General features: G+C 43.6%; 1 protein-coding gene and 1 pseudogene across 4 annotated transcripts; one reads left to right on the forward strand and one right to left on the reverse strand.

Moving 5' to 3' along the window:
- Positions 1 to 19,567: 19,567 nt before the first annotated feature.
- On the reverse strand, positions 19,568 to 37,901 carry STMN4 (stathmin 4). Of its 4 annotated transcripts, XM_004775095.3 has the most exons (8): positions 37,780 to 37,901; positions 26,866 to 26,957; positions 25,607 to 25,702; positions 24,862 to 24,942; positions 24,225 to 24,433; positions 23,144 to 23,335; positions 22,402 to 22,455; positions 19,568 to 20,185 (listed from the first exon to the last, which is right to left on the reverse strand). In XM_004775095.3, the coding sequence occupies exons 2-7, from the start codon at positions 26,876 to 26,878 to the stop codon at positions 22,435 to 22,437; spliced, it is 612 nt and encodes a 203-aa protein (XP_004775152.1). In that variant the 5' UTR covers positions 26,879 to 26,957; positions 37,780 to 37,901; the 3' UTR covers positions 19,568 to 20,185; positions 22,402 to 22,434. The 4 variants fall into 4 exon arrangements, with proteins under 4 accessions (XP_004775152.1, XP_012902624.1, XP_004775150.1 ...); XM_013047170.2 differs by lacking the exon at positions 24,862 to 24,942; XM_004775093.3 differs by lacking the exon at positions 22,402 to 22,455.
- Positions 36,430 to 42,421, forward strand: LOC123391564 (annotated as a pseudogene).
- The last annotated feature ends 20,538 nt before the right edge of the window (positions 42,422 to 62,959 follow it).

Here is a 62,959-nt window from a genome sequence, read left to right on the forward strand (position 1 = left end):
GTTCTTTCATTTAGGACATATTCCTCTGTCTTTTCAGTTTGTCTAATTCATGGTGTCTGTTAGGAATACCAACTACATCTCCTACTCTTAAAAGTAGTGGTCCTATCAGGGAGATTCAAATTAAAACCACACTGAGATACCACCTTACACCAGTTAGAATGGCCAAAATTAGCAAGACAGGAAACAACATGTGTTGGAGGGGATGTGGAGAAAGGGGAACCCTCTTACACTGTTGGTGGGAATGCAAGTTGGTGCAGCCACTTTGGAAAACAGTGTGGAGATTCCTCAGGAAATTAAAAATAGAGTCTCCCTATGACCCTGCAATTGTACTACTGGGTGTTTACCCCAAAGATACAGATGTAGTGAAAAGAAGGGCCATCTGTACCCCAATGTTTATAGCAGCAATGGCCACAGTCGCCAAATGGTGGAAAGAACCAAGATGCCCTTCAACGGACAAATGGATAAGGAAGATGTGGTCCATATACACTATGGAGTATTATGCCTCCATCAGAAAGGATGAATACCCAACTTTTGTAGCAACATGGACGGGACTGGAAGAGATGATGCTGAGTGAAATAAGTCAAGCAGAGAGAGTCAATTATCATATGGTTTCACTTATTTGTGGAGCATAACAAATAACATGGAGGACAAGGGGTGATGGAGAGGAGAAGGGAGCTGAGGGAAATTGGAAGGGGAGGTGAACCATGAGAGACTATGGACTCTGAAAAACAATCTGAGGGTTTTGAAGGGGCGGGGGGTGGGAAGTTGGAGGAACCAGGTGGTAGGTACTAGAGAGGGCATGGATTGCATGGAGCACTGGGTGTGCTGCAAAAACAATGAATTCTGTTATGCTGAAAAGAAATTAAAAAAAAAAAAAAAGTAGTGGCCTTATGAAGAAGAGGCCCTGGAGTGCCCTGCAGGGCAATCCCCTGTTCACCAGAACCTGGCACTTCAGGGAGGTCTCCTATATGTGTTGTGTGCTCCCTGCTGTTGTGGCTGAGCCACTTCTGCCTTCAGTCCAGTCATCTGCCATGGCTCTCTTGGTCTGTTGTGGGCAGGGTTTGGTCTTTGTCCTGTTAGTTTGCCAGTTTGGGGCCACTTTGGGCTTGAGTTTGCCCAGGGTTTGCCAGAGATACAGTAGCACTGAACTACAGGGTGCTTTCCCTGTGATTGCCCCCTGAGAAACTCTCATTGGTGGATGAGACCTGTAGTCAGACCAGATGTCTGCCCCAGCCCACAGCTGGGGCCACAGTCAGACAGGTATTTGTGGTTATTTTCCCTTCTCCCTGGGCCAGGAGTCACTGTGGAGTGGTTCCTGCCCCTGTCGGAGACCTTACACACTGCCAGGTTTGTGGCACCACTTTGGATGACTCCAGCTAAGGGTGGCTTCGAGGGGGCAGGTCCACTGGAGAATGCGGGGGAAGGGCACACAATCTTAGCAAGATTTCCTCAGATCTGGTATAGGATGGGACCTGGACTTGGGACATAGCTGGAGAGGGCATGTCCACAGGAGAACTCAGGGGCAGGCGGTGCTGTTACCAAGTTAGGTAGCAAGTGTTGTTGCCCTGCTGGTTCCCACATGTGTCTGGGTGTCTAGGATGGACATGAAGAGGGAAATGGTGGCCACCAGCTCCTTTGTTCTTGGTGAAGTCTCCCAATGATCCCTACTCTTCTAATACAGGTTCTGGGATTAATAAAAACAATTTTCCCTCCTGTATTCCCCAGGAGTTTGTTTTTGGTTTTGTTTTAAAGATTTTATTTATTTATTTGACAGAGAGAGATCACAGGTAGGTAGAGAGGCTGGCAGAGAGAGAGAGAGAGGGAAGCAGGCTCCCTACTGAGCAGAGAGCCCAATGTGGGACTCGATCCCAGGACCCTGAGATCATAACCTGAGCCGAAGGCAGCGGCTTAACCCACTGAGCCACCCAGGCACCCCTCCCCAGGAGTTTTTGAAGCTGCTGTTTCTATGCTGTCTCCTTGGGGCTGTTTGTTGTGCTATCTCCCTAAGGCAGGGACCCAGTCTTCTGTCACCTTCTGGGCTCTCCCAAAGCCAAGCCCACTGATTCTCAATGTTCCAGAGGTTAAGCCCCACTGTAAAAACTCAAGAAATTGGGCCCCTCTGGTTTTCAAAGCCAATGTTACAGAGATTTGCTTGCTTGCTTGCTTGCTTTTAATTTTACTTATTTATTTAAGAGAGAGGGAACAAGTGAGGAGAGGCAGAAGGGGAAGGAGAAAGAACCTGAAGCAGACTGTGCACTGAGTGTACGACTGTGAGATCTTGACCTGAGCCGAAACCGAGAGTCAGACACTTAAACAACTGAGCCACCCACGCACCCAAGGATTTGTCTTTCTAAGGTACCTCTATACCTGAAGTGCCTGGTAGGAGGGTCTATCTCCCCTCACCCTGATATCATTAATCCTCCCTACCAAAAAACAGTCCTATGGGTCCCTTAAACTCCCAACTGCATATCCACCCTACCTATTCTCTTCAATATGGCCTCTTCTCTACACTTCGTTGTGAAGACTCTGTCGTGCCAGTCCTTGGGTCATTTTCTGAGTTATTCACACTGATGTGGGTGTTATCTAGTTCTATCTGTGGGACAAGGTGAGCTTTGGAGCCTCCTACTCTACCATCTTCCCCAGAAGTCCTCAATATGAACCCTTTAAAACAAAAGGGAAGTCAGAGGAGTTTCAAACATATGATGGATTTTACGTGTCCTCGCCAGCTTGAAGATGGAGGCCACACATGAGAAGAATGTGGGTAGCCTCTAGAAACAGAGAACAGACCCTAGCTGCAACTATCAAAGAGATGAAACACTCAGATCTGCAACTAGCAAAGAAATGGGGACTTCAGATCTATAATCAGGAGGAACTGGATTTTGACAACTTCAATAAGCATAAAATTATTTTCCATAATCTGTAGTTAAGATCCAACCCGGCCAACACCTTGGTTTCAGCAGTAGGAAACCCTGAACAGAGAACCCAGCAGAGCCCATACTGGATTTCTGGCCGACAGAACTATGAGCTAATAAGTGGGTGTTGTTTTATGCTGATAAGTTTTCTCAGCAATAGAAAATGAACATATTGTGTGTTAGTGGGTTTCTTCTAGGATCTCCTCTGCTCTATTCCTGGAGTTCTGCAGATTTCTTAGGGAAGGAGCTTCAAATCAACCCTCATCCCTGCCTTCAGTCTGGTCATATCAACAGTAGATGTAGCAAAATTCCTTGAGATGGTATTTCTACTTTACAGATGAAGATAGCTTAGAATTAATTTGCACAATGTCATACAGGTACTTATTTTTAGAGCTAGAATTTTAATGCAAAGATAAAGCTTATAGTTTTTCAATAATGCTAAGTTTCAGTAATGTTTTTGCCTAAATCAGGGAAATCAAATGCATGGTAAGCTTTTCATTACCTCCTTCTCCTGCATCCATGTCAGACATCTCCAATCTATCATAGAGTTCTTGGTCTCAGTCTGGATGGGGTTTCAGAATCCTTCTTAACACAGAGACCCAGAGCCTAAGGTTAGTTCCAGTGATTGAAGTTAGTATAATAAATGAACATAATTTGTTCATGAATTGGAAGAATTTGTATTGTTAAAATGTCCATACTATGCAAAGTGATCTATAGAGGCAATGCAATCCCCATCAAAATTTCAATGACATTCTTTACAGGAATTTAAAAAAAAAAAAAAAAACCCTAACATTTGCATGGAACTATAAAAGATCCCAAATAGCCAAAGAAATCTTGAGAAAGAAAAGCACAGCTGGAGGAATCAAACTCTCTGTATTACAATGTTCCAGTAATCAAAAATAGCCTGGTACAGGCATAAAAACAGACATAGGCCAATAGAACAGAATAGAGAGCCCAGAAATACAACCATACACATAGAGTCAACTGATCTTTGATAAAGATGTCAAAAATACAAAATGTAGAAAGGACAATCTCTTCAATACGTGGTGCTGGGAAAACTGGATATCCACACACAGAAGAATTAAATTGGATCCTTATTTCACACCATATACAAAAATCAGCTCAAAATAAAGGCTTAAGCTAGACCAGAAACCATAAACTACGGGAAACCATAAAGCTACTAGAAGAAAACGCAGGGGGAAAGCTTCCTGATACTGGTCTAGGCAATGATGTTTTGGAGATGACACTAAAAACACAAGCAACAGTGTTCCAAGATTCATTGTTTATGCACCACACCCAGTGCTCCTGGAACACTGAAAAAATAAAATTAAATTAAAGAGTGAAAAAAAAGAAAGACTGATAAATCACTGACCTCTATTTCTGAAACTAATAGTATGTTATGTTAATTAATTGAATTTAAATTAAAAATAAATAAATAAAGAGAAAAACAATTTATTAAAACACACGCCCACAGGCAACAAAAGTGAAGATAGATAAATGGGATTGTATCAAACTAAAAAGCTATGCATAGCAAAGAAAACAAAGGCAACAAAGAAAACAAAGTTAAAGGCAATCTACAGAATGGGAGAAAATATTTGCAAGTTATATCTGATAACATCCAGAATATATAAGAACTCATACAACTCAACAACAACAACAAAAAAAAAAACCTGATTTAAAAACAGGTAAAGAATTTGAGTACATTTCTCCAAAGATAATATATAAATAGCCAACAAGCTTATGAAGAGATGCTTAATGTCACTAATCATCACCAGAATGAAAGTCAAAAACACAATGAGATAATCACCTCACAGCCATTAAGATGGCTAATATAAAAAATAATAATAACAAGTGTTGACAAGGATGTGGAGAAATTAGAATCCTTGTACACTGTTGGGAAAATTGTAAAATGGGGCAACCATTGTAAAAAATAGTATGGCAGTTCTTCAAAAAAGTAAAAACAGAATTACCATATGTCCTGGCAATTCCACTTCTGGGTTTTAGCCAAAATAATTGAAAGCAGGGTCCTGAAGTTGTAGTTTCACATTCATGTTCATAGACACGTTATTCACAATAGACAAGAGCAGGGAGTTCTCCAGAGGTCCACCGACCGATGAATGGATAAACAAAATATGGTATACGCAGACCATGAAACAACGTTAAAAAGAAAGGAAATTTTGTCATGTGTTATAACATAGATGAACCTTGAGAAAATTAATTGAAATCAAATTAACCACTCACAAAAGGACAAATACTGCCCAATTCCACTTATATAAGGTATGTAAAGTTGTCAGATTTATAGAAATAGAAAGTAGAATGGCGGTTACCAGGACCTGGGAAGAGGGAGAGATGGGCACTTCTTGTTCAGTGGTTGTGGGGATTCCATTTTGACAAATAAAGAAGTCCTGGAGATCTGTTACTCAACACTGTGAGACTACTTAACACTACTGAACTGTGCAGTTAAAAATGGCTGTGATCATCAAGTTTTTACCACAACTAAAGGTTGATTTTTTTTTAATCAGAGAGGAAAAAAAAAAAAAAAGACACATTCCATATATCCAGAAAAGCTGTATTTATTTATTTATTTATTTATTTATTTATTTATTTATTTTTATTTTTAAAGATTTTACTTATTTATTTGTTTGATAGAGGGAGACACAGTGAGAAAGGGAGCACAAGCAGGGGGAATGGGAGAGGGAGAAGCAGGCTTCCCGACAAGCAGAGACTCAATCTCAAGACTCTGGGATCATGACCTGAGCCCAAGGCAGATGCTTAACAACTGAGCCACCCAGGTGACCTGAAAACCTGTTATTTAGAAATATAAAATCATCTAAACACTCCAGTGAAAAGGTGGAAATAGTTAGATTGAGCAGAAAAACAGAACTCAGTTATGTGCTACAAGAAGGCCAGTCCAGCTTTGTTTGGATTTGTGTTAACATGCATCTGTTTCTTTCTTTCTTTTTTTCTTTTTTTACTTTAAATGCTTTGTGTCTTTATATTTAAAGTGTCTTGCTTAAAGGCAGCATACAGGATTAAGAAATAATAAATTGAAACTTTTCCCAAAATAATAAAGAAAATCAAACCACAGATCCAAAAAGCTCAGAAAACCTGAAGCAGATAAGGCAAAGAAATCCTGAAGTCAGCCAAAGAAGAAAGACACATACAGAGAAACAAAGATAAGAATAAAAGACGACTTCTCATCAGAAAGTATGCAAGTGGAAAGATGATGCTAGAGATTTTTAAAGGACTGAAATATTTCCTTCCTTAGGTGCAGACAGAATGGAAAAAAGAGGCTAGACATGAAACCGTGAGGTTAGAACAAGTAAATCCCAGGTGCGAGAAAGCGTAGGAGTAGAGAGGAAGCTAATAAGATCTCGTGTTTTAAGTTTTTATTATATTTCTTGTACCATAATAAAGCTTCAGACGCTGTTTTAGTCATTTCTCATGACTAAATGAAGTATTATTACTCTCATCTCACAGATGAGGTATAGGCGTTGGGGTAACTGTCAGTCCTTCAGAGAAGCTGCGTGTCCTGGTGTTCCTGAGACCCACGCAGGGCATCCCAGCTCTGCAGACAAGGCAATGGTAGAAAGCCGGCATCAAGAACCGTGAGGATCTGAGAGCTGAGCCCCAGAAGACAATGGTTGGCAATGTGCGAACAAACAGGAGACCTCGGGTAGTAGAGTAGGGAACACTGGAATGAGAATGTTGAGAGCAGAGCTGGGTCACCAGGAGTTCCCTGAGGAGATGGAGGTTTTGAGAGTCGTGCTGCACTCCTCGTTACCTGCCACGCAGCTGAAAGGGTAGGCTTTTGACCCAGGACCCATCAATCCTCCATCCTCACGTCCTAAGCACCCATTAAGTGCTGGCGATATTCTCAAATAATTTAATCAGAAGCAAATAAATTAAGGTAGGGGATTAAAAAGACGTGAAAGCAGCAGACTTTGAAGTTCCAAGGGAAGGGCAGACTGTAAGAGCCACTAAAGCTTCCTGGTAAAGCTGAGATTTGCACTCTTCCATGGAAGAAGAGCAGCCAGAGGTGAACAGATGAAAGAGAAGCACATTCCAAGCATGCTGGAAGGCACAGAGTTGGAAATACGTATTTCATGATAAGCATTGTGCTGATAGGCAAAGGGGCTTTGCCAAAAAGAAATACCAAGGGTTAGGATTGGAAAGATAAATGCCAGAATATGTGAACACTTGACTTCTGGTCTTGAGGGCAATCCAAGGTGTTTCACTTTCCAGTCATTTCCCATCTCTACATCAGGGTCCCACAGTCTAATGAAAGAACTTTAGACTCGTAATACCGTATTTCTACCTTCACAGATGTGACAATTCCATGAAATCACCATGGAGGCAGGGAAGTAAGAAAACTAAACGCCCATTACCATGAAGGTTCAAATACTTTTCTTGAATTTTGGAAGTTGAAAAACAGATCAATATCCTGTTTGATTTGAGATATTCGAGGCTTATGAAACAGACTAAAAATAGCACATAACAAGGCAGTCCCATGTTCCTATAGCTTCCCATATGGTTCAAGAGCCTTATACTCATCACCTCTCAGTGAAGCATATGGTTTATGTGTGAAGAGAGGCAGTGATTCAAGGTGGCTTAGAGTTGCTCAGCTATCCCTCCTGTCTCACTAGGGCCAGAGCATCCTAACAGGCTTTAAAAGGCTTTTCTTCATAGATGCAAAGGACCCAAATAAAACTGCCAACAGGAAGTCATCGATGAGTGCTCTATTTTCTTGCCATGAGAAACTTAACCTGGAATCACGAGTACACCACATTTCAGGGTTCTAGAAGCATCGCCTTTGGGAATTCAGGACATAGCTTCATTCACCTCATTACAGCCGTACAACAAAGCCCTAGTTCTCTCAGCTGGTGGGAGGCAGGCCATGATGTTCTTCGGGTTTCGAAAGAACAAAGACTCTACAGTCAAGCTGATTAGAATTCCAATCCTGGTTCTGCTGCTTGGGCATTCTCTAAGACCATCAGCTCCCTCTGTAAAATGGATGCAATCATGTCTACTACCTCTGGGGGCGCCTGGGTGACTCAGTCAGTTAAGGGTCGGCCTTTGGCTCAGGTCATGATCCCAGGGTCCTGGGATGAAGTCCCTTACAGGGCTCCCTTCTCAGTGGGGAGTGTGCTTCTTCCTCTCCCTCTCACCCAGTTTGTGCTTGTGCGCTCTCTCTCTTTCTCTCTCTCTCAAGTAAATAACTAAAATCTTTTTTAAAAAGCTACTTCTTAGGGTTATGGTGATGGGTAAACCAAATGAGGTGAGGTAGACTAAGCACCAGCCATTGTCTAGGCACATGGGATGCATGTCATGTCCATTTTCTTCTCCTGTTTCCAGTGCGAAACTTAATTTTAAAATTATAAAATTTCCCTTGGGTATTTATAAAAAAAAAATCCTGAAATTAAGTAAGTATTGCATGAAACATTTCTAGAAACTGAATCAAAAAGGCATTTAACATCTATTACCATTAACCTGCAAAAAAAGCCACAAAAATAGACCAAGGAAGAAAGTGTGAAGATCTCATTATAAATAAATTTAGAGACAGTTTTCTCCTTCCCTAAGGCAAAACATCCCATGCTCTTAATTAAACTTCTCAAAATTCATCTTCATTCTTCCTTCCATTCCTTTAAAATCTTTTCTGATTCAAGTCTTCAGGCTTTCTTCTCTCTCTCTTATCTACCATCTGGAGCTTCTATTAAACATGCACATGTACATACACATTGTGTGTGGGGGGGGTTCCCCTCCCTCCTGCTCTTCCTTCCCTCAACTCCCAGTTCTTGTCTGAAAAATTATTTGATTCCTTGGGAATAAATTGTAATTATATTGTATTTCTATAGAAAGCCCCTTCACTATTTTGCTGTCCACAGATAGATGACCTGAAAAATGGAACTGTGTGATAATTGCCATGGCAGGCTGTGCTGGACTTTGTATGTTTGCAGATTATTAGATAGCTCTTAATTACCTGTAGATTAGGTACGAATTACTTAGTTTGAAATTAGGGTTCCTTCCTAGGTTCGTCTTCTGTCAGTCTCATTGCAATGGCATTCTGGTCTTTCTGGATAACAGACTGTTCCCTAAATCCACTCTTCTTCCAGACAACATTTCCATTAGTTGCACATACCCATTGCCTTTACCCCTTGCTGTATGATCCTTGAAATGCCCTCTCCCCCCATTGTTTCCATACCTGCCTCCTTACATAGAGTGTTCAGCTCAAATGTCACTCATTTTCACTCTATCTGAGCTAATGACTCCCTCTTCTGTGCCTCCAGCAAACAACAATGGGACCTATCACCTGTAGTTTGTGGTAGTTGGTAGTGTGTGACTCTTCCCCAATAGAACACAAGTTTTATACTCCTTTTATTCATATCCATCATCCCCGTGCTTTCAATGTGTCATTACAATCTCAGGGCACAGGGAGGACAAAAACTATATGTAAATTTTACTAATGAAAAAATAAATTATCTTGTTTTTATTTTTTAACATTTTTTTAAGTAGGCTCCATGCCCAAAATGGGGCTTGAACTCATGACCCTGAGATCAAGAATCGTTCGCTCTATAGGCTCTGAGCCAGGTAATTGCCCCTGAAAATGGAAATTAAATTCAATATGATTAGATCCCATTGTTATTGACAGGAAGGAAAAAAAAAAAAAAACAGAAAAAGAAAGGGTTTATTTCTCTTTCATATGCCTGAAGTATATTTGGTTCCCAGGTGTTAGGGACCCAGGCTTCTGCCCACCCCGTTATGCCCCAAAGCATACCTCTTTTCTCATTTCCACCTCAGGATCCAAAATGGTTGCCCCAGTTCCAGTCATCCCACCCACATTCAATCCAGCAGGAGATAGGAAAGGAAAGAAAAAGGGCACATTTCTCCAATTAAAAACATTTCCTGGAGGGGCACCTGAGTGGCTCAGTTGGTTAATTGTCCAACTCTTGATTTTGGCTCAGGTCATGATCTCGGGGTCATGAGATCAAGCCCTGTGTCTCCAACTCTGTGTTCGGCATGATGTCTGCTTGAGATTCTGTCTCTCCCTCTCTCTCTACCCCTTCCCCCTACTTGTGCATGCACATATGCTTGCTTGCTGTCTCTCTCTCTCAAACAAATAAATAATAATAAAATCTTAAAAAAAAAAAAACAGCTCCTGGAAATCATATGTTCCATTTCCATTTCCTGATCAGAAATTTATAAACTGACACCTAGTAATAAGGCAGGTTGGGAACTATAGAGTGTAGTTATCTGAAGTTTCATTATGCAAACTAGACACGTACTTATGAAACAGAATCCCTGCAACTGCAATGACTTATGATAATTTGAAGTTATGCTCAAGGCAAGTTAAAATGTGCAACACATTTAGCATTAATTACTCTACATTCATGCATATATTTTCACATGTATTTATAGCTAGGATTTAAACTTAACCATGTAATGGGATATTACTGCAGTCTCTGCTTCTGAAATTGCCCACGTCTGATCGTGCCAGAATTGTTCCCCCAGCTTTGGTTGTTAAACAGGGCCCCCCATTACTCCCTGACGATGTTAATGAAAAATGGTTCATAAGCAAAGTAGGTAACTTAATTGTAATCAAGAAATCAGCTTAGTGATATTACTTAAAGAAATCACATCTGAAAGTCACCATACCCCAACCCAAATCCTTCCCCTCCTCCTGTGCTCTCATCTTAATGATGGAACCACCATCTGCCCACCTGCTCAAGCCAGAAGCATGGAAATCTCTCTGTACAGTCACCAAGTTCTGTAGATGCCTCCTGTTTCAGTCCCTCCCTCTATGCCCTCACCATCAGGTTCTTGATGTGCAGGCTCTCACCCTGCCTGTTCTTCTCCTGCACTTTTCCTACCAGACTCCCACTTCTAGTTACAGCCCCCTCCTCACTGCTGTCAGAATGACCTTCCAGATTACAAGTGTGTTGTTCTCTTGCCTTAAATCCTCCATAACACTCACAGGATCAAGCCCACACTGGTTAATTCCCAACCATCCTGGCCACATGAGGAATCCTGCCAACCTCCCTATAACAATAAAATTTTTAATAAGCATCTATTATATAACAATTCCCTACTTTTTAAAGTATTTCCCTATTGCTAGACATTTACATTATTTGCATTTTTATCTTTAATGCTTTGATGAGTATTAATGTTCATGAAGCTTTGTATTTTAGAATATTTCTTTAGATTAGATTTTTAGAAAGAATATAACTAAGTCAGTGAGTATGGACTTATTTTGGGGGGATGGACATTTTTAAGGATCATGTTACATATTGCCAAATGGCTTACTAAAATGCCCAAACCCATTTGGATTCACAAAAGCAGTACCTGAAAGTAAGCATCACATTTAAAGAGCTATAAGCCAACTATAAAGCACCTATAGCAGGAGGAAAGAAATTTGAGGAATTTGCAAACATCCCATGCAAGTGATTATTGGAGACACATGGGACCTAGGTAATAAGGGTGAAGATAGGAGAGGATAGTTGTTCAAATAGGATGCTTCTCTGAAAAGAGAAGTGAGTGTAGGCCATGATACTTGCTAAACATGAGTACAATATTATGATAAGGTTACCATGAGGAAGAGGAAACAGACTTTGGTGTCATTTACAGAAAACGATAGAATAGCACTAGCTACTACTGATTGAGCATTAGCTGTGTGTCAGGCACTGGGCTAAGCATTGTAGATATGTAATTACTGACTTCATTTTACAGATGGGTAAGTAAGACTCTGAACGTTTTAGTCACCCAGAATCACAGAGGTAACTGATAGCAGATCTAGTATTCATAAATCCAAGTGCACTGATTTTAAAGACCATGTTTTTCACCACTACACCAGGAGTTCCCATTCTTTTCCACCAAAGTAAACCTAATGGTAGAGAAGAATGAAAGGGGACCCTTGGGATTTGTGGAATTGAGTGGACAGAGCTAACTCTCTATTGTGTCTATACGTACATATCATCACCATCATCATTCACATTGGGCAAAATGAGAAAGTAACTCAGATGTCCACCCGTGGGTAAATGGATAAACAAAATGGTATGTTTGTACAATGGAATTCATAGAATTCTTTAGAGGAATGGAAATACTGTCACATGTTACAATATGGCTGAAACTTAAAGACATTATGCTAACTGAAATAAGCCAATCACAAAAAGATAAATATCATCCAATTCCAAGTATATGCCATATCTAAGGTAGTCAAACTCATAGCATCAGAAAATAGAATGGTGGCTACCAGCGGCCAAGGGGAAGGTGAATGGAGCTGTTTAATGGGTATGGGGTTTCAGTTTTGCAACATGAATCTGTTTCACAGCAATGTGATTATACTTAACACTGCTAACATGTACACCTAAAATGGTTAAAATGGTAAATTTTACATTATGTGCTTTTACTGCAATTTAAAAATCTAGGTACATTTTTGTATCAGATTTGATATTTACCATAGCAAGATGTCCCGCTCCCAACTTTCCAATAAAAATGATCCTCTAGGAGCATGTGCAATTTTATCTGTAGCTTTGCATATCCCTGCATGTGTTGTGCTCAGTTTGAGAAGCATTGCTCTCCACCACTCTTCCAAGGAAACCAAATGCAACATTATCCATGGGGCACTGCCATTTCTGTATCTTCATCCAGAGTAACAATTGGTTATTGTCTTTCTGTTTTTAATTCCATTGATGGTATCTTCAGGCTTTCCTTTTGGCTACTTTTGGTTTAATCTGTTCTTCCCTTTCTGAATTCTTAAGGTGGATTTAGATCTGTTTCTAACAAAAGTATATGAAGATATAAATTTCTGTCTAGGCATTTCAATAGCTGCTTCCTATAATTTTTAATACATTTTTGTTTTCATTCAGTTTAAAATATTTCTAATTTTCCTTGTGATTTGTGCATTCACCCACAGGTTATTTAGAGTGTGATGTTTAATTCCTAAATATTTGGAGATTTCCACCTCTCTCTATTGCTGTTTTCTACTTTCATTCTATCATGGCCAAAGAATTTATTTTGTGTTGTTTCCATCATCTTAAATGTTGTTGACACTTGTTTTATGGTCCTGAATATAGTCCTTCTTGATAAATTCCATGTAAACTCAGAAAAGAATGTACATTCTGCTGTTGTGGGATATAATGTTTTAGTTGGTTTTTCCTTTCAGTTCTATCAGGTCTTGTGTATTTTGAAGCTCTAGTTAACAGATACACATATATCCAGAATTATTATTTTCTCTTGGTAAATTGATTCCTTTTGTTATGATCAATTTTCTTTCTTTGTGTCTGGCAATAATCCTTATTCTGAGATCTACTTTGTCTGGTATGAATGTGGCCACTCCAGCTGTCTTTTGATTGGGTAATACACCTTTGCGTATTGCATGATACATCTTTATCATACTTTCCCTTTTAACCTGTGTTTGTAATTATAGTTAGAGTGGGTTAGCTTTGTCTAGCAAATAGCTGCATCTCGCTTTTTGGTTCAGTATGACAGTCTATGCATCTCAATAGGAGAGTTTAGAACTTTTAAATTTAATATGATTATCAATATGGTATATTTGACAGTTGTTAAGAGAGTAAATTCTGAGTTCTCATCAGAAGGAAAAAGCCATTATTTTCCTCTTTTTTGTGGATCTATAGGAGATGATGGATGCTACCTTAACTTATTGTAATCGTTTCTCAATAGATGTAAATCACTATGCGGTATATACACGGTAAACTTTTTCTGTGCTGTATGTCAATTACATCTCAATAAAAATGAAGAAAATGAATGAAAAAATCTTCATGTGGTTAGATGTAAATATACTACCTTGCTATTTGCTTTACATTTGCCCGATTTGGTCTTTGTTTCTTTTCTCTTGTCTTGTTTTGGGTTGGAATTTTTTTAATATTCCATTTTATCTCTGGTCTTGGCTTATGAGCTACACCTCTCCGTTTTTCCGGTTCTCATCTTTCTTTTTATTGGCAATGCTGTTTTCATTGTTGTTCTAAGACTTACAACACACATCCTCAACCTACTTCAGTCTCTCATCAAACAACATCATACTCCCTCACCTACAGTACAAAATCCTCACCGCAGGATGCCTTCATTTCCCACCTCCAGTCCCCCATGCCTTCTTTGATACATTTCACCTTTCTATGTGATAAAGCCCTCAATACATTGTCATTAATTTTGCTTTAAACTTTTTTAAGTGAGGAAAAAAATGTGTTTATGCCTACCCACATATTTACGATTCTTTTTAAAATATTTATTTATTTATTTATTTGAGAGAGAGAGAGAGCACAAGCAGAGAGATGGGCAGAGGGAGAAGCAGACTCCTCACTGAGCAGGGGGCCCAAAGTGGGACTTGATCCCAGGACCCTGGGATCATGACCTGAGCCAAAAGCGGACATGTAACTGACTGAGCTATTCAGTCACCCCCATATTTATGATTCTTGATACTCTATAGTCTTTTAATAAATCTGATAGCATGTTCCTGCTGCCTGAGGAAAGTTTATCATTTCTTTTAGTTCAGGTCTGCTGGCAATGAATTCTCTCTGATGTTGATGATCTGAAAAAAGTGTTTACTTCTCTTTCATTCTTAAAGGATATTTTTGGTGTGAATATAATTTTAAACTGCCAGATTTCTTCCTTCTAGAACTTTAAAGATTTTGCTCCATTATTTTATTAGTTTTTTTAGGGCTGCCATGCAAACTACCAGAGACTGGGTGGCGTAAACAACAGACTCATAGTTCTAGAGGCTAGAAGTCCACGATCAAGGTGTTGGCCAGGTTGGTTTCTCCTGAGGCTTCTCTCCTTCTCTCCCAGATGGCCACCTTCTTGCTTTGCCTTGCTGTGTCTTTCCTCTGTATGTTTGTGTCCTTACCTCCTCTTCTTATAAAGATACCAGTCACATTGGGTTAGGGCCCACCATACAATCTCATCTGATTACCTCTTGAAAGACCTATCTCCAAATACAATCACTGGGAGTGCTGGGAGTTAGGTCTTCAACATGGGAATTTGGGGAGTGCATGTTCAGCCCGTAACAACTGTTTTCTGAGAAGAGTGTGCTATCACTCTTAGCTCTGATTCACTGTATCTAATGCCTTTTCTCCCCAGCTGCTTTTAAGATTTTTCTCTTTACCACTTTTTTAAAAAAGATTTATTTATTCATTTGAGAAAGTTGAGTACACATGCAGAGGGGCAGAAGGAGAGGGAGAGAGAAACTCCAGGCAGATTCTGCACTGAGCACAGAGCCTGATGGAGGACTCTATCCCAAGACCCTGAGATCATGACCTGATCCAAAACCAAGAGTCAGGCACTTAACTGACTGCGCCACCCAGGCACCCCTCTTTATCACTTTTTTCAACAATTTGATCAGGATATATATTGGTATGGTTTTCCTATGTTTATCCTTTTTGAAGTTTGTTGCAATTTTTAAATCTGATGCTTACACTTCTTATAAAATCTCAAATATGTCAGCCATTATTTCTGCATATATTTTCTGTTCCCTCACTACCCCAGCATTCTCCTGTCTTTCTGAGACTCAAATTTTACATATGATAAAATATTTATCTTGCTCCATGGGTCATTGCTATCTTCTTCATTTCTTTAGTACTTTTCGTCCTATGCTTAGTTTTAGATAGTCTTTATTGTTTTGTCTTTCTTTTAAGATTTTATTTATTTATTTGAGAGGGAAAGAATGAAAGAGAGAGAGCACAAGAGGGGAAGGTCAGAGGGAGAAACGGACTCCTCGCCCAGCAGGGAGCCCAGTGCAAGACTCGATCCTGGGACTCCAGGGTGATGACCTGAGCCGAAGGCAGTCACCCAACCAACTGAGCCACCAGGCGCCCTTATTGTTTTGTCTTTACCTTCAAGCTTTCCTTTACTGTAACTAACCAGCCATTAATACCACCAGGGTATTTTTTCCCAATTGTATTTTTCATTCTAGAAGTTGCATTTGGGTCTTTTTTATATCTTCCATTTCTTCTATGCTTTCCACTAGTTTCTTGAATATCTGGAGTGAATTTCTAGAAGTCTTAACGTCTTGGTTAATTCCATCATTTTTGTCATTTCTATACTTGCACCTATAGATTTTCCTCTCGACTAAATGTTGTATTTTCTCATGTCTTTGTATGCCTGACAAAGTTTTATTGAATGCTAGACATTTTGAAGTCTACATTGTTGGTCCTGGGTTTTGTTGGATTCCTTTAAATTGATTGGGACTTCATTCTGGCATGACTTAACTTTACTTGAAAGCAGTATGATTCTTTCAAGACTTGCTTCTTTCTTAAGATCTTATTTACTTATTTATGTATTTATTTATTATTTGTTTATTGTGAGAAATAGAGCAGGAGCGGGGCGGGGGGGGGGTGGATGCAGAATGCAGACAGAGGCAGAGGAAGAATCTCAAGCAGACTCTGTGCCCTGACAGGAGCCTCCATTTCATGACCCTGAAATCATGACTGAGCAGAAATCCAGAGTTCGCCGCTCAACCGACTGGGCCACCCAGGCACCCCTCAAGGTTTGCTTTTTAGTGTTCTCAGTGTGGGTTCAGATTAGCTTTTGTCTTTGAGAAGGTGCTGAGTGGGAAAGAAGAATCAAGTCCAAGGACAGAGTGAATGGACAGGACTAAGAGGCAGGAGACAGAAAAGAGCAGGAGGAATGAGCGCCATCAAGGGACAAAGACCAGAGGCGGGCAGACCTGAGAAGTTGCATTCCTGTAAAAGTCAGCAAATATTTAAATTGTCATGGGGGGAGGGGGAACGGAGTGTGTTTATTTATAAAACTGAGCTAGGGTCTGGGCTGAGATGATCATAAACAGGTTTCTCCTTTTCATTCAGAAGTCCAGTGTGATGTGGGACATTGTCTCAGTGCAGCCAAGCATCCTTCGTCCCCCCCCCCCCCCCGCCCCCCAAAGGAAGCGCTAAGCCTGCTATTTGTTTACCAAATTTGCAGCTGCACATTTCCAAAATGCCCTCTAGGGGGCATTATGGCCTCCATTGAAAACCTGGTTTGGGATCTCAGGATTTAAAATATGCCTCTCTTCCGTGGCCCCAGTTCCTCGTCCTGCCACAACATCTTGCCACAATCCCAAGAGCCCTTTTCTTTGTACACTCTTCCTGGATGATGAATTTATTCACTTTTGCGGCAGCAACTCCCTCCCACTGTTCATGGTTCCCACCTCACTTGTACAACTCTCCCTTCCCATATCTGCCTCATCCTCTCTGTTCAAAGTCAGCTCACCCTTGAGTGCTGCCCACTCCATGAAGGCTTCTCTCTCCCTCTTACCTTCGGATATACTGCCTAAGGCTTAGTTCTCAATCTTAAGGAACTCCTCAAGCTGTAGTCAGGATTGGCACCTAAAAAGCTGGGAAATGGCTTTTTAAAACATCGATTCCAAAGCAAGCTCCTCAAAAAGGTAGTATTTCAGTAAGCCTGATCAATTATTTTCATTTATAAACACCCACTGTTTGTAACGTACTTGGTAATGTACATTTTAACAAGCTCTCAGAGATATTTTGATATAAACTAAAAAATTAAGATCTGCCATGTTGGACATTTCATTTGCATCCCAAGTGGTGTGTAAACCTTTCAATGTAGGAATCCTTTTTAATGCTTGGAAGCTAGCTCCATGCTGAGCACATAATTGGAGTTTTCACTTTTCAACGTCAGGCACTGAGGATTAGTGGGACCCAGGGGTATCTTGTTGACAGATTGTAGTTTTCTGCCTGATCTAGATCAGCCATATTCTTTGATATGCAATTGAGTGTGTTTTCTGGGTCTTATATACAGTGCTTCAGTAAAATGCTATACCAATGAAGCCTCAAGACAAGTGGCCTGGCCTTTCTTTTAACTAGATTGCTGCCCATAATCCCATCCTATGAAGAAATTCTGGAGCAACCAGTGCCTAGGACACAGAGAATAATAAAACTGGTTCCTGATTTCAAGAAACTTCAAGTCTAATAGATGAGAGAGATAGGTAAACAAATAATTACATAGTAATCAAACCATGTAAAAGGTACCAAATATTGATGAAGTCAGGGAACTTAATATCTGAGTTGACTTTAAAGAATGATTAACAATTAATATTCAGCAAGGCAGGGAAGAGCAACCCAAGTAAGAGAATTGCCTTTGCAAAGGATGGCAAGGTGGATTCATAGGGTTGAACAAGGTATGAATGCTAAGTACAAGTGTTTGGTGAAAGAGAATAGTGGGAATGAAGCTTCCTCCCAGTCTTGGGTTTTCCCATGGCAGGATGGAGATGCTAGTGGGGTAGATTTGTGGGAATAGATCCTTAAGCCATTCTTGTCTCCTTTTACTCAGAGGCAGACAGTTCTAGATGGCATGGCCCCAAGCCTCTCACTTTCTCAAGCACAGTAGCTTCTAAAGCCCCTGGGGCTATAAGTCTGATCTCCACATTCACTGGAGAGCAGTGACTTTCAAGGAGCTTGGATTGCAACTCCCAGAAAGAAATACATCTTATGCTGTGACCTAGAACACACATGTGCAAATGTAAAACTGAAACACAACTTCTCCAAAACACTATCTCCATTGTTGCCTGCAGTCACTTTGATGTTTTGTTTCCTAGTCTATTCCATTGGAAAAAAAAAAAAAATTAAGGTTAGGCGGCACCCACTAAGTTGATATCACAGTCTAATGAGCCACAACTGGCACTTTGAGAAATACTCTCCTGGAACTTACATTCTAGTTTGGAAGTGTTGAGAAACAGCAGAGTACAGCCACCAAGGGCTTGGACTCTGGGAGCAAATGGCCAGAATTCAAGTCCCAATTCACCTATATATTGCCTGCATGATCCTGATCAAGTTACTTAACCTTTGTATGCCTCAGTTTCCTAGTCTGCAAAATGGGATAAGAGTACTACTGGGTAGTGTTGTTGTGAGGATGAAGTGATAGATGTCGAGATAGACATAGATATATACCCAGAAAACTGCTGGGCATCTAGTAAGTACTGCTGAAGTGTTAACTGCCATTATCTTCTTCCTCCTTGGCTCATCCTCATCATCAATGAACCTCCTGTCATCCCCTCCTAAAATGAAGAAGCCAAATGCAGTACCACTGGTGGGTTGGGGTGGGGAGATTTACCAAAAGGTTTATTTATAAAGCTGTCCAAAGCTACAAAGAGTGTGGGCCAGGGGGAGGCCCCTTGCTCTTGCAGGCTGTGGCCCTGTTTGCAAGGAAGAAGAAGGAAACTCCTTTCCCAGTCATGGTTTAGTGTTTTGGATAAGGTGGGTCTGAAATGATCCCTCTGCATTCCATTAACAAACATTTTATTTCCTTGCTAACTTTTATGACCACCTAGAATCCCACACTCGCAAAGGAATGGGAACCTTCTTACTGTGTGTGTTGAGGACGATTGGAATGCCAATCCACAGAAGGCAGGCTGGAATTTCTTTCCTCATCAATTCAGTGAACTCAATCCAATAATGGACAACCCACAAAGGGGGTTTAAAAAAATGAAGAAGAAGAAAAGCAAAAGCAAATTTTTCCATTATGCCGAAGGCTGCCATGTTTAACCCACCTCACCTAGCACCTCTCAGTTGCTCTGATGGTCCAACTAAGGAAAAAAAGGGACATCAGCCACCCTAGGGGTAGAAACCCAAGAATACTCTGTCCAACACTCAAAGGACAAATTCAGAAAATAAAGAACAGGAGACCTGGAGTAAATATTTCATTGGTCATGATGATCAAAAGATGATGGTTAATACACACACACACACTCAGACCTCATCCCACCTGTTGCAGGGCGGAAGCAAGACCTCCGGGCCCCCCACCCACTCCCTGGGCTTCTCCTTCCATGCCCTGCAGCCACACCGTCACCCAAGACCCCACCCTTCACTTGGTACTTCTACTGCCCCATTTGTAGCTTCCCTCGACAGGGTGCCTGGATGTTCACTGTGAAGAAAAGCCAAGGACTTGACCTGAGTCTGCGGTGGGCAGGGTTGCAATGTCCATGAGTTCTTCTCTACCTCCTTTCCCAAATTCTCTCCTTCTCTCCCCTCTCCCACCCCATCATTGTTCCCCAGAAACAAATAGGATGGCTTCACTGGTCAATTCTTTACATGTACAAACACCAAAAGCAGAGGAAACACCCCTGGCCACCCCCCTCCCCCCAAACCCCAGTGCTGGGAGAGCAGCCGACGGCGGACGAGGCTGCCTTGGGAACTGCGGAGCTGCTGGAGCTGTCCGGCTGTTCTGGAAACTTCTTTGGCCTCTGGGCTTTACCTGGAGGCCTCTTCCTTCAGCTCCTTGTTTTTCCGCACCTCCTCTGCGTGCTTGTCCTGAGAAGGAAGGGAGTGAAAAGGGCAGGTCACACAGGCTTCCCCAGGGATAAAAAGGAAGCCGAGGGGCAAGAGAACCCAAAGTAAGAATTGCAGCTGCAGGAAGTGATGAGGAAGGTCTGCAAAGATGTCCTGAGAAGGGGCAAGACTGGTAGGAGGCAGGTGAGTGAGCTGACTGGTGCGGCCCCAGGGAGCTCATTGACTGGGGCCAACCTCCCCAGGGGGACCCACCTCACAGCAACCTCAGACTCCACCAGCCTCCCCCTCCTTCACCTGGCCCTCCTGGGCTTGCACTGAGTGCATGGGTTGACTTATTGTAAGGAGCAGCTCAGTGCAGCTACACCGGAGGAGCAGGTGGAACAGACAGGCCTCATTACAAATGTCCCCTACACACACTTGCAGCGTGACCGCTGCTTTCACTTCTGTCCATCCCCTCAGTTGTTTTCTTCAGCCCCATGGTGAAAGATGAGGGCTCTTAAATATAAATTGACTGGGGAACTTTTGGAAATGTCACCCAACTCCAAAAAGTGGACTCTCTCATAAGTGGTGTATGAGAACCGTCTTCGCCGGACAGCATAATCAAACCAAAAGATGGGATCTGACCTCAAAGACCCATCAGCTGTGTGACCTTGACCAACCACTTCATCAGTCAGAACTTGGCTCTCTGGTGTTTAAAGACAGGGCCTAAACCAGAAGTTCTTTTTACCTCCAGAATTCTGTGATTTTAGCTTTCCCCTCTAGGACACATTATGGTCTGCCTTACATCACTGCTCATTGTGCATCTGTCTAGGTCCTCTATTGGATGGTGACTTCCCTGGAGGCAGGGAGCACGCCTTTTTCTCCTTTATATTTCCCAGTTCCCCCTATGGTACTTTGCACTCAGCAGGTGCTTGATAAATATCATCTCTGCCAGACCCTGGCAATCACCCAAATAGCATCATATTCAGATATCAAAAGTCAGCCTGGAGTAGGCCTACTGAGGCAGACCAGGAGCCCAGGATAGACTGAAAACCATGAATCCATCCCTGAGAAGACCCTAGAACTTTCCACTGCCCTGGGCAGAGTGTGGGTAGTGGTGTGTCTAGGATAATGTTTCTAAACCTTGCTATGCATTATCAGCAAAATCTAGGGAATTGGTTAAACTGCTGGATCCTCAGGAACCATCCCTAGAGAGCCAGTGATGGTAGACCAGTAGGCTCCCAAGGATCTGTAGTTTTAAACTCTATACCCGGTGAATCTGATGTGGATGGTCAGTGACCCATGCAGATACTGACACAGAAAACATTGACTTGGAGCAGGCAGAAGCCACATACCTATCTGTTACCACACCTCCCACCTTCCTCGATGCCCAAGGGTCACAGTCCCCAAGGAGTGATGCCCACTCAGATTCTGACTCTAACATCTTGCTTCTTTGAGTCTTACTCCACCTCCATAGCTATTACTTCAGATGGGGGGCATATCTCAAACTCTTCGCCTTGGAATTGACCTCCATTCAGGTAAGGAGGTACTTCTTCACTTGGTACTTGGTGAAGAAGTACCAACTCTAGATTTCTGGGTTTTCTTTGGTCTCTGATTGTCCCCTCTCTGGCAAAAGGCTAATGGGACCATTGTAGGCTGGTCCCCCTGAAACAGGGTTGAAAGAGTCCCCTGGATTACACAGCCAGAGAATTGGGTTCTAGTCCCAGCTGCACTGCTTAAGGGCTGTGTGACCCTGGCCAAGTTATTCGACCTTCTCTGACATAGTTTCCCCATCAATTAAATAAGGATAACGTTGTTCTGCTTACTTCATGGATTTGTTGTTAGGATGGGAGTAGGAAGAAGTAAAACTGTTTTTGCCATTTTTTAAAATACCATATCGTGGCTCTAGCCTCTAGTATTTCTTCTGGGTTTGTCCTGAGTGCCCATCCCCCACTTTATGGCAATCCCAGATTTTTTTCTTTTTTCTTGCAAGAGTTTGTTCCTAGCCATCCATCAACAACTGGGGAAGACTGAAGTGAGACCCAGATCACTTCCCTCCCATATGATACTTGGTGGAGGCCTTACTGCCCCTATTAGGGCAGAGTGTGAGAGTGAAAGGGCTGCCACATGCTGGCTAGCTGCAAGGTCTATGCAACATTCAGATCCCCTGTAAAGAAACCAGTCTTTCTAGCAACTGTTGCCAAGTGCCTGAGACTCTAGGTGGATGGGCAGGAAGGAGTGGGGACCACGCTGCTCACCATGGGACGAGGCCACCGATCGGGTCCCGGGAGTCACCGCGCAGCAGGCGGCTCCTGGAAATAAAACACAGAGCTGGAGCTCTCCCAGGAGCTGCAGGAGAAACTGGGGCAGCCTTGAGACTCAGGAAATGAGGCCAACGTGTTCTCAGCAGAACGGGCTGTTATTCTGCTGACACGTGGGACCAATCCCAGTCTCTCACGTTTCTCTTATGTAGGTGACACCATTAGGTTTATTGACAAAGGGCAGAATATTGGAAAGAACCGTGACTCACTCAGTCCCAATCAAGAGTTTTGGAGAGAATCATGTTTCCTGCTCAATGGTCAACTCAGCTTATCAAGTCCTTGGCTTAGAGCCAAGAGCCCAAGTCATCATCTTTCATTAAATTGAATCGGTCTATTCAAGGATGAAGCCAGGAATGTACAACGGCTAGTTCATCCTTACTCTCTTGCATTAGGCAGGCTTTCTCTAGAGATAAGAGGTCTAATCTCCCTAAGACAATGAGAAATTTCAATTGTGTAACTGCGCATAATATCCCCCAAGGAATTCCAGAGCTCAGCTCATGTTTCTTACCTATGACTTCCCAAAACATCCCTTGAAACTCTGTAAAGATCCAGCCTAACAGAAATACCCCCTTTCCTACCTGAGGCTGTTTGCTACCTGAAATAATATGTAGGTCCTTTATACTTGCCTTGGAAGGAAGAGAGTGTTCCAGGAGTCTCCTCTCTCACAAAGAACACTTACCTTCTCTTGCAGCCGTTCCAACATGGCAGCAAGGTGGGCCTCCCGGTTCTCCTTATTCGATTCCATCTTCTGAGCCAGTTTCTCCTTAGCCATCTTGATGAAGTTGTTGTTTTCCTCAATGGCTTTTTGGATCACCTCTCGCTCATGTTCTCGTTTCTCTGCCAGGTGCTTCAGGAGCTCAGCTTCCTGATACTGAGGCAGCACAAAGGGAGAAAGAGACCCTTGAAGGTGAACATGCCACGGTGTGTTTTCACCACCAAAACGTAAGAGTTCTATACCCAGAACACATACCTCCCTGAGCCTGGTCCCTGTCCCATTGGCAAGAAACAAGGACACTTTCTGGATTCTCCCACCATTCCCTCAGTTGTTGTTGTTGTTTGTTTTTTGATTTTCCTCAATGCCTTCATTCACTCCCTCCTTCCTTCATTGATTCACCAATATTAGGTGACTATATACCATACGCCAAGTACTATCCTAGCAACTTGGGAAAGAAAAAAAGTCTCATAGAGGAGATATGTGTGTGTGTGTGTGTGTGTGTGTGTGTGTGTGTATGACTCTAATCCAGACTAGCATGTGACATATGCCTTAAAAGGTAGAAAGGAAATGCCATTAAATCCAAGTGAAAGAAGATTATTTTCTGCTTCAAAGATGGAAAGCTTACATAAAGATGGCACCGGAGTTGGGACATAAGAATCACTAGGAAACAGAGGGCACACAAAGGGATGAAAGAATACAACACCATGACCTTCACCTTCCCCCAGTTAAGGAGCCCTTTCCTTGATTGTCTAGCCTTTATAGGAATCTTTAGTGTTTGTCAATGTCTTCCTCCTGTTAGTGTGCACCTCATGGACATAGTCATGCAATGCCTTACCCCTCTAACCAAGCTGTAAGCTCCTAGAGACCAGGGACCTTTACTTCTTTGTTTCCCTCAATGGTTCCTCATAATCTTCCCTGTATATAGGAGGTGCTACTTAAATATTTGTAGGTTGGTGGTGACCTGACCCCAGCTCAGAGCCACCTCTTATCTTGTCCAGCTCCCTCCTGTCATGCTGAGTTGGAAGAAAGAAAGGACGGCACTTACCTTCCTTCGTTCCTCAGCTGCTTCTAGTTTCTTCTGGATCTCTTCCAGTGATGGGTCTCGCCGCCTGGGTAAGGAGGCATTGAACTCGGGAACCCCATCAAAGGAGGGTGGCTTCAGGATGACTTCAAAGGACTGGCCCGAGGTACATTTGTTCAGTTCGATGACTTCCATGTCAGAAATTACACACCAGTTCAGGTCCACTGTATCTGCTGAAGAGAGCAAGAAACGTGCTACTTACTCTCTGTAGACTAGATTGGCCCTCCAAAAGCATGCACACATGCATACATATATGGGAGATCTGGGGTCCCCAATGCAAATCAATGACCAGGGTTCTGGGTTGGCCCTGAACCTGGTACCTAATAGTCAGTGGGCTTCAATGGGGCTCAAGGAATTGGTAGCCACAGCAAGGGCCCAGGCTCCAAGAGTAGGTGCCCCAGAGTTTGTGGCTTCTAATAATGGCTATAGCAAATGATTTTGCTTTTGCCACAAGGCTTCTCCCATACTTGAGCTCTTGCTCAAATTGTCCTCAGTGGTGGCCAACAGTGGTGTATTTGCCCACCACCCACCACCCCACTCCTTGTCCCACTACCAATCTGATGGCTCAGCCTGTTGCCACCTCTCCCCTGCTCCCTCCTACCCTGCTCTCTTCTTTCTCTCCAGTCAGCACTGTCTTTCCGCTGGCTTTGATCTTTCCTCCTACACTGTCTCCCACACCAGCCTAGACAGAAAGAACAATCTCAGGTAACCCAAGCACTCTCATCTCTCATTTCCAGAACAAATCTGTCCCTTCCTTTTAATCCCTGGAAAATTAAAAGGTGTCCTGTTCCCTGCCCCTCTCTGGTCAGAACATGGCCATTCAGTGCTTCTTGCCAGTGTCTTGGAACCTGTCACAGGTCCTTGTCAGCATGGTTACCCTCATTGGGTGACTGCAGGTAGAAGCCCTCTCTCTACTTCTGGACTCTCAGAACATTCTCCACCATTCCCAGAGGAGGCCTGTCAACCGTGGAATCTAGTGATTCATACTGCATCTTGTCTTCTATTCTAGGTGCTCTCCAAGAGTAGAATCTCTGTCTGCTTCACTTCTGTATCCTCCACAGCATCCATTTGTTAAATGAAGGAAGAAAAGCTAAGATCAAGATTGCTCTGCAGAGGGTCTGATTCAGATTTTCACCTGCTGTCTAATCCCCCAGTAGCAGCCCCACACCTGCCCTCTCATGGTGTTTAGACCCTCAGAATAAGCTGTGGAGGTTTTACTTGCTCTGGGAAAGAGAATGTGACATGGGAAGGAGAGTTTCATGAAACTGGGACAGGAGTGTGGTATTCATGGATACGAGCCCAGACACCCTCCACAAGTTATTCTCTCAGCGGCGGCCCTCACTTACCTTCATATTTATAGGATGATTTATTCAGGGGATCGGCCAGAAAACAGGAGCAGAACAAGGATACCAGTGGAAGCTCCTTCATCTTCTCTTTGTAGGCTGCAGAAACACCAGTAGGACAACATGGTGACCCCCTCCTAGACTCAGAAGTCAGCCTTCTTGTGACTCTGCATACCCGAGCACCCAGAGGTGACCAGGCTCCACAGAGGTATCTAAACCATCCAGACCTACGCCTTGGCTGAGGGTCCAGCCTCCTTTGCCCTGAGCAGCCTGGTTTAGGATTTTCGTGTGTGTCCTATGTTCGTTATGTCCACTTCTGTTCATCTTATCAGAACCTGAGCCTTCCAGAGCACCCAGATGATCCCATCTTCTCCTCAGTGCATTGTTTCCCTTCTTAGCACTGAATGCAAAATGCCTTCAGGTAAAACACAAGCACTAGTGCCTTTGCCCCTGCCTGGCACCCTGGACCTAGTTCTCTTTTTCCTCACATTTGCCAGAATAGTTCATTTACTTTGCTCCAAGATACAGGAAATCTACACTCCATATTACTCAAGGTACTCAGCAGTGCATCTCTGAAAGGTAAAGAAGCCACACCATCATCACTCTAGTCTTACCCCTCACTGAGAGGCAAGGTCAGGATGTGAGTCTTCTCTGACCTTCCCAGGGCAGTGGTCAAAGCCAAACATGCTGGTGTCCATGAGGGCTGAAGGAGTAGCCCCACCACTGCCTAGCCTCTTTGTGTCAGAAGTGGATTTGAAAACCAGGAGGTCACAGGCTAGAGCTGATACGGTGAAGTCCAGCCCACCCCTCCCCTGGCCCTGGCGTGTGCTCCTGCCTGTACCCCTACCACCCTAGGGCCAATGCTTCTGGTTTTAAGCTCCACTATGTTCAGACTCTCTCTGTTCTCAGCTAAACCCAATGTAGTGCTTAAGCACTTTCCTCCTCATTTCTCATTTCTCAATGAGAAAAAATTCTCATTTCTCAATGAGAAAAAATTCTCATTTTTTACAAATTGAAAACATAATTAAGCGCAAAATAATATATGTGCATTGTAAAAACTTCTTAAAAACACACACAGATGAGTAAAAGGAGGAAAAGCTCAATGGTGATCCCACCCATCTTCTAGAGATAACTTCCTTAACCCTTAGGTCTACTTCTTGTCAGTCTTTTATCCTTCTTTGTGCCTATGTAAGTACATATATGTGTGTACAGAAATACCCTATACTGTGGTGCCCCATCACAGAAAGAGTTTTTGTACCTACCAGCGAGGGTCATGTTTTCTGGATGGTGAGGGCTGAATCTGGCTCAAAGTCCCAAAGTAGGTCTGTCACCAACTCAGGATGCCGTCACAAATCTGAGAAAGAGAGTATTCTACCACTGACATGTTATTTGCATACGGAATTTCTTTATAAAATTGGGGAGGGAATCCCAGAAGGCACCTGGTCTGCTCCCACCACCAGGAACTCTACACACCCACTCTCCCTTTCCCAAACCCAGATCCTCTCTTCAACATCACCACAGTCAAGTTCAGTTTCCATGTACTAATGATAGTTTCATAATTGGCTTTCTAGTCTCAAGTATCCCTGAGTATCAGACACAGATTTCCCAAAACTGTATGTGTCAAGAGGTGTTCATTTCTCTCTCTGTAAAGCTTAATGGCTGGCCCAAAACAAAGGCTAGGGTGAGAGACAAATCCTAATTCAGAATCACTTGGGAGGTTTTCAAAAAATAACTCTGTATCCTGAATTTCTCCCTATTCCCACCCTCAGACCTCCCTGCCCAGCCTGTTCTGATAGGAGATCAGAAGGAATTGGACAGAGGATGTCAAAATACTACTCCAGATGGCCCCTCACTCACTACCCACCAAGAACCTCTTGTCTTAAGCACTCCTTGACCCCAATTAACATAACCCTGGACTATGAGAGAAAAAAAAAAAACATTGTTATAGAATAATGTCATCATAATGTGGTTGGTGCAGAGTTGGAAATCAGCATGCAGGATCATTGTGGGAGCACAAAGTTGGGGCTTCATACTCAGCACCTGGGAGACCCTGGGGAGCCAGGCAGGGGTCCTGGTGTTAGCAGTACCTGAACCGAGTCTTAAATGATGATTGGAATTAAGCAGGGAGGGCATTGTGCCAAGGAAGGAACACAAGCAAGGTGGGGGTGGGGCGTGAGAAAGCTCTGTGTCTGTGGTTGATGCTGGACCCGAGAGTGTGAAGGAGGAGGGAGAGATGAAATAGTAGGTGACAGGGCCCTACTGAAGGCTGCTAGCCAGTGAATTGAGGAATAGCCAGTGGTAAACAGTCATCATGGGGACCACTTGATCTTTGGTCACTGTGGTGGTTAATTTTTGTATCAACTTGACGGGACTAAGGGATGCCCAGATAACTGGTGAACATTATTTCTGAAGGTGTCTGTGAAAGTGTCCCATGGACAGGTTAACATTTGAGTGGATAGGCTGAGAAAAGATGACTGTCCCCAATGTGGGTGGGCCTCACCCAATCTGTTGAGGGCCTTAAAAGAACAAAAGGTAGAGAAAGAATGAATTCACTCTCTCTGCTTGAGATGGACATCCATCTTCTCCAGCCCTCAGATATGAGAGCTCTGGTTCTCTGGCCTTCAGACTTGGACTGGAATTACGCCACCAGCTCTCTTGGGTCTCCAGCTTGCAGGTGACTGATTGTGGGATTTCTCAGCCTCCCTAACCACATGAGCTAATCCATCATAATAAATCTCTTTCTGTATGCATCCTATTGGTTCTGTTTCTCTGGAGAATGCCAACTAATGCAATCACCCTCGGTGGTCACCGTGCCAGCACAGGTTGGTGTGAGCCAACAGCTTCACTGCCTGCAGCTCACAAGGGGAAGGACTCTGAGACTGATGTAGAGCCCCTTTCCTTCCTTAATGAGGTGTTTTCCCTCTGGCAACTGGGGTCTGTACTAGCTATGGATGAGCAGCGGATGAGTGGGGGAGCCACGGGGGGCGGGAGGGGAAGGCAGGAGGCTCAGCTTTAGGACCAGACCAATGCAGAGTCAGACTCAGACTTGATCTCACTTACTAGCTGTCACTCACATGTCCAATTTGCTTTCTCCATCTTAATTCTGCACCACATTGCACAATTGACGTGAGAAAAGCATATTACAGCATCCAGCAAAAAGGAGGTACTTAATGAATGTGAATTTCCCTTTCTCTGCCTTTTCCATCAGGGTAGCCACCACCCACATCCCTGCTTCAGAGTCCCTGCCCTGGTCCTCACCAGCTCGGCAATTAAGGACTGTAATCTCCATTTGCAGATGAGGAACCAGAGGCCCAGAAGGTTTATGTGGCTTACTCGGGGTCATGAGGTTAGAGAGGTATAAAAGCAGAGATTTAAAGCCAGGTCGACTAGCCTTGAAGTGCGCCTCCCTGAAGCCTTTGTGTTTTTTGCCAGGCCCCACCCCGCTTGCTATGCAGCACAATGGGCCTCTTTCCTCTGAGCCAAGCTGATCCTGACTGTACCAGTGGGTCCCTGAACAGGGCCTGGATGTGCCATCCCTGGTCACAAGGCTCCATTCCACACAATTTTGGCTCATAGCCAAGTTGATTAATGAGGTGACTGGCTGGGCCAGCGGGCCCTTGCAGGAGAGGGCATGGCATTGGACTTAACCTAGGTAATGGATCTAAAGCTGGAGGTCCAAGTAAGTGAAGTGAGGCAGAGAAGGATACTCTAAGAAAGAAAGGGGACTGAGCTGGACTTCTTATGTAGGAGTAGGTACCTGGAATGAGGGACCATGCCCTTCAACCAGACCTGGGCAGGACAATTAAGACCCTCTACTCATGGAGCACAGATTACGACTCCTGTCACCTACATGATCCCAATTAATCTTCATGTGAAGAATCAGATTCTGCAGGTGCCTCTATGCCTGCCATGGCTTTGGAACTTGACAGTGTGTGAGCATGTGGACTGGATTTAATGGGAAACAGAGAAGGCCCAGTGGGCTGCATGCAAGGCTCATTGGGACCAACTGGTAGACCAGCAATAAGAAGATGAGGAACCAGCAGACTAGGGAAAGCATTTGCTCTTTATATTCTATTCAGCAGGAAGGCGCTGACATCTTTGGACTAAAGGAGGAGAGAGAACATGGTGATGCTGATGATAATAGCCAAAGGAATAGCTACCACATCATGAACACCTGCTTGGTACCAGAAAATTCACAAGCATTATTCCAATTTGTTCTCTGAGGTTATTTGTAAGAAGGAACTTGAAGCTCAGCGGAGTGAGTTTAATGATACAAAAGCCTACAAGTGGGAAAGGCAGACCTGGGGTGTTCATTCTAAAGCCATTTCTGTCATTAGTTGCTACTCAAGCAAAAAGATTCTTCTGACAGCATCAGCCTTGGGAAAAAATAAGGAGAGGAAGTTTGGAAGCCAGGACGAGGCACAAAGTGACGAGGACCCACCTAGAACAAGCCCTCAACTGTTTGCATCCCAACCAGTACCGTTTTCCTGCAAGCCAATCTATACATTTACTCCAGCTCCAGCATCTAAGTCTATGTATAGAAAAGAAAGTATCACATATTTTTATTGATAGATGGAACCATTAGCATAATTGGTAGAAGTAGTTGGTTAGCAATAACCCAAACGAGAAGAGACCCAGGCCATAAAAACACGAGATGCAGAATGAGTATGTTTTGATTGGCAGACACGGTGACTGAGAGAGAAGGTCTGGAAATTAAGGCTGTTGACTGAAGGGGGATCTCGTGTGGCATGGTGGGGGGAAAGATGTCTAAAACAAAGAGGTCAGAGCCCCCCGTTTTCCCCTTGAATATCAGAATATCAGCTGCGGAGTGGAGTAAATTTCTGACCAGAAGTTCCCAACTAGGTCAGCCTCACTCCCAGGAATAAACGTGGGACTATTTGATAGTCACTAGACTAGAGGTGCTCCATGCCTTCAGTGGGCAATAGCTGGATAAACTAAACACTGAACAGCACATATCCATCCCACACAACCAACAATTGTCCTTTCCAAAGTGCTAATACACTCCTCCCCGGGGATCAAAGATCCTAAGGTCACCCTGAGATGGGACCAGGGTCCAAACCTTTGAATTCCAGCACCCTTACCCTTCTTCTTGATCCCTTCACTCCTCCCACACACCAGGACATGAGGGGAAAACCCATGTGGGGCCCACCTGAGCTGCATGAAAAGATGGGGATTTAAAGGACTTTTTACATGACCAGAAATGGCACCCCATGCTCCCAGGTGTTCTGTAATGTGGTTGATGCCCAGGAGCCCATAGAGATGCACACCAAGCTCTCTGATGCTCTATCATCATGACCATTTACTAGGTGCATGCCTGATCCCCTTGAGGCTCCTCTGACAACCCCCACTCCCCAAGTAAGACTGTGTTTTATTTGTCACTGCAAGGAATGGCCACATACGGCTTTCAGGATATGCCAAATCCTATGTGGACTATTTTTGAAGGGTGAAAAGTTAATGCACATGCCAGTGGTTTGACTAGAGTGGTCCCTGGTGAGGGTGTCTGGAGAAAATAGAGGGACTCTGGCATGGAATCAGGGCATGGACACAGTGAGCTCTGATCTGGGACGTCTAAACATGTTCGGTACAGGGAGGTGGCTTTTTAGGTCTATGCCAATTACTAGTCCTGTTGAAGTTACGCATGTGCCTGAAATCAGCCGTACATGTGACCTAAATGTCATGGAATCCTATCTCGGCACAGTAACTGTGGTTATTTTGTGCCGATCAAAGGACTTTGACTGAAAACTTTACATCTTATCTGAGATTAAAAAAAGGGATATAAATTATTTTTTCATGAATGTGGCTCTTTCCACGATACTTATTGAATATTTAATTCTGTGCCAAGCCCCCAGCTGGGTCCTAAAATGACCACAGGTGTTTTGGGGGATGAAAACGTGAAACAGGTCCCCAGGGTGAGAATTTGGAGTCTGGGAAAGTTTTGCAGATGCCCTGCGGGTCCACGGCAATTCTCCAGCAGAGAATTATATAGCATGGACCATGTTATAAAGGGAGAAGGAGCAGCCAGTAGAACACAGGCCAAGACCGGACCAGTGAGACCCACAGAAGGCAATGCGGTAAAGCGCAATAGCGTGTGATTGACTGGCTTTGGAGAGCTAGCGTTGTCCAATCACCACGCCCGCAGGGGTTGCTTCTAAGGGCTTCCGGAAGATGAGATGGTGGGAACTAGTGTCAGAGGCAACTTCCAGACAGTATCTAACAGGCTCAGGAATGCAGCTTCTGTCGTATTTCTAGGAAATAAAGAGGAGTCACCTGTTGGCAAGCACAGAGTCTAGGGAGCCCCTCCTCCTTGTAACAGCTATGTTGGGAGGCCAGCCAAAGAAGGAAAATTGAGTCTAAAAAAATGACAGCCCCAAATAATCTACAGTGATGGCACTTTCTGGGCTGCTTGTATTTTCCATTTAATACATAGGAAGAATCAACATATTGGAAGCAAAATTCCAGGGCACAGACTTCCATGCAGGGTTGCTGGATGGAGGGCAAGGCATTGAGAACCCGGTACCGTGGGAGATGCTGGACTCAGAGTACTTGGGAGCATGGAGTATGGAACAAGCCCTGTAATCGGAGTCCTAGTCACAACAGTAGCAATATTTTGGAGTGCTTTGCAGTTTACCAGGCACTTTCAAGTGCATGTATGTGCATATATACATTTTATATGTAATGTTTTAATTACAAACATATTAATATCCTATTTCAGAAAAGAAATCCCTGTCATCTCGCTGCTTTTTGCTGTTGGCATTTCTTTCTAGTTTTTTTTTTCTTCCTAATGTTCATGATTTCTAGATAGTTGTAATTTGGGCATATATATTTTATCATTACATTCTCTCCAAATCCTATAAAATAGGTCTATTATACCCATTTTACTGATGACTAATTCAGTCAAGTGACTTGATTTGCCCAAAGTCTTACAAGCAGAAAGCAGAAAATGATATAGATGGGATTTGAACGAATGTCTTCAAGGTTCCATGGTCCTTCCTCATATCCAAGACCAAGTGTAAATGTAAGTAGGGTGGATGACTGCATAGGGCATGTGGATGAAGGGTGCACAAAGGTTTGCCCACCCCAACCATGGGCAGACCGAGGGCTTAAAGTTTTCACCACTGAGTTCTCTTCTACAATAGGCATTGCCTCAGAAAGTCCTGTTCAAAAGCATATACACGCCCTACCAAGTGTAATCAATTAAATCATTTTCACATCAGCAGAGATGTGAAAGGTCAAGCTCTCTGCCCATAGATGGGAGGAGCCATGGTGATCTCTAGCATCTTCATTTCCCACGCTTTTCAGATGAAGAGACAGAGGGCCCAAGAGTGTTGGTGCCTTTCCCAATACTAAGTAGGAGGGGCAGAGCCAGGTTTCCAGTCCACATTTAGCTACAATCAAGAGAGATTCTCATCTTTTACAATATTATTCTTGTTTTCTTTATTCTTTCATTCTTCCCCAGTGCTTTGTAAGTTTTACATCTTGTTTTAATCTCCAAGTTAAAAATCATTTATATCTATGTTTTATTATATTAAGAAGAAAACAGTATCTAATGGTTTTCTTTGTGAAAAATGAGAGCTTTTGCATGCTTTTATTTCCTTTCACTACAAACCTTCTGATTTTGTCACAGGGATCTGTATTTTCAGTTCTGGATTACTATTATTGATTTCTTTCTTAAATTACTTATTCAACACATATTTACTGAGAATTGACTATACATATCACATTAGGAAGGTGCTTAGAAGTAATATAATGATAAATTTAATAGACATGTTCCTTAGCCTTCACATATTTCACATTCAGCTCTATAAATATGTTGATTATATTAGACAAAGACTCGGGAAACGCAGGTGGCTCAGTTCAACATCTGACTCTTAATTTTGGCTCAGGTTGTGATCTCAGGGTTGTGAGAGCCTCCTGAAGATTCTCTCTCTCTCCCTCTTCCTCTGCCCCTCTCCCCAGCTCCCTCACCAATAAAGAAAATAATTAGACAAGAAAAATAATTAGACAAACCATCTAAATTCTAGTATTTTCTTTCACCATTATCAATACCATATCTGTTTTGTACCCAAGTTCTTTAATTTGATAAAAAGTTTTGGTTAGCTAGACTACTTCTGGGGTAATACATTCTTCAAGCAGGGTTCATGGAATATTTATTGAGTCCTTACTTATCTGTTTGGTGGCAAGTGATGAAGACAGATGCGTCTGTCCCAGGATCAACAGTCAGGTAAGTTGTGTTAGTGCTATTAGCTAATGGAATCTATGACCTGCTTCCTCATTCTCGGTTTCAACCTTGCTTTCTACCTGGGCATTGACCCCCAAACGATCCCCTGGAACTCTACACCCTGCCCCACCCCCTCTCTCACCCTGTAGTCTGCACTCAGCTCCCTTCTCCGGATTCACATTCCCTGATTGGTTCTCTGAACTCCCGGGATGCATGTTCTCCACCATAAATTAGGCCAATCATCCCAGAGCTCCACCCTTTCCCATCTGTTATGTCTTCTTGCTTCCAACAACCTACCTCTGAAAGAAGGACCCTAAGGGCATGGACACACGGCAACCATCAGTTTGAATGGATAGAAAAGACCAGAGAGCATAGGCGAGGAAGGGGGACGTGTAGGTATGTATGGGGAAGCAGGGGTAGTGGACCTTTATCTGTGTATTTGCCTATCTTCCTGGTGGAACTAAAGATGTAAAAACCTGCAAAATGCTTTTTAAAGTATCAGAAGATATTTTTTTTTTGTCCATACTCTTCCTAAAAAAAAAAAGAAAGAAAGAAAAGAAAAAAAATAACCTTTTTCCAGACTGTCACATCTCTAAATATAACAAATTCTAACTTAGTAAGCAAATTAAATTATACATGAAGAGTGTTTATTAGCCAAGCCAAAAAAAGGGGGGGTGGAAATAGAGTTTGTTTCTCTACAGAGCATACAAAATTACATTTTGAATATTTTATAGTTTTCCCCAAATTTCTATCCCCCTCCCCAAATAAATGGCTCATTTCTACCTACCTATGATTTCAAAACCTCTGGAAATTCTGTACCTCCAAATGATAGTCTCCAGTTAAGTGAGAAATAATATAAAGAGATCAAGGGGGTCTGCAGAACAGATCTTAAGACTTCAGGAAAAATTAAGCTTTTCTTGGATTATGATATTGATTTTGAAAACATCCCATTATTTAAAATCAACAGTACAAACAGATCTGAATTTTCCCGTTCTTTCTGTATGGTTGGTTTAATGCAGACACTGTCCTTCTTGCTTTACCTTCCTCTTACCTTCCTTCTCTGCCTTTTTTCCTGTCACACCTTACTCTCCAGATCTCAGTTTATCAATCTTTATTGCTCTACTTGAAGTCGTATCTGTCAGCCCACTTATGTCCCATCAGGCAAATGTGGTTTAAATGGCCTAGATGGATGAGGGAAGGCAGCCAAACTTGGTTGGCCCTGGGATTTCTTTTATTGAGCCAAAGTGAAATCTAAATGTTAAGCAAAAAAAATTGCAAGACACTCCCACCACCCCACTGGCCAATAGTGTGTCTGTTCAACCCTCTGCTCAGGAAGAACTATATTAGACCAGACTTCTCAATTTTTGATATACCCTTTAGAATGGACTATCCCCCTACAGAAACAGTTTTCCACTTAACACAGTACTTGGATGTTAGACACCTATTTGATACATGGTCACTGGGATGTGTTTGAGCAAGACAGTTCTTGCAAGAAGTTCACAGTCTATGATATGGATGAATCTTGAGGACGCTATACCAAGTGAAAGAAGCCAGTCATAAAAACACAAAAGCTACAAGATTTCATAAGGTACCTAGAGTAATCAAATTCATAGAGACCGAAAATAGAATGGGTGTTGCCAGGGGCTAGGGCAGGGGGAGAAGGAATGGAGAGTTAGTATTTTACAGGGACAGAGTTTCAGTTTGGAGAGATGAAAAAATTTCTGGGGCTGGATGGTGGTGATGGTTGCCCAACAATGTGAATATAGTTAACACCACTGGACTGGATACCATAAAATGTTTAATATGGTAAATTTCGTGTCATGTGTATTTTACCAAAATTAAAAATTTTTTTAAAGAATTCATAGTCTGGTAGGAGTTATCCACAGGCTTACAGTCTTAGAAAAGGTCATAAGGGTCACTGAGCTTGTGTTTTTTTCTTACTGGGACCAACAACAAAGAACTGCATTTTTGTATCATGACCCAGGATATACCTGCCTTAATGCTGACAGACATACATACCTATAGTCACTGATACAAATACATACACAGAAGTGTACACATAACTGAACTATAAACATAAATATGTAAATACATGCTTATTTATTTTTAACTATAGTAATATTTCTAAAATATGTTTATAAAGATAAACATTATTTATATTTATAAATATTTACATAACTGAAAATACATAATTAAGAAATCGTGATTGAAAATATTTACTCTATTATATGGAATATGTTTTGACTTTTTTTCCATTCTCACTTATCTCATTTTATTTGAAAAAAAAATACCAGTTACAACCCATAAATCAGACTTCACAATACACTATTGGATCTCAGTCTGCAGTTTGAAAAACACTAACCTAGATCCAGTCCCCAACACAAGGCAGAAATCTCTATAGCTACCCTGTGGATGGTCAACTAACATCTGCTTGAATGCCCTCGGTGGTGGGGAGCTCACTCTCTACAATGCTTTTGGTGGATCCATCTAGCAATAAAGATCCTTGTCCAATCCAGATCTATTCCAGGAGTGGCCTGGGTGGAGCTGGTGATCCCAGGACAGGGACCTGCTGACAGGTGCTCCGGCAATGCTGGTAAGTGGATTTTAAGGAGGATGCAAGCACATTTCCTAGCAGCAAGGTGGGGGCTTGGGACAAGCTGAGGAGAGAGTGCTGGCTGGCCCTAGAGGACAGGGCAGGGTCTCTGGAGGCTCTAGCTTCATTCAGTGGAGCTGCTAATCAGACTTTGCCCCTCTGCCTCCTCACCTCTCGCTCCAGCACTATGATTATCTCCTCATCTGGAGGATGATCTCATTCCCCCTGGCACCCTGACTCCCTGCCTGTGGGAGAGGTTTCCTCCCCCTAGAGGGGGCCTCAGCCTCAGTAGAGACAGATTCTCCCACATTCCTCTCAACCTGCCACCCACCCGGCGGAACTCCAATAGTCCACCGCTGGACATCCCTTCCCAATGTGTTCTCTTGGTCTTGGGACACGGATGTATCCCTGCCCAGAGGGTTCGGACCTGGGCTGCCTCAATATTTCTGAACCTCCTCCCAAGGGGTTCAGGGGACCTGTTTTTGTTTGATTTTTTTTCCCCCAGGACAATGGGACTGCTCCACACCTAACTGTATCTTCCTGGGAGGAATGAGACAAAGACAGCACGCCACGTGGGGACGGAGCTGGCCACTGGACAGCAAATCCCTAGTCCTGGTCCCCTGGATGAGAAGAGAGCAATGCCTAAACTCCTGGCGACGGCAGTGGGCTGAGCAAGGAGGGGCCGGCTCAGCCACTAGCGGGGACCAGGGCGTGGCAGTTGTGGGTTCCCGCAGTTTGCTGCCTGACAGCCCGCTGGCCCTGCCCAGGTAGGAGCAGGTTGACCTCAGGGCGGGGCGGGGCAAGGAAGAGGTGGTGATCTCATTGTATCCTTAGAATACAGGAGCAAAAAGTAACCCAGTGCAGATAGAGGAGAAAGAAAAGGATGAAACACACGGGGAAAAGGAGCCAAGAAAAACTGTGGCTGAGAAAGGAAATGTAAAACCCAAAGCAGCTGCTAGCTTGAAGCGGGTCTGGGCATCAGAGCCAGCTCAGGGGAAGACAGACTCAACAAAACCATTCTGCCTGTGCAACAGAACATTTTTATGCAGGAAAAAACTCACCATGGACATCCGACCCAAAAGAAACGCTGGCAATTCCCGCCCACCCTCTCTCTCCTGAGCTCTGGAATAGAAGGACTGCCTCTAGCCATGCCCTTACCCCTGGGGTAGACCCATTCTTTTCACACATCACCCCATTTCCCCCAGGATTTGACAAAGTTGAATTGATGGAGTGAAACCAAAGGCAGCACAATAGTGCCAGATCTCTTGCTTCTCCTCTCTGCCGCTGCTAATTTTTTCTTTTGTCTGAAAAGCCTCAAATAATTTGCATTTCATTCCTACTTACCTGGAGTCCTGTTCGAAGCGAGCTGCTCCCTTCCTCACTCCCTCAATTAGTGGTACCCTGGGCTTCTCTCCACATCAGCACCACTGCTCGCTCTCGCCATGACATCACCTCTGAGCTCGGTGATTGGCCGACAGTGGGTTGCTTGGCAATTGGACAGTCTCTGGCGGAGCAGGGATTGCCTGAGTGAGTAACTCTTAGCAGGCCAGGGAATGGAAGATGATGTCAGACAAATAGCCTGCTTTCCATGCTGCCTACAGAGCCAGAGCCGGGGTGTAGGGGGGGGGGGGGGGGCAGGGTGAGGGTGGGGATCCAGAAGAGAAGGAGGGAGTGGTACAGGAAGGTGGGGGTGAAGGCCCAGCTTGCAAGCTGAGCTGTCCAGCGAGGGAGAGCACCTGGAGGGGGGAATGATGAATGATGTCCAGAATCTTTAGCTCTTTCAGATCTGGGGGTGGGAAAATATGGAATCTAGAGGAGAAATCAGAAAGAACAGATGAACCCTAAAAATAGCTTCTGGAGGGCTCAGTGCCTGTTTCCAGCTCTGTCAGAAGGGCTGGTGGGTTTGAGCGGTGACTCAGAATGCAAGAAAGGGGGCTGCAGACACCCCAGGCCTGGGAGCTCGTGAGGGCATGGCACGTGGGTCCCAGGAGAGCAGGGTTTCCCTCTTGCCACCTGGCTGTGATATTGGCCACGCCTCTTCTGTGGCAACGTGACTAGCACTGGTGGGTCCTCACAGTCCACCCAACCCTCCCCTCCCCCTGGACCTTCCAGAGGTAAGAAGACCATGACTGACACTGAGGAGCATCACTACCCAGGTACCTCCTCAAACAGATGGACCCCTGAGGGGAGAGGTGGGATCAACCATGGTGGCTTCCCTAGTTCCCTCAGGAAATGAGGACAGGGAGCCCCTGATGTCACCTTCTCAGCCTGCTGGTCCACCGGAAGTAGCAGGGCCAGGCATCCTGTGGAACAAGACCCCTTCTCTAGAATGCCTCTCTGTTCAAAGCCTCACTGAATGTCTTCTCCCATCCCCACACTCCCATGGCCGTGCTCCAGCACTCTGCCTCACCTCACCTCCATTTTTGAAGGGGGTGGATTTCTTTTACTGTGGTAAAAGGCACATGACACAAAACTTAACCATTTTAACCATTTCTCTGCATACACGTTGATGGCATTAAGCACATCCACGATGTTGAGCAGCCGTCAGCACCATCCAGCTCCAGAACTCTTTCATCTTCCCAAATTAAAACTCTGTCCCCATTAAACACTAACTCCTCCCCCCCCCCGGCTCCTGGTGACCTCTAATCTACTTTTTATTCCACTGAATGTGCCTATTCTAGCAAATTCATTACCTCATATATTACCTCATGTAATTGGGCTCATACAGTATTTGTCCTTTTCTTTCTGGCTTGTGTCACTTAGCATCATGTCCTCAAGGCTCATCTACATGGTAGCGGGTATCAGGATGTCCTCCCCTCAGCCTTCCAGGGGAGGGTCTATTCTACCACAGTCAATGTCACTGACCCTTACCTTCTACCTCCACTGCCCTGCTGACTGAGAACAGACAAAAGTCACCTTTGTTCAGCCCATGCTCTTAAATCGTTTTTGAATTGCAAGAGCACCAAAGAGCATCTGCATATCCCCACCTGTGCGTGCAGAAGCCATGCTGTGTACCTATTCTGCAAGCGTCTCACATCAGGGAGGAAGCAGGTTCTTGGGCCTTGGCATGCACCCCACAGTTGGGAACCACTGGTTGGCCACTCACTGTCCAGTGCCCTGTGCTCCTCTCCAGGGGCCCCATGTGGACTTCTATCTTCCAACTCCCACCCCCCTCACCAGGAAAGGAAAGCACCCATTAGTTGCCCAGCTCTGGGCAACCCCACAGGGTGGGGGGAGGGGATGACCAGAATAATGAATGACCCCTGACAGCCTTTGGAGTCCACCAAACTCACTCTCACTGGTCCGGTCATGTAACCCCCAGCAAACAGCAAAGGCAACGGGACGAAAACCCTTCTTCTGCAGGAATAACATGCTTATCATGTATGCCACATGCCAAGAAACCAAGACCCTCTGGTCCCGAACTGGCCCAATTCAAAGGCAATCAGGAATGCCTAGGGATATCGAAATGGTTGCCTGAATGTGCAGAGAGAGCAGAGGTCACACTGTCTGCCAGACCAGTATCAGGAATCCAAGTGAACCTGAACCATGGGGACGCTTTGCAGTCAAGGGAGCCTCTCCCCTCTCCCTTCTCCCCTGGCTTCTCTTTCCTCCTCCCTCCCAGCACTGAGAAGTCTGGAACTCCACAATCTGCTGCTCTGGAAAGGGAGTGGGGTGGAGGGAGGAGACAGTGAGTTGCCATGGTGATGGCAACCAATGAGAGATTCTCTGCTCCTAGGGGAGGGGAGCACTCTGTCTGAGTCCCCTTTACCGACTAATAGGAGAGGGGGGCTGGGGCAGAGGATAGGACATCACAACCTGAGAGCAGAGACCAAGGTGGGGGAAATGCAGAAAGCTGCCTTATTTTCAGAGTTATTTAGTTACTATTTGAGTACTACGCAGTGATGGACTGTGTGTGTGTGTGTGTGTGTGTGTGTGTGTGTGTGTGTAAATATGTAAATATGTAAATATGTAAATCTCACTACAGCCCTGTGAGAAGGGGACTCACCACCCCATTTCTACAAGAAACAGAGTCAAGTGGTAACTTGCGCACAGCCTCCCATTAAGGGATGAGACCTAGATTTGAATTGATTGGGCCTGATATCAGGAAGAGGGAAGAGGGAGAGTAGGCAAGCCACATAGAGCTCTGCCTACCCAGTCTAACCAGATGCCAGTGTCCCAAAGCTTCCCCAAGATGGCATAAGACCAGAGTGATGGAACAGAGAAAGAAATACAGTTATTTTACGGAAAAGCATCAAGCATGGAGTCCAAAGGTTAAAGAGTGAGGCATGCAATCACCAAGGTCAAAGTCAGGAGGTTAAGGGGGGCCTTTATTTTAGGAGTGAGACTAAAGTTTGGGAGATCTCTTCTATAGAATGTATTGAATTGAATACTATCGGGTATTTACTTAAAACAAATACAAACGAGTGTACTATGTAACTTTTAAAAATGTGAGCAATGTTGTTTCCCTTGAATAGTGGCTCCCATGATTCAAGCACACTCATCACACCAATAGCTTGGATTTATTTCAATCAACCAAACGCAAATAAAACTTAGCCAGTTCGAATCTAGGCAATGTTGGATTGCTGAACCTGTTTCTTTATGCTGATAATTAGATTTGCAAACTAAATTATAAGGATGGTTCATATTTAGAACAACAACATATAGTGATGTTTATGAAAACATGTATCAAGGGGGGAAGGGCGCCTGGGTGGCTCAGTCATTAAGCGTCTGCCTTTAGCTCAGGTCATGATCCCAGGGTCCTGGGATCCAGCCCTGCATCAGGGTCCCTGCTCAGCAAAGCCTGCTTCTTCCTCTCCCACTCCCCCTGCTTGTGTTCCCTCTCTCTTGCTGCCCTCTCTTAGTCAAATAAAAATTTTAAAATTATATATATATAATACATAATATATATACATTATATATAATACATTATATATAATAATATATATACATAATATACACACACATACACACACACACACACACACACACACACATATATCTCAAGGGAGCTACAACCTGTAAGTCACTTAGAACAGTGCCCAATGCAAAGTATGTGTTCAATAAATGTTAGCTTTTACTTCAGTTGAATTCAAAAGTAGACTACCCATGAGTCTGCAAGTAAACAGAAGTTGGTCTCGAACTTAACAAAACATGAGCATTTACATCAAAACTGAACACACACCCATTAGAGGATGGGCACGACAAGCAGTCTCCTCCTGGAGGAAGGCACTGTGGCTGAGACGGCTGCAGGAGACCTGAGCCAAACAGTCACCTTCAGAAAGTGGACAAAGTCCCAGGGGAGACCTCTCCCTCACAGATGGCACATTCCATCTGGAAGTCTCGATTAAATGGAGCAAGACAGGTCAAAACTTCCCAGAAAGACAATGTGATGCCTTAACACCCTGGTTTCACCAGACCCTCAAGAAGAGGGCAGAGATCAAAATGTAAAGAGAGAAGCTGTCCTTACTTGCCGAGGCCACGTTCACAGTCCGAGGGGCTTGGGCACCCACAGTTATCCACAGTGTAAGTGAAGCCTAAGTAAAGTTCCCATGAGGATAATGCCACAGGTGATAACTTTGTATTTGAACATCACCATGAAGGAACTGACAGTTACAAACTGACTGGTTTAGCCAGAAGTGGGGACCATGCGTCTGAATTAAAGAGGAATAATGCCCAAGCAGTAGGAGCAGCTTCGAAGCGGACTTCCTTTGCTACTTTGGATGAAGCTGTTAAGATAACCAACAGGCGTGTAAACCCCATCGAACATGACAACCTTCCCCAGACTGGACACGCCCTTGCCTGTAGCATCACAGAGCTGGATAAGAGACAACAAGACTTCTAGAGGTTAAAGAAAACACAGAAGAAGGAAAAGATTCTCCAGGAAAAATCTGAGCAGGACTTGGCACAGCGGAGGGTGGCTGGAGGGGCGAGGGAGCCCACTGATGGGCTGGCTGGAGAGAAGCACAGAACTCTTCTGTTCAGATAGTCTTTCCTGCTCTGCTTCATTCAGATGTCCTTGCATGAGCAGCTGAACTTGCCGAGGTATGGATAGTTCTTTACTGATTTGGGCTAGGAATTTCACAGGTTGGAAAGATTCCCCTGGTGTCCATTTATGGGATTCCCTTCGCAGAATCATAACTCCGCTATCATTTGTCACAGAAGAGATTCGTAGAACTTGCCCAGGGAACTTGTAGAATTTATCCTGTGCAAGTTTTACCCCACTCCACGTACATCTGGGTTTCAAGTGACCTGCTTCCAGGCACATGAGATTGCCCTTGAGAAACAACAGTGGCCTCGGGGCAACACACGTCCACCAACTACCATTGCAGCACCCCTGCCCGCACGCGCGCCCTGGCACCATCCTCTGAGACTCCTGTAGCCATCTTTGTATGACCATGACACTTTTCTCTCCGCAAGCTTTAAAAAACCTTCGTTTAATTTGCCTTGCATAACAGGTCTCTGCCTTGTCTGTCCGGAGGCGGTTCTGCCAACTTAAATGTGACTATGGTACAGACAGTAAAATCATTTAAAAATGACTTCTTCTGGGGGCCTCTGGGTGGCTCAGTCAGTTAAGCCTCAACTTTTAGTTTTGGCTCAGGTCATGAGCTCAGGGTCCTGCAGTGAATCCCCAAGTTGAGACTCTGAGCTCAGGGGGGAGTCTATTTGAGCTTCTCTGCCTCCGCCTCTGCCCCTCCACCCACATGCATGCCAACGCACACATAGGTGCTCTCAAAATAAATAAATCTTTTTTAAAAAGATGAGTTCTTTTTTTTTTTTTTTTAACTAACTTATTGCTAAGATTAACAATCAATGAGCTTATGCTCAGACCTGCAAAGGGGATTGTCATCCAAAAGAGCTTTCTCTGCAGACATGGAAGAAGGAAGTGGTAGCCTTCCCTCCCCACACTAACCCCCCCCCATAGGTCAGTGTTTCACAGACAAGCTTAATGAGATGGTTGTTGAAATTTCGGAATAGTAATAAATGCATGATTGCCAAGGGAAAAAAAAGGAAATAGGCAAAAGTTATGAAGAGACATTGTATCAGTGAAAATATACAAACAGTGACTATACACATGCAAAAATGTTCACCGCCAGTGATAAGGGAGAAGAACACAATGACATTAGAACAAGTAAAATAAAAAATGACACTATCAAATGCTGGTGATGATGAAGAGAAACTGGAACTCTCATGCATAGCTGATGTGAATGCAAAATGGCACGGCCACTCCAGAAAGGATTCTGTTAATTTCTTTAAAAACAAAAACAAAACACACACTCACCATACAACTCAGCAATTTCACTCCCAGGCATTATTTTCGGAGAAACGAAAACACGTTTACAAAATAACGGGTAGTACACAAATGTTCGTTGCAGTTTTATTTGTAATAATCCCAAACTGTAAACAACCCAAATGTCCCTGGAGAGCTGACAGGTTAAACAGAAGTAGTACACCAGCCATGGAATACTCACCGGCAATAACAATTGATGAACAATTGATACATAATGATTTGGATGCATCCCAAAGAATTATGCTGAGTAAAAGAAAGCCACTCTCAAAAGACCGTATGACTCCACTGGTAGAATATTCTCCCAATGACAAAACTACAGGGGTGAAGGACAGACCGATAGCTTCGGGGGAAGAGGAACAGTGGGAGGAGGGATGACTACATAAGGTTGGCAGTGAGTAGATGCTTATGGATGGACTAGCTCTGTATCTTGATCGCAAACCTACACATGTGATAAAATGGCACACATTATAGCAACGTCAAATTCCTGCTTTGATGTTGTGCTACAGTTATGTCAATTGTAACCGTGAGGGCAACAGTGAGGGCTTCGTAGGACTTCTCTGTACCACCCTGGCAACTTCTTCCTGATCTAGAATTATTTTCTCTATCTCTGTCTCCATCTCTCTCCCATCTCAGAAATGCCGCTTCTTTCTTTGTAGACTACTGTCTCTACTATTCCATGCCTGTGACTGCCTCACAGCCATGAAGGGCCCCACTGCCTTCTGGTGGAGCTGGTATGCTTTGCAGATGGCCATCCCGTGCTGACTCCTGCAGGCCCCTGGTTTTCCAGTTGGACCACTCCACGTTCTGCCCCTTAGGGACATGCCTTGTCAGGGGCCCTGTTAGAAGCACCCCTGGGGGGAGAATGGGGATGACCTGGCTGTGGGGCATGAAAACCTTCTGAATGGAGCCAGCAGCCTCTGAGCTGGACCTGGGCTTGCCTCAGGGACTGAGAAGCCCTGAGGAATAGATTTGTGTTGCTCTAAAGACCCTGTGAGGTTTTCCTGGCAGCATAATGCCTTTAAAGCCTGGGTGGCTCAGTCGTTAAGCATGTGCCTTGGACTCAGGTCATGATCCCAGGGTCTTGGGATCGAGTCCCTCATCAGGCTCCCTGCCCAGGGGAAGCCTGCTTTTCTCTCTCCCACTCCCCTTGCTTGTGTTCCCTCTCTCACTGGAACCCTAACGCCCCTGGCATGTCCCAAGTGTCCTCATTCCAAGTGCTAAGACCTCACTGTTTCAAAATCAGTGTACCACCTTTAGTTGTGGATGTCTGTCACTGTGGAGTGTTAGGGCTACAGCTCAGAAAGTCCACTTCTGGAGCCAACTCAAGGGCTCTCAGCTCCTATCCCATCAGCAGAAAGGACTCCCTGGAGCACAGGTGCCTAACTGACCTGTTTCCCCCCTCCACTGTAAGTGGGACAACCACGCACTAGGTCACATCTCCATGTCCCTTATCGAGGTCCCAGAGAGGAGCCAGCACAGTTGGACAGCCTTCAACCTGGCCTTTCAAGCCTGCTCAAGCCTCAGCCTAAGGAGGAAAATTGTCCAAGTCCCCAAAACGGTGACACTAACATCACCAGCTACTTCAGTCTATGCTCCACTAATATTCCTCCCCTGTCCCGGGGTGGTGGGATCCTCATTGTTTCCAAGCCCTGCGAAGGCCCACTTTGGTGGTGTGTGTGCGCAGTTTTGTTTCTCAGATACCAGGTTGCATCTTGTTCAGTCTTTTGGTTGCAAATGAATAGGAAACTACTCCAAGTCACCTCATGAATAAACAGGAAGTTCATTCAAGTTTATAGGAATATCACATGGAAACCAACACAAAGGGACAGCTGGGCTGGAACTTGGAACTGGAAGCCAACAAAATCTGAGCAGCCTCCTGCATCTTCTCTCTCTCTCTCTCTGTGTCCCTCTCCTCCCCTCCCTCTCTCTTCTTCCCTCTCCCTCTCTCTCCCCTTCCCTTTCCTTCTCTCTCCTTCTCCCCCTCCCCCTTCTCCCTCCTTTTTCTCTCCCTCTCACCCTCCCTCTGTGTCTCCATCCCTCTCTCCCTGCCTCCCCTTTCTGTATGTGGCTGTGCCTCCAGCCCCCATCACCCTGTGCTCACACAGGCCCCCATCTGCATCCATCTACAAGGATATTTCCTTCCATCTCCATGACAGACTCTGCCTTCCAAGCACTGGCCATCCCGTGTTTCTTAAGGTGAGAGATGGACGAACCCCTCTTTGAATCCCAGTTTCAAATACCCAGGCAAGAGAATCCAGCTAGCCCAGTTTCAATCAGGTGTGCTTGTCTGGTGTCAAGGGCGGGCTGGGGGCTGGGCTGCATGGTATGACTCTGCCTGGGCTCTGTTCTTGGCGCATGGCATTGCCAGGAGCTGAGCAGACGTTCCACAAGGGGACTCGGCTGGGGTTAGCGACCAATCATAACAGCAACATTGTGCTCAGTGCAAAAAGGGCTTTGAACAAAAAGGTAACTGGCAGGGGCAACTGGGTGGCTCAGTTGTTAAGCATCTGCCTTTGGTTCAGGTCATGATCCCAGGGTCCTGGGATTGAGTCCCACATTGGGCTCCCTGCTCAGTGGGAAGCCTGCTTTTCCTTCTCCAACTCCCCCTGTTTGTGTTCCTTCTCTCTCTGTGTTTCTGTCAAATTAATGAACAAAATCTTTAAAAAAAAAAAAAAGGTAACTGGCAATGGCAGAACACTTACATTGGATTAGGCAAAGAAGAAAAAAAGCTGGGGACAAGAGAATATTTGCTTTTTGCATTTCAATGCCCCTCCCTAGAACTAGAGCTATTTCCTCCCCCAATGCAGGACTCTCAGGACACCCCCCCCCCAACACCTCAGAGGGACAGGGACGCCTCCTCTGCCATCACAGCAGGGAACCAAGAGATGCACCTCTAACGCGGGCTGTCAGATGGGCTGGGGGCTGGGAGACCAGGGGCTACAGCAATCACTCATCCAGTTTCGTCTGCTGCATTCTTATCTGTACATGGAAGGTACTGGAACCAGGAGAGGGAATCACCTCTGGGGTCATTTTGGCAGATTTCCTCCTGGCTCTCCTTCAAGAATGCAGAGAGAACGGGAGCTGGGAGGGTGGGTGGGCAGCTCCTATCTCCTCTACAGAATTTAGGTTTAAGGAACAGTAGGGACTTGGAAGGCTCTAAAGGTAGGTCCAAAAGAAAGGCAGAAAAGGAAAAAAATACCTACAATCCTGCCACAATAACAAAAAGCCATGGTAAATTTCATTCATGTAGTTTAGAATCTGTTCAATGTCTTCAAAAATATAGTTGATCAATGAATAGTCCAAACTCAAGCAAAGTAATCTTGAAGATGTATGAGCCCATGAAAAATCAATTTGTATCCAAATCCAAGGAAATCTGAAATACCCATAAGCAGAATGCCAATAACATTTTTATATTCTAGCAAAATAAATAAGACATCAAAGGAAAATGGAAACATAAATTAGAGAAGGAGGATAGAGATTTTGAGCTAATCAGAAAATATAATCAGAAAAATTATATTTCAATGTGTTTACTTTCCAGAGAGAATAAATATTGGTTCGGAAACATCCCCCATTTTAAACTGACTTTCTTATTCTCTAGAAAGAAACTGGCTTTTTCTTATGTAGACAGATTTCTCTTGATTAAACTTGAATTGTCATGTACAAATTCATTTATATAAAGCTCTAGGAAAAACAAATCTCATCCAAAGAGATAGAAAGCAGAGCGGGTTGCCTGGGGCTGGGCAAGGGTGGGGTTGATCTGGGGAAGGGACAAGGGAAATTTGGGGTGACAGAGATAGTCCATATCTTAATTGTGATAGTGATGGGCGTGGGTTTATATATTTGTCAAAACTCCCTGAACTTAAAATGAGTTTATATTATTGTTGGTAAATCATACCTCAATAAATCTGATTAAACAACAATAATAACACTGTGCAGTAATGGCAAGAAGAGTTATTATAAATAATAGCATCTTTCCCCGAAGCTGGGACATTGCACTGGAGGTCTGCCCTCTTGCCACCAAACAGGTGTGCCCCTTCTCTCTCTGCAAAGGAAAGTAGGGACAGGGAGGGGCAAGAGAGACTCTCTGAAGGAGATGGTGATGGGCTTGTGTTTGGATGAGGGAACAGGAACAGGGGTGGGGATGGCACTCTAGGTTAAGAGATCAACACGGTAAGGCCCTGGCTTTCCTGAGTGGTGTATTCGGAGAACTCTAATAGTAAAATCAAAATGCAGTTGAACAAACACAATTTATAACAGGCAACCAATATTCCTGATGAAAACCCAGGACTTCCTTATTTCTTCTCACTCTTCTCAGTTCCTAAAGCAGCCTCAACTCAAGACTTAGTGTGTCCCGGGTCACCTGGGTAGCTCAGTTGGTTAAGCAACTGACTCTTGATCTCAGCTCAGGTCTTGATCTGAGGGTTGTGAGTTTGGGCCCAGTGTTGGGCTCTATGCCGGGCGTGGAGCCTATTTAAAAAAAAAAAAAAAAAATTTAGTATTTCCCCAAAAGATTTCCAACTTTGTTAGAAGTTACCACCTCTGTCTCTGTCGATTCTGTGGGTGTTTGGGGCTGGGGTGAGCTCCTCTGCAGAGCTCTGCCTTCCTTTCCTCGTCTCCTGCCAGAATACGGGTTGGGGGTGTGAGGAGAAGGGTCTTCTGAGGATGCCTCAGTCATGACGATAAATTGGGTGGGTCTCCTCTGGGCCTTGCAGGTGTTCAGAGCTGACTTTTTCCCTTGGAGCATTCTGAAGGGTTCCTCAAAGAGCCCCCACTCCCATTTCTGTCCTTCCTTGTTTGCATTGTTCTAGCAGCCCCGAGGCAGAGAGGTACACACCTGCTTCTCTGTGTTAGGGTCCCTCTCCGCTCAAGACCACCCCCTTGGGTAGAATCTAAGATAACTCCAGGAAGCTCGTCACACAGGCCTTAACAGGAGCTCAAACCTTCTGGCCTGCCCTTTGTTCTGACAATCCTGTGGGTTCAGGCTGTCCCTGATGCAGTGGCCTCTCTCCTCTGCCCTCAGAGGCAGCCACCAGGTGCTGACCGTCCCAGGCTGACTCTGCAACCATTACTGAGACACCAGCCCACCGTAAGAAATATTCTAGGTGGTCCCCGAGAAGTTCCTTTCCTTGGCCTTGGGTTAAGAGAAAGGCACATCCGTCATTGTCCTTGGTGGTGGAAGCATGTTGGGGAGGGGAGCTGGAGGAATTGGAAGGCAGGATGGAAGCCACAGCATCCCAACAACACTCCTCAAAGAAATCCTCTCTCTATAACTCGGCACCATCGTTTGGTTTCCCAGCTTCTCCTACAGGTTGAAAGAGGGTGGCGAGCGGAGGATGGCAAAACCAGGTGTGGGTCCCCTGGACTTTAACTTTCATTTGGGTCCACCCCTCACCTTAGAATTCTGGAGTGTTTGGCCCTATTTTCTTGGGATCCCAGCCTGAAACAATACCAGCGACACTGCTACGTACTGATTCTACATGGGTCTGATACACTGCCAGGTTCTTGCCGCAGGTTATCTCATTTAATTTTCAGAATAAATCTATAGGGCAGGAATGGCTATTATTATTTTACAGATAAAGAAACGGAACCTAAAGGATGGTAACAAACTTAGCCAAGATCCCATGGCTACATACAGGAGCCAGATGAGGAGCCAAGGTCTTCTGGTTCCAACACTCTGTGCTGCACCAAGTGTTTTGTGTTGGTTGATATTATGGAAATAAAATCCACAAATCCAAAAGGCTTCAAGTAGCTTACAATCCAGATAGTGCAGGTAATGACCCCATTCTTCCAGGCCACCCTTCCACCCTGCTCATCCTTCCAGCCCCCTTAAGACTCCCACCCCCTCCTCCCCCATCCTCCCGACTCCTCTCTGGCCTCCAGCAGAATGTTGACACTAAATGTCCACAATGTGTTTTCCTTCCCTGTCTCTGCCTTAGACTGTGAGCTTCTTTTTTTTTTTTTTTTTTTTTTTTAAGATTTTATTTATTTATTTGACAGAGAGAGAGAGATCACAAGTAGGCAGAGAGGCAGGCAGAGAGAGAGGGGAAGCAGGCTCCCTGCTGAGCAGAGAGCCCGATGCGGGGCTCGATCCCAGGACCCTGAGATCATGACCCGAGCCGAAGGCAGAGGCTTAACCCACTGAGCCACCCAGGCGCCCCAGGCTGTGAGCTTCTTGAGGGCAAGGACTGATGAACATGTTATCCTCGGTGGGTCTCACTGCCTGCCAGAGTCTCAAAAGCTCCAGGATTAAGGAAGGCATGGATAAATGGCAAACAAATGACAAGGGCTGTCCTCAGAATCCCGATCTTTGCCCAAGAACTTGGCCCCAGCACTTGATGTAAGGGATTTGTAGGTTTCTCTGGGAGGGAGAAAGGAAGTGGAGATTCAAGCTCCCAGCCTATAAGATGATGGGGATGAGCTGGGTCACATCTAAGACTCCTTCCCAGGGTTATTGCTGTGGCTCTTTTTTTTTTTTTTTAATATTTTGTTTATTTATTTGAATGAGCGGGGGAAGGAGGAGCAGAGGGAGAGCAACAAGCAGACTCTGTGCTGAGTACAGAGCCCTATGGGGGGCTTAATCCCAAGACCCTGAGTTCATGACCTGAGTTGAAATCAAGCATCACTGAAACCACGAGCCACCCAGATGCCTCTCACTCTTAAGGAGTCCAGAGAGAAGAAAGAAGGAAGACAGTACCCTGTGTCTGCTCCCTTCTTTCCTTTGACTGGGTGGTACATTCCAACAAAACACAGGTACAGGTATTGGGAATCAATCTAGCAGGCTGAGAGCCCAGGATGTACCAGGAATGTCCCAGGAAGAGGGAAACAGAGAAGGAGGAAGCTTTTGGGGACAGAGGCAGTAGATGGATTCATTCTAAGGCAACAGAAGCAAACTTCCACTATGTTAAGGGTTATGTGTTTCAAGTTCTGAACAACCATCCTCCAGATGGACTGTTGGATCTGTCAGAATTTAAGGTCTGCCTTCATAGATTGTAAGGAAGACTACAGAGGACTACACAGGGGAGTCCGACAGGCCAAAGGGAATAGGACCCATTTCAGAGGTCTTGCACAGAAGGACTCATCACCATCGTGTCACTTTCTCCATTTCCCAAAGAGAGCTAATCTAGAAATGGAGAGATCAGAAGCCACAGATAACACCATGTTTAACGTTCAAAAAACATCACAAGCCACGTCTTGGTATTTTCCTCACTGAATCTCAGCTCACCATCTTGGGCCTTCTTCAGCACTTGGCCATGCACTGTCCACCTGGGGAGAGGCTTACTTGTAAGGGACCCAGTGAATGCTGTCCCTGGAGGAAGGAGGACTCAAGTCACAGAAAGCATGACATCATCCTGGCCGCTGAGAGTCTGAGGACTCCAGTGATGCCCTCAGCTCCCCAGGGTTGACTCCAAGGCCCGTGAAGGGCTATAATTCTTTAAGTAATGAGGATCATGGCTGTGGAAGTCAAGCCATTATTATCATTCTGTCCTCATACAGAGAATAACCTCAAGGGGCTAGTGGCTGGGGGAAGACAAAAGGGGAAACCTGCTCTTGAGTGTACCTTGTCCCTCCTTTAAAACCTTCAGTAGCTCCCCAGCACCTACAGGACAAAGTCCAAACCTCTCCACATATCCCCAAGGCTTTCCATGCACACCATTCTCACCTCCTGCCTTTCGCCCCTGACACACGTGTGCACATGCACACACACACACACACACACACACACACACCCTACACACTGAGCTCCTTTCACACTGCAACAAAGTACAACCGGCTCCCCAAAGGTGCCACACAATTTCCAGCCACTCGCCTCGTGGCTGGGGTGACTTCCCACCATCTCTCTGTCTAGCTAGCTCCTATCTGTCTTTTAAATCCCAGCACACTCGTCATCCCTTCTGGGAGGCTTTCTCTGACTCAGGGAACAGTTGTTTTCACCCCTGGGCTTCCCAAAGCACCTGATAGAGACAACAATTTAGAACATCTAACCGGAGAGCTGAATAGGAATCTAGAATTTTTAAAGGGGAACCCATGGGGAGAGTGGAATTCTTCAATGATAGCACATGGTACAATTTCAGAAACGGAAGTATGAACGTAGACGAGACATTGTGAGTGCAGGTGGGGTGGTACTGTCGTCCTCATTTTACATCATTGTACAGGCCACCCTGCTGCTCTGCATTTTTTTATTCTAAGGCTCAGGATTTTGTTTTCTAATTTTAAAAATAATACATGTTCATTATAGCATTTTTTTAAAAAATGGATTTACAAAAATAAAATTATTTATAATTCTTTTTTAAAAGATTTTATTCATTTATTTGTCACAGAGAGAGAGCAGAAGCAGAGGAAGCAATAGGCAGAGGGAGAAGCAGGTTCCCCAATGAGCAGGGAGCCCGATGTGGGGCTCGATCCCAGGACACTGGGATCATGACCTGATCAGAGGCAGACACTTAACCTACTGAGCCACCCAGGCATCCTGAGTTATGTATAATTCTTGCTCCCAGTTACCTTAGTAGAGCAGAGAGAGGGCACCACCCTAGAGACTGGTGAGCTGCCACACTTGTTCCTGATGGGCCAGTTGCACAAAACACTGAGCAATGGCACCAGTGCAGAAGCAAAATTCTAGTTGTGACAAACGAGGGTTCTGGTTCCCTCCTAACCATCTCACCCCAGGCTTTTGGTTCTCTGGACTGGGAACGAATACATATGGCAAATGAAATTATTTCTTTTGTCCTCCCATTTTGGCCTGGGTTTTAGACAGAGAACTATACTAGAGCCCATCTTTACTTATTCATATATTCTGAATTCAAGCCCTTTGTTAGATTATATGTTTTACAAATATCTTCTCTTACTCTGTGGCTTGAATGATGACTTTCTTAATGATTTCTTTTGATGAACAGAACTTCTTAATGTAGTCAGTTTCATCAACCTCTTAATTATAGTTAAATATTTCTGTGTGCCTTGTTTATTTCCCTACATCAAGGCCTGAAAAATATTTACTTATTAGATCTTTCACATTTGAAAGCATTACTTGCTTTTTGCATTTGACTTTACAATCTACAAATTGTATTTCTATAAATCATGTGGAATTTTTACTGAGGTTGTGTTGCTTCTTTAGAACAACTGGCAGGGAACTGACATCCTAACAATATTGATTGAATATTACAATCCATGAACATGGTATATTTGTTATTTATTTAAATCTTCTTCAATTTTTTTCAAAATGCTTTTTTTTCTAGTCATAAGGATTTATTTATTTTTTCAAGTCTCAAAATGTTTTATCATTTTCTGTGTGGAGTCTTCAATGTACTTTGTTTTATTTATTTCTAAGTATTATTTCTTTTTTTTTTTGAAGATTTTATTTATTTATTTGACAGAGAGAGATCACAAGCAGGCAGAGAGGCAGGCAGAGAGAGAGGAGGAAGCAGGCTCCCCGCTGAGCAGAAAGCCCGATGCGGGGCTCGATCCCAGGACCCTGAGATCATGACCCGAGCCGAAGGCAGCGGCTCAACCACTGAGCCACCCAGGCACCCCACTAAGTATTATTTCTAAATATTTAATTTTTCAATATGACTGAAAAAATCTTTTGTTGAAAATGCCGTTTGCTAAATTTCATATTCTAGTTTCTTGTTAGACTCAATTATTTATTAATAATTTATGTGTAAATTGCTTTGATTTACCTACACAAATAATTGTACCATCTACAAATACTAAGTTGTATTTTTTTCTTTTCAATCCTCATGCCTTTTATTTCTTTACCCTGCCTTGTCCCACTGCCTAGGGCCTCCAAAAATTGCTGAATAGAAGTGACTGTGAGGCACATGGGTGGCTCAGTCAGATAAGTGTCAGCCTTCAGCTCATGTCATGATCCTGGAGTCCAGGATTGGGCCCGGAGTAGGGCTCCCTGCTCAGGAAGGAATCCACTTCTCTCTCTCCCTCTGCCACTCTCCTGCTCGTGCTCTCTCAACTAAATAAATAAAATTAAAAAAAAAAAAGTGGTGACTGTGGACATCTTCGTCTTGTTCTTGACTTCAAGAAAAAAGCTTTTAACATTTCATCATTAAGTATGCGTTTCCTCTAAGTTTTCGCATATACCCATTATTAGAGTGAGAATTTTTTTTCTGTTCCCAGTTTTCAAAGAATGTTTAAATAGCTAGCTGTTGAATTTTATCAGATGATTTTTCCACATCTACTGAGATGATCATATACTTTTTTCCTTGTTAATGTGTGTGTGTGTGTATATATATATATACATATATACATATACATACACACTGTTTTTAGATGAGATTTGACTATTTGTTTAAAAATTTTGTTTGGGATCTTTGGTTATAAATGATTTTGGTCTATAGTGTCTCTTTCAGGTGTTGATCTCTAACACTAATTTCATAAAATGAGTGGGAGTGTTAGTTATGTTTTCTAATAGAACTGAAGATAGCAGGACATCTGCCTATTTCAGTGGGTGGAGAGTGTGACTTTTCATCTTGGGATTGTAAGCTCAAGCCCCACTGGATGTAGAGATTATTTAATTGAATAAAATACATTTTTAAAAAAGAAGAGCTGAAGAGAGCTACTAAAACTACAAATAACATCCACACTTACCAAATTCCTAGACAAAAAAAAAAAAAAAGCAAAGAAAATATACTGTACACAGCAAAATAGGGGAAGAAAATAAAAGAAGTGTAAAACACATAAGACAGAGTGACAATAAAAATAAATTTTAGATTTTTCTATTAAAAACCACATCTAGGGGCGCCTGGGTGGCTCAGTGGGTTAAAGCCTCTGCCTTCGGCTCAAGTCATGATCCCAGGATCCTGGGATCTGTCGCTCTCGGCCCGCAAGAACAACCCGCAGACAAGGTGAGTGGCAAACTTCTTTTATTACTAATACTAATGGCGGCCGCCCCGCACCAAGCACTTACAGCAGTATATATGCACGCGCGTACGCCCCCCTTTCGCCCAATCAGAATGCCGTGCACGCAGCGTCCTCGTGCACTCTTATGTAACCATATAGGACTCTATTGTTCTCTAGCGGTGATCATTCGTTTCTCTCTTGGCTCCTGGTGCTGCTCATGCGTCAGCCACGAGCGCACCCACATCCTCCTAAACCAATCATTCTCATTTCCTCAATCTACAGGCATTTCTGTCTGTGTGACTCCTTGCATCTGCTGAATGGCTCTCCACAGCTCCCCCTTTTTTATTATTTATATGGCAGGGATCGTGCCTGTCTTAGGTTGCCAATCCTCAGCACACATGCTTACCCGTCATCGGGTACTCCCCCTGGCCGAGGAGCCCCTGTCTTAGGTTGCTATGGTGAGGGATCAGTCTTACCCGTCTTTGACTACCGATCCAGCGTACTAAGCCATATTTTGGGGGGGGAGGTGCCAGCCTCCAGAGCCATCATAGCTTAGACCAAAGCCCGCTGCTGTAGCTGTTGTCGTCATCGCGCAACTCTACAGATGCATCTTAGTAGGAGCACTTGAGCCAGAATCATTAAGGCTCTTATGCCTGCCCAGTTTGAGGAAAGAGACTGATTGTTATAACATACTAACCAAATCGCTGACGGAGCCAAGAGATACCTGGGTGGCGTTCAAGGTGACATTCTGAGCCCACCGCGGTTGATTAGCTGATGGTTACGTATGATGGCTCTTAACTTATAAACTTCTGCGAGTATAATTTTAACCGCACAAGGCAAGAGGCACATGAAAAGAACAATTACCATTAGCACTCCTATAATTGTTCCTACAACATACCATGCGTGCGTCAGGGAAGGGAAGTGAGAAAACAAGGACAATGTCCGTGTGGGTTTTGTATACACCCAACAGTCCATTAATCTGATTTTGTGTTGCAAGGGCTTTAGCTACCCTCCCGGTGACATTGTTGAGTGTTGCTGCAGTCAAAGTCTCGTTTATGTCGAAGCAGCACCGGCAGGTTGTCGAGGTTCACCTGTATTGGCATCGGGATATACGTCGGTATCTTGGCTATTACTGCCGAGTCTCCCACCGTGGCGTTCCAACATTCTGATAGCAGATAATTCTGGGACTCACAAGAGAGACTAGATGACTTGTTAATAGTAGAAGCATTAAAAACTATGAAGAGAAAGGGAGCTCTAACACAGACGGGCATTGATAAGTAACTTATGTGCTTAGCTGAGGTGCAATTGCAAGTAACATTTGTTTCAAATCGAGAGCCTACGTGATCTTAAAACCGCTCTGGCCAGGTTGGCCCAATCCTCAGGATTGAGGTAAAGTGTTCCCAGCGACTCCACAAGGGAGACAATGAAAGCTGCCTGGGGTCCATAGGCGCTGACTGCCTCCTTAAGCTGCTTTACCAACTTGAAATCTAGTGGCTGGTGGTACCTCTGCTGATTCTGATCTTCTAACACTGGAAAAAAGCCTTTTCCCAGGCCAAGGACCTCTCTCCAATTTTCCGCGGTACAGCCCGAACAATAGCACGTCTTGGCGCAGCTGGGCCTATAAGGCGGGGGCCACTCATGGGGTGGCGCTGTGGGGCTGGAATGTGGAAGCGGTGTAACTTCCGTTTTTAATTTTGACTGCGCCACAACTGTGGCTTTCGCCCCTGCTTTCAGCTGCGCCATTACTTCTCCCTGCACTCTTAATTCTCCTAATGCCTTTTGCAATTCCGCCTTCTTTTCCTCAAGTTGCTGCCTCACGGTCTCCAAGTCCGTCTGGAGACCGGGAGATTCCCTTTTCTTGTTACTTGCCTCTATCTTTCTTAGCTCCTGTAACTCGCATTCGGACATCCCTTCTGAGCTTTCGCTTTCGGATTCAGAATCTCGGGAGGAGCCCTTATGGGACTCTTCCTTCATTTGCTCAAGGACTTTCCCTCCCTGTAGTACTGCTCGCTGCAGGGGCTCTCGGGGGGATTGTAAACATACCTTCATCAGGGACCACACAGCTAGAGTCCCCGGGGATGTAGAGGGGCAGCGTTTTAAGTCCTCACCCAGGTTTTCCCATTGTGGCACATTTAGGAGCCCTTCTATGAACCAGGGGGCAATCTCAGCCACTTCTCTTAAGAAGGTACGGGCCGTTTTCGTCTTTAATGGGGTACCATTCGCCTTAAGAACGTCCTTCAGTGGACTCTCCATCTTATACCTAGAGATCTCATTCCCCATTTCGGGAGAAACGTACTTCTATCGTCCCTACGCGCCGGTCGTACTTTCGACGGCTGCGGGGAGCGTCCCTGTCGCTAGACAGGCCTGCCAACTGACAGAAATGGGTGCAGTGCACTTGCACGCTTCACCTTATTGTTGCTCTTACCTCGATCCTCGTTCTGCGTCTGGAGATAGGGATCCCGGGTTTCGGCACCAGATGTCGCTCTCGGCCCGCAAGAACGACCCGCAGACGAGGTGAGTGGCAAACTTCTTTTATTACTAATACTAATGGCGGCCGCCCCGCACCAAGCACTTACAGCAGTATATATGCACGCGCGTACGCCCCCCTTTCGCCCAATCAGAATGCCGTGCACGCAGCGTCCTCGTGCACTCTTATGTAACCATATAGGACTCTATTGTTCTCTAGCGGTGATCATTCGTTTCTCTCTTGGCTCCTGGTGCTGCTCATGCGTCAGCCACGAGCGCACCCACATCCTCCTAAACCAATCATTCTCATTTCCTCAATCTACAGGCATTTCTGTCTGTGTGACTCCTTGCATCTGCTGAATGGCTCTCCACAGGGATCGAACCCCACATCGGGCTCCCTGTTCAGCGGGAAGCCTGCTTCCCTCTCTCTCTCTGACTACCTCTCTATCTACTTGTGATGTCTCTGCCAAATAAATAAATAAAATCTTTTTTAAAAATCTAGAAAAATAAGTCTCATCTTACTATTTCACTGCAAATATATCTTTTAAAAATGACAAAGTTAAAACTGAAAGAATGAACCAATGTATACTAGACAAATGTACACAAAAAAAAATGAGAGCAGCAATATTATGTCAGATAAAATAGAATTCAATGGGACGCATGAATAGAGCACGCTAGTTACCTATTGTGAAAAATATTACTTCAAAACTTAAAATGACAAACATTTGTTATCTGACAGTTTCTAAGAGTAGTAGCCCAGGAGTGGCTTAGTGGGGTGGTTCTGGCTCTAGGTCTCTTGAGGGGCTGCAGGTAAGGTGTGAGCCAGGGCTGCAGGCATCTGAAGGTTTGACTGGGTCTGGAGGATCTACTTCCATGAATGTCCTAGAGACACAACAGAGCAAGTGACCCAACAGGGAGAGGGCGACTAGATGGAGGTCACAGTGCTTTTATATGCTTTATCTTTCAAAGTTGCACACCATTATTTCTGCTTCAGAATTGAGTTACTGAGTTTGGGATACACTTAAGGACAGGAGAATTAGGTCCCTTCTCTCAAAGGAGGAGCATTAGTGAATTTGTGAAACATTTTAAAAATTACTACATGGAGCACAGAATAATTTTACAAATGGCTATCCACAAAACTACAAAGAAAGCATCAACAATGACAAACAGCAGAAATTATACAGGCCCCATTTTCTTTAACTGAAAGAAAAAAAAAAAAAAACAGCGTGGGGCACCTGGGTGGCTCAGTGGGTTAAGCCTCTGCCTTTGGCTCAGGTCATGATCTCAAGGTCCTGGAATCAGGCCCAGCCTCGGGCTCCCTGCTCAGCAGGGAGCCTGCTTCTCTCTCTCTCTGCCTGCCTCTGCCTGTTTATGATCTCTGTCTGTCAAATAAATAAATAAAATTTATAAAATCTTTAAAAAAAAAATAAAAGAGGGGCGCCTGGGTGGCTCAGTGAGTTAAGCCCCTGCCTTCGGCTCAGGTCATGATCTCAGGGTCCTGGGATCGAGCCCGCATCAGGTTCTCTGCTCAGCAGGGAGCCAGCTTCCTCTTCTCTCTCTCTGCCTGCCTCTCTGCCTACTTGTGATCTCTGTCTGTCAAATAAATAAATAAAATCTTTAAAAAAAAATTAAAATTAAAAGAATAAAAACAGCTTAAATAAAGTTTATAATTAGAGAGATGACCTAAGATAAAGTACTTCCAAATTATAAAAAGAAACATAAATATGCATATAGATACAGATACATAGTAAAATATTAAAATTAAAAAATTTTTTAAATTATAAAATACAAAATCATAAAAATGATAAAAATTCAGAAGCAATAAAAACAGAAATCATAATACAAATTTGATGACAGAGTTAAATCTAAGCTTATCTGTTACGCCAACTGTTACAAATGACCTAACCTTGCTTAATAAAGGGAAGCAACTCACAAAGTCGATAGTTACATGAAAGGATAGTTACTGTAGCATCATTTGTAAAAGCAAGTATTAGAAGTAACTTCATTTTTTTTTCAAAAATGATGTGAGAAAGTAAATTATAAGTTCCATACAATGGGACAGTTCTTAACAAGAACGAGGTAACTCTTAATGTGCTATATAAGATAAAATCTTCAAAATATGTTTTTAAAAAGCAAGATGAAGATATTTACAGTCTGTGACTATTTTGTGGTTTAAAACAAAAGGATTGCTTTTGTTATATTAGTATGCCTCTGGAAAGATCTACAATAAACCTAGTAATAGTGCTTGTCTATGGGAAGAGGACATAGACGGTTGGGGCAGAGAAAACAGAGAAACTTAAATTGTATCCTCTTCCTTTTGAATTTTGCATTTGTACCCAAGTGAATACTACTGATTTTTAAATTTCTGATAAAAAAAATTTAATGCAGTTTTATTTAAAACTTTAATTGAACTAAAACAATAAAAATTTAATTAAGAACAGATTAATTGAATTGGCTAAGAATTATGTAAGATATTTTAAAGCAGTTAAAGAATTACATCCAGTAATGGCTTTGGTTCTTTAAACTTTCCAGAAACATAATATACAATCTATTCCACAGCACAGGTAAAACAGAAAAGTTGTCCAGATGCACTGCAAAAGTACCTGGACATTGAAACAAAAGCCTGAAAAAATACCATAATAAGAGAAGACTATACACCCACTAGGTCCCTATGAAAAAAGATTCAAGAAAATACTGTCAACTTGAAATTAGAGATCTTGCAAATGGATTAGAAAAAGACAAACATCCTGATATAAAAATAGGCAAAGAAGATAGATAATTCATAAAAGAAATATAAAAGACCACTGAATATGTGAAAACATGGTCAACATCACTAATAATGAAGGAAATGAATTAAAAGACTCATGAGCTATCATTTTGTACTAGGTTATCAAAGATGTAAGACATTGGAAACATCCCAGTTTGTTAAGGGTGTAAAGAACTAGACACTCCTATAGACTGTTTACATTTCTGGAGAGCAATCTGAGAACATGTATTTTAATATTAGACACAGGAATTTCACTTCTAGGAATTTATCCTAAGGAACTCATTGGACAAGCGTCCTACAATACAATGTATATACAATAGTGTTCACTGCAGCATTATTTCCGATAGTGGCCTGGACACTTTCAAAATAAATTATGATATATCCATACAATACAATTCCTTGCAGCCAGTTTAAAAAAAAAATGATAGCACAGATTTATATACTGGTCTACGTATGGAATGTCCATTTAGTTGAAAAGTTTTGCAGCTATTAAATACTATGCATTTGAAGATTATTTAGTAACAAAGGAAAAGTCTCACAGCAAGTGAATTTTAAGAGTTACAAAGAAAATGTAGCATGACTTAATTTCTACAAGATCTCACACTTTTGAATTTAAAAGTACAGAAAGAAACTACATCGAAATGTTTAAAATATGGTGGAATCTGGGGTGATTCTTTCTACAATTTTCTGAAGAAACATGTTACTTCTATACCTTAAAAAAAAAAAAAATATATATATATATATATATATATATATATTTGCCTTTCTCTACAAACCTGGAACTTCTGTTCTTACTGTGTATTTCTAACTCCACTTCCTCAGTCCCCTATCCTGACAAAGAGCAGCCAAAAATAGCAGGCTCACTGGTTTTGTGGGCTCCATCCGTCTACCAAGAGTTAATTCACTTCTTAATTAACTCCTTAGCCGAGGGGGTGGGGGGGGGGAAGATGATCTACTGACTTTGGATTGGTTGATGGTGACATCATGCCGGCAGTAGGAGCCAATAGCAGCTTCCTGCTTGGGAAGTTTCCCAGGTCCCGGATGCCGTAGTGAGAAGGGCTGGGATTTCCACCCGCCCTGAGGACCGGGGCCTCCTGCGCGGTCCCCGGTGTGGGCGCGCGCCACGCGGGGTCTCCCAGCCCGCGGGGCAGCCCTTCGCAGTGAAGTGAAGCCCTGCCTTCACTTTTGTTTTTTGCTTTTTTTTTTTTTTTGGACACGTCTGCAGCCTGTTTATCCCTGCGTCCTGCGGAAGACAATCCAGGATTCACCAGGAGCCTCTGCGGTTGCTTCTGTTTGTCCCCATGTTGTCCCCCATCTTCTCTCTGGGGACCCAGTCCAGCGTTTGTGCTCCCGCTCTCTTGTCTGTTCAGGGTGCTCCTTCCTAGCCTCACAGTCCTGCAAATAAAACCCTGCGTCCGGGGCGCCCGCTGCCACCGAATTGTCGCCTCTACCTAACAGAATCTTATTTTCTTAATGTCCCCTTTTCCGATTTTAAGTGTAATGCTTTCTCTTTTTAGAAAACAAAGGAGGAAGAGGAATGAGGGAGAAGGAAGAAAGCAAAAGTCACATGTAAACACATCATCCAAAGATACCCATTATTCACAATACCAGGTATTCGTGTCAGAAATACGATAGATTGACAAGTTTGGAATTGCTGATTATAATTTGCTTTTTTCTTTTTTTTTAAACTTTGTCTTTTATCATGTAGCATAGCCTCATGTCTAAATATTGTTGGGGGTGGAGAGAAAGGGAGATACATTTTTTGGTGTTTTTTTTTAGTGGCTTCATGGTGTTCCAGCATTTGGAATAACTTATTTCTATGCCCATTCTGTATATTTAATTTACTTCCACTATTCCATATTTTAAATAATTCTGTGAACAAGGAGTCTTTATAATTTCTTATGTCAATATCTGAATAATTTCCTCGGGATACAATCTTAGGGATATGACCACTTTAAAGATTTCTTTTGCCCCAAAATATTTTGATTAACCTTTCTTGTTATTCCAAATTAAATAAAAATCACTTGGTCTCATTCCAGAACCAAATCATAGGTATTCTTATTTATGATTGCTTATTTGTCAAGTTTTCTAGTTCTGTTTTAAAATTCAATTCAAGAGGTGGTTTTACATTTTGCTGATTTTGTGAAGTGGCTTCTTATAGCTACCATATTCTTGAGGTGGCATAAAAAAGGTGTTGGTTTTTATAAGCTAACATCATTTGGATTCACCTTACCACATCTCTCAGTACTTCGGCTTTTCATTGATTTTCTTGGGTTTGTAGGCAATTATGACCAGCAGCAAACTTACAGTGTATGCCCAACGACTTGTCATAAAGGTCGATGCTTTTGTCAGTGTGAAATAGCTCTTCAAAGCTCACTTTGTCTTTTCCTCTGAATCTCTACATGCAATTTTTGGTGCCAGTCTTGTTTTCTTTTTATTAGGGTGTGTGGTTAGAAACCAGTGGTTCATTTTCTCATTTCATCTAAGAAGTGTTTTTAATAAGCATTTGATTGCAGGTTTTCAAAATCTTATTTGTTGACTATGCTGTTGAATTTTATGGCTTCTCATTCCCTTTGTTTTCTTTTTTGCTGCGTGCACTTTTTTTCTTTCCTCTTTGTTCATGTTTTGGAAGGAATATGCACTGTTTTAAAAGTCTCCTAGTGTTTCAGCAAGCTTCCAATACATACTTATTTCAATATCAAAAGCGCAGAATGGAACAATGTATTATTTTAATTTTTCTTTCCAGTTCTTTTTCCTCAGGTGAGGAATTTAAGAAACTTACTTCTCTTAGCTCCAAATTTCCTGGTATTGACTGGTATAACCTGGAGTTATATAACCAGATTATTGTTGTTAAGTAATATTATATATTATCTCCTCCAGGAATAATTTTTGACATTTGCAGCCTACTCCAACTTTAGCACAATTAAGTAACCAAGCAAGCAGGGTTTATGGATCGTAGATTTTCTGTATCCTTATGTTTTTGAAAATGTCATTTTTTACCTTCATGCAACGTGTGTGGGTTTAAAATTCTCAGACAATTCAGAATTTGCTCAAGATTCTATAGACATGCCTCCATTGTCTTGGAAATATGAGCTGATTTTAATTCCTTTGTACATAACTGGGTGTTTGTTGTGTTGTTTTCCTTTGGTGTCATGGAT

The sequence above is a fragment of the Mustela putorius genome, unplaced genomic scaffold (genome assembly GCF_011764305.1).
Source record: "Mustela putorius furo isolate JIRA1106 unplaced genomic scaffold, ASM1176430v1.1 tig00000242_pilon_pilon_pilon, whole genome shotgun sequence".
Lineage (NCBI taxonomy): Eukaryota > Metazoa > Chordata > Mammalia > Carnivora > Mustelidae > Mustela > Mustela putorius.

Coding starts and splice junctions, on each gene's coding strand:
- STMN4 (XM_004775093.3), bottom strand. Junction 24,434..24,861: donor GAGAGAAAGAAGAGAGCAGG/GTAGGAGGGAGC, acceptor TGCTCTCTTCAG/CAGATACAGTGGACCTGAAC. Junction 20,186..23,143: donor TGGAACGGCTGCAAGAGAAG/GTAAGTGTTCTT, acceptor CTTCCTTCTCAG/GACAAGCACGCAGAGGAGGT.